General features: G+C 39.6%; 1 long non-coding RNA gene across 1 annotated transcript; it reads left to right on the top strand.

The window, feature by feature from the left end:
- The first annotated feature begins 17,151 nt into the window (after positions 1-17,151).
- On the top strand, positions 17,152-60,824 carry LOC110207251 (uncharacterized). Its single transcript, XR_002324103.2, has 3 exons — positions 17,152-17,222; positions 48,771-48,854; positions 60,708-60,824. It is a non-coding gene; the product is annotated as an uncharacterized LOC110207251 (long non-coding RNA).
- The last annotated feature ends 11,265 nt before the right edge of the window (positions 60,825-72,089 follow it).

Raw genomic sequence — 72,089 nt, 5'->3', positions numbered from 1 at the left:
CTACAGTAATAGAGTTATCAACATGTTTGAAATACAAATTTATGGACTCCAGGGCTAAGCATTCCTGCTCTGGTAGTTGGCATAATCAGACTTTATCAGGCCTGCTTTGGGTAGATAGTCTTGGGTAGGAAAAGCATCCCTTCTCCTCTGTGTAGGGAAGCTTTGTTGTAGGTAGGTGTCGTGCTTGATAGGGAACCCTGGATTTTATAAAGTCCTTTCAGCTCCCTCCAGATCCTCACCTTTCAGCCAGTGGTTAGGTTTTCGTGGTTTTCAAACATAGCAGATGACTCATGGTATCTGCTTGGCTATCTGAGAAGGTTGGTGATTTGACTGTGTCCCCAACTCTCTGCTGTCCAAGTAACCATCACAGCCCAGCCAAAGGATAGGGTAAGGCTGGTTATGTTTGCGATAACAGGTCGTAGGGAGGGTTTGCCATCTCTTAACTATTCTTGCCTGGGATGGCTTCTTTAAGAGTCATATTTTGTTCATTAAAATGTCTCAAGTGGCATGGTGGGTGATGCAACACTGGCCACTTCCGGTTCCTTCAGTGAGGTTGAAAGTAAATGGGGTATACACAGACACGTTCATAGTTGTCACCACCTTCCCCTGTGGGCTTCATGCTGGTGATCCACCCTTATTCCAAATTTACACAAATCTGCCCTTTGGCCAGTGGCTGAAGCATTTCCCAATTTGTTTGTCCCTCCTCTACCTCTTTCCCTGGACCCCCCCCCCCCGGACCCAAAAGCTACTGAATTGAAATTCCTGGAAAATTCCAATTTTAAACCACAGGCCAACTACTTAACCACTTACCTGTCCCTAACAGGATCACAGGACATAAGTCAGAAGGGACCTTCGAGATGATTGATTTCAATCCTCTCATTTTGCAGATGAGTATGCCAAAGCGCAGAGAATGACTTCTGTACAAGGGAGATATTAGCACTTACCTCAGAAGGGTGGTGTGAGACTCAAGAAAGATATTGTTCTTTGCAAGCCTTAACAATGCTATGAAAATGTAAAGTTTTGTTATTATTTTTGTTGTTCAGGATTACACAGCTAGTGACAAGACACAGGGGGAAGAGCAAGGGCTCTGGGGGTAGGAAGACTTGGTTTCAAGTCTCATTTCTGATCCTTATGACCTTTATAACCCTGGCAAGCCCCTTCACCTTGGTTTTCTCATCTGTGAAATGGAAAGGTTGGACTAGGCCTCTGAAATCCTGTATGCGTCTAGATTTATGAGTCAGTGTGTCAGAGCTGAGATTCACACCTAAATCCTGTGATGCCAGATCCAGGTGCCAGATACCTGTCACTGAGGCAGAGAGCTAGTGTGGTGGGTAGTTTACTGGCCTTGGAGTCTATCAAATCCGAGTTCAAATGTGGCCTCTGTCACTTACTGGCTATGTGACCCTGGGCAAGTCACTTAACTTCTGTCTGAGTTTTCTCAACTGTAAAATGGGAGAACAACAGTATGTTGTGAAGATCAAATGAGATAATGTTTGTAAAGGGCTTAGCATGGTGCCTGGCTTGTAGTTGGCACTTCATAAAGGCTTATTCCCTTCCTTTCCTCTCTCCACCATGCTAAACCACCTTGTGTCTTGGACATATATCCTGTATAAATGATAGAGGCAGTTTCTTTATGTACATCAATGGTTCATATTCCCATGGTCCCTTAACTCTTCTATGTAACTTTCATATATATATGCCTAAATGTCTCTCTGATTGAAGTTTCAGTTCAACACAATACGTAACTAGATGGATGGATGGAAAGATCATTTATTAAGCATGTATTATATACCAGAAGCAGCTAGGTGATTTAGTGGATAGAGCACCGGCCTGGAGTCAGGAAGTCCTGAATTCAAATCTGGCCTCAGACACTTACTGGCTGTGTGACCCTGGATGAGTCACTTCACCCTGTTTACCTCAGTTTCCTCAATTGTAAAAAGAGCTGGAGAAGGAAATGACAAACCACTCCAGTATCTTTGCCAAGAAAATGCGAAATGGGGTCATGAAGAGTCAGATGTGACTGAAAAACGACTGAACAAACCACATGTGCCAGGCACTGTGCTAAGCAGTGGGAATACAGATAAAAGCAAAAAAGCAAAATAATCCCTGTCCTCAAGGAGCTTACATTCTGAAGGAGAAAGACAACACATAAAAGGAAGCTGAAAAATGAGACAGAGGTAGAAGGAGGTTCAGAAAGAGTTAATTTAGAATTAATTGAATGGGGAGAAAGAGGCCTCTGTGTTAGTATTTCAGCTCTTTTGGATAACTATCCAGAAGTGACCACCAAATATAATTCATGTGGTTAAAAAAAATCACAGATCAATTTCTATTCTGTTCCTTGTAATGAACATCAATATCTTGTGTCTACTCTTAGATAGGCTGTCAGCAACTTACATATTTAAAATGAGTTTTTAAAAAATACATTTACAAAGTCATTTATTTTAAATCTCATCTGAAGCAATTAAAAACATCCTGACATTTAAGGTGATATTTTTTCCTAAGTAAAATAATTATAAATAATACTAATTATGAACAAATCATTCAGTTATTCCTAGTCTGGTTCAACCTTTAGGTTAATAAACCAACCCATTAAAATTCATCTTGCTCAAAGGACCAATTTGTTAAAAAAAAAATGTGGCGACCTTTTACCACAAGTATGATTGATCTATTCGCCAACAATAATCAGAGACATCTTTTCTCAGAAGAGAGTATGGTCAAGTGGTTAGTGTAGGAACAGGAGACACTGGGGTCTCTTTGCCCCTCCTTGCCAGCAATTCTTGCTTTGATTGGTTGGTAAACCAAAAACCAAGCCCTCCTCCCCCCATACGTATACAACTTTTACGCTGTAATTTGAAAAATACTCTGGGCTTCTCCAAATGCCTTCAAAATGTCATGAATTCAATGCCCATTTTAAGCTTTCAGGACCTGTGTTTCATAATGGGTCTTTGGCAGTCACCCAGTCTGGTGGAGATTTCTGGTGATCCTTACCGTTCCCCCTGCCTGCCTCTATTATTTCTCTCTATCAGTGAAGGGAAGACGAGAAACAGAGAAGAAAATGATGCAGAAAGGAGAATATTTTGACGACTAATAATGCAACACATGTTTTGGGTGGGTGGGAATTCCGTCCACTGAAACAAGTCCCAAACCAGCTGTAATTTAGCAGATGTTGTCGGAGGCTCAGAGAGGTTAAGCAGCTTGCCTATAATCACACAGCAAATAAATGTCAGAAGGGGACTTTAAACCCAGGTCTTTCTAATTCTAAGGCTAGCACTCTAACCACTGTACCACACTAACTCCATATTAGAATTTCACCATGAAAATGAGGTAGGCTGGACTACCCGATCAAAATACACCTGTAGCTCTCTGACCCTTAAATCTGGAAGTGGCTTTTGGCAGATTCTCCAGAGAGAAGTCATATAGTGGAGAGACTTCAATATCAGGACACAGAAGGCCTGTATTTTGTTTTCTGTTTTGCTACTGACTTGTTATTTGACTTTGACCTGGGTGATTATATTGTCTCCATTTTTATGACAAGGTAGTACTAATGCTAGGAAAGTAAACCAGGGAGGTCCAGCCTTTTCATTGCCCAGAAAATACTCCCTTTTCCCTCTGTTTCATAGAGCTCAAGAAGCCCCTGTGCTTGAAAGGATGCCCTTTCCGATGCCTCCCAAACTCCCCAGCCCCTCTTTTAATTGTCTCTTCTGTATTTAACCACCTTATATTTATTTTTGCATTTATTTCATATATTCCTATATATGCACATCATTTCTGCCCTAATAGAGTGTAAGCTCCCTGACTACAGAGATTTTCTTATCCTTTATCTAGGCACTAACAAAGTAATGATGATCGCAAACATTTATATAGCAAGTTAAGGTTTGCAAAGCACCTTCACAAATATTACTTCATTTGCTCCTCACAACAAACTTGGGAGGCAGGATCTATTATTATCCCCATTTTAGAGATGAGAAAACTGAGACAAGGAGTGATTGGTCACACAGCTGATGTGGTTGTGATTTGCCACCAGGCCTTCCTAACTCTATCCCCCTGCCCCACCAAGCTGTTGCAGATCCTGACATACGATAGATTCTTTGTGGTTGTTGTTGTCGATGTGGTGGTTGTTGTTGTTTTTGAACACAATGGATTCTTGACGTGTGCTTATTGAACGCTAGACAGTTTTTGACTTTCAATACAAAAGTGATAATGTACAAATAAATGTATACTGGTCTTTGGAATACCTTAACTCTTTTCTTTTTTAGAAGCAAGAGATTTACCTTCACTAATTATGTGTGGCTCAGGTTAATGTTAAAATGAGTTTGTGCTCCCAGAGCACATGCCAAGTGAGCCAGAGTTTGGCAACAAAGGTGCTGGGTGGCATTTGGAATGAAATATATCAGGGGAGGGAGACATCATGATGGATTAAAGTGAAATAATCCACCTATGGATAATAGAGAGTCATTTGCCAAAAAAAACAGAAGATACTCGTAATCTTATACTCCTTTGGAAAGAAAGGAAGGCCAAAGGGATATTCAAACGAAGGGCATTAATTGTCTCATTGCTCTCATGTCAGAACCAAGGTGGAGATTTGAGAGACTTCACATCCCTGGTCTGGTGCTCAGACCACAAGATCTCACCTCACTTGTGACCCCAGATGTCAAGGAGCACCATATAGGCGGCTGGTTCTCAGTAGGGTGTAATGGCATGCCTGTGACATTTACTCACGAAACCAGAAAGGCCAGTGGTGCCAGAAATAGGGGCTTTGGTTGCTTCCACAGACAGGATACAATTTAGTGATTATCCTTGTGATTCATCAAGGAGGGGAAATAAGCCATCCACTAAAAACACCCTTCTCCTCTGGCCCCATGACTCATGAGTTTTTTAGTATGACCCGTGGAAAGCCCCAGGGTCCAGGCAAACTTTGGGGGTTCAATATCAGGTTACCTCTCTTCACCATTCATGGATCACAGAGCATCTTTTGTCAATCTTGCCCATAGGGACAGCACAGAAGAGGGCATTTTGGACTAGGTGGGGCACCCTCTTGTATAGGGGTGCTTCTTAGTTTTACAGTCGGGGAGTAGGGTGGGCAAATTGCTCTTACTCTCATTGGCTGGAGTTGACAGCTGGTAGATGGATATCATTCTTGCATGGAGACTCACAGCATTGGGTCACCAGATGTTCCTATTTTACACACGCTGCCAGGCAAAGGAAGGCATCCTGCTAATTCAGAAACTTGAGTACTTTGTGGTTTTGACAGGCAACTAATCTTTCTACACCTACTGATCCATAACCTTTGCACTCACTGCTCCGCTTTCCTTTTGCATTGTCCCAACCCCCTAATGATGAATTCTAGACAGCAGCTGCCTCTGTACTTAAAGACCATACAGACATTAATGCCTATTACAACAAAGTGCAAGGCGGGAGTGGCCATATTACTTTGTTGTCGTGGAATGTCAGGGTATCAGATCTTGTTTAAAATAAATAGGCCACCACCTGGAGCAGGGGAATTCAACAAGGCAGTGAAGCATAATGGTTAAACAGCTGGACTTGTAGTCAGGAAGACCTGGGTTTGAATCCTGCCTTAAATACTTAGTAGGTGTGTGCTTCTGGGCAAATCGCTTGGATGATGCAGTGACTTAAGGAGAAAGGGGAAAGATGAATAGTTTGGGGGATCTGGCTATAGTAGTTTGTAGCATAAAGTGACTTGGAGTGAGTTGGGGTGGGGATGGGAGGGGGAGATGAAGGCAGGAAATTTCTTCTGCCCTTGGGATCCTACAAAGTGAAAATCTCAGTGCTTCTGTTTCCTCACCTGCAAATTGAGGCGGTATTGCTAAAGTATTGTATTGTGAAGAAATTGGTCACTAAAAGAGATTATTAATAGGAAAGAGGGATTCTTTCTCAACTGAGAGGTTCTGTAGATTTATTCCTTAATGAGAATCATGGTCCTGCTAAAGAAAATGGTCTAGCCATTCTTACAGGAAAAAAAAAGTGGATTTAGAATTTATTTAGCCCAGATTATGACAAACAGTTGGACGGGCAAGCGACTGGATTAATTCATCAGTATACAGAGGCAGCTAAGTGGTACAGAGTATAGAGTACTGGGCCTGGAGTCAAGAAGATCTGAGTTTAAAACTAGTCGCAGACACTTATTAGCTGTGTGACCCTGGGTAAGGCACTTAGCCTTTGTCTGCCTCCATTCTTTCAACTGTAAAACGGGGATAATTAGAGCCCCTACCTCCTTGTTATGAGGATCAAATAAGATGTTATTTGTAAAGTGATTAACACAGTGCTTGGAATGTAGTAAGTGCTTAATTAATGCTTGTTTCTTTTCTTCCTGGGAGAATATTGATGTTAAAGAAAAGATTGGGCTGCTCCTGAAATTTTAACAGTTTAGCAGTTTAACATCCCTGGATTTGCTGTAGGGTGGCAGGTCTAGAGCTGGACAGGACCTCAGAGGTCATATACTTTACATTACATTACATTTACACGCGAGGAAACGGAGGTCCTGCAAGGGTAAGTGATTTGTCCAGTAGAACCAGTATTCTTCCCACTGTACCACTAGGCTGTTCCCCAGGTATAATTCAGTATGACCTTTGTGTCCTGTTTCAATTCTGGGGAGAATCCATTGGGAGGTGCTTCATGAGGCAATGAAAAAATGCATGGTAGACATAGCCAGGCTATAGAATATTATTTTTATGACAGATATTACTAACAGACATTAAAAGACATGTACAACTAGAAAAGGACATGGGCCAGATACATAGTAAAAGGGCAAGATTATAGGTGGACCACATGAGTGCCATACTAGTATTCCCGAAGTCTTAGAAGAATTAGGACAAACCTCAATGAAAGAATTACAGAAAGACACAGGCAAGAATCACTTAGGATGAAAAAAGTGCACATGGGATGTGATTTGCATCCGTGGAAGGGACCCCCATAGTAATGAGATCGTGTCTCTAACATAATATGAAGGAAAATGCAGTGTACCATATTTGTATTAAAAATGGGCTAAGAATTTGCTCAGAGGGTTATTGTACAAACATCTATCAAGCAATATTATACGATTTTAACATCTGTGTGGAGATACCTTGTTGGAGGAGAGAGCCTTAAAAGTAGAGTTTTATTCTCCTTATTCAAGTGGTTTTTATAGTTATCAAATGATAAACATGATAGAGTTTTGTATTCTTTATACCTTTCAGATAGCTGTATGACTGCAAAGGTGAGGTCTGCTGTCAAATATCACTTATAAAATCCTGCCCATCCCTTTTTCATACCTTCATCAAGCATGTAAGGATGCTCTGGATATGTGTAGAATATTATTTTAAATATTTTTTTTGTACAGAAAGGAAAGTATCATATATTATGTTGATAATGATAAGGTGTGTGATTTCTCCCCCCAATTGTTTGTTGACCTCCTCACTTTCTTATGTCTTGAGAACTGAATCCTTAAGCCCTAAGAAATGTATTGATTTGAATGGTGACGTCCTTTTTTGTGTGCTTGGTCTCACGCACTTCCTCTTCCAATCTATGTTTTCTTTATATAACGTATCAGGGACTGTGATGTTACACCATGGATGTTGCGGTTCCATTTTGATTGAGAAAAGAGTTTGTTGTGGGAATTTTGATGGTGCTTTACTCACCTGAACATCTCCCTATTAAAAAGCTTAGATGAGTCTAGCAAGACAGACATCTTTATTCCAAAGCCCTTTGACTAAGGATTCTCTTGATGGTCATGTGCTAGTCTGAGAGAAGGTCAAATACATTTTAGGATACAACCTTTTAAGTAAATGCTGCATATTTACCATCCCATGGGATGTCTTAAATAGTCCACTCTCTCATAGCCTGGAAATACATTGGGAGTAAAATGAAGGAAATCAGCAATCAGTGTTCTGTTCTATTCATCTCGCAAAGGGCTATTTCTAAGACTGATTTAGGGATAATATTCCTTTTTTTATAGGACAAAATGGAACTGAAATGTGGAAATTGATGCTTCTTCTCTCCACTCCCTACCCTGCCTCTCTTATTTAAAAGTGCCCTCTCGTTTCGCTTACAAGGATTATAGTTCATGTTGGATGGGACCCTATGGTAATTGACAGGAAGAAGTAATAGTAGATAGAGCTGTAGTCACGGGAAAAAAATCACTTTTCTCTTCCAACTCTTCCTTTGTTCAGTGAGCTCTGGCCATTTCTTCAATATAGTTGTACAAATGAATGCAGAAAAAAATATGTCTTTCCTCTATAAGCCTAAATCCTAGTTCCTGTCGCTACCCTTTTCCCTTGCACTATGTGTGCAGGAAGGAAAGGAATAAAATGAAAATATTTATTACTGTGTCCCTGGTAAGCCATTCATACTACCTCCTTCCAGAATTTTTCTTGAATGGACGTTACCTTATTCTGATTATTCTTTCCCCCCCATATCCCTTCTTCACGGTGGCATTTAATTTATAGTGTTTCACACTTGTTGATGCACAGCTTGATAATCATGCTGAAATCATTTCATCACTGCATATTTTACCTACATGAATAGATCGGGAATTTGCTGAAGACAGGGACTGTGTTGTGTAGTTTTTAATTGAACTGAGTGATTTTTTTGTCTCCTGAATAATGTCTTTTATAGTACTCAATACCCCACAGATAGTTAATGGCATTTGCTCACTGCTTAACTAATTATTCATCTTCATTGGATAAGTAAACCCCTGCTTCTAAGGCTAGCTTAATTTTTTTTATTCTGTCCTTCCTCATATTAAAAATGGCTTCAGTGATACCTGCATTTTGTTGTTTAGTCATTTCAGTTGTGTCTGATTCTTTGTGACCCCATTTGGGGTTTTCTTGGTAAAGGTACTTTACCTTGTCCTTCTCCAGCTCATTTTACAGATGAGGAAACTGAGGCAAACAGGATTAAGTGACTTGCCCCAGGGTCACACAGCTAGTAAATATCTGAGGCAGATTTGAACTTGCAAAGATGAGTCCTCTTGACTCTGGACCTGGTGCTCTATCCACTGTGCCACCAGCTGCCTCCGCAGTAATACCTGTATATAAAGTAGCATTTCAGGAATAACATTCATCCTGTTTCATCTATATCACATCGTATTACACATACTCTTTTGGGAAGAGGGGTCTCTCGAAGAAATAATGAACTTCTGGGGTGAAAGGAGATAGATTCTTGAAGTGTGGGTCAGAGACATTTTTTATTGAACACTCAGCTATTCTGTGTCATGTTGATTTCCTCAGGATATGAATCAGAGAAGAACTGGAGCCTTATCCCAGAGAGAGTAGAGAAGAAAGGGAAAGGATTCTTCACTGGTAAGGAAGTCAGTTTACACACTTGTCCTTTTCATAGTGAGTCATTGACTCTGATACATTTCACAGCAATGCCTATGTGTTTCCCAGTCTGACATTTGAAGTGTCAGCCAAATAAGGGAGAGGAAAGAAGGGGACAACTCTGATTCCACCTAGTTACCATTCATAGAAAGGAGCTTGAGAAAATCACTCCATTCACTCTCCTGCCTTTAGGCAGGACCCTATCTAAAATCATCCAAGATGGAGAGTTATCTGCCCGCCTTACTCTTCACCAGTGGACCTTCTGCATTCTCCCCCAGCAGTCTAATCACCTTGACTGTGAAGTTTCTTCCTCATTTCTTACTTCTTTTTTTTTCTTTGTTGAGGCAGTTGGAGTTAAGTGACTTGCCCAGGGTCACACAGCTAGTGAGTGTTATGTGTCTGAGAACAGATTTGAACTCAGGTCTTCCTGACTCCAGAGCTGGTGCTCTCTCCACTGCGGCATCTAGTGGCCCCCTACTTATTCTTTCTTAATGCATTTGGAGTCTGTTCCTCTCCCCTTTCTCCTCTTTGGATTATAGTTGCAGATCAGGAAGTGACTTCAAAGATCATCTAATAAAACCTCCTAATTTTATAGATAAGATTACTGAGGCCCAAAGAGGTGGCCTGTCCAAGGTCACAGGTAGTTTAGTAGCAGAACCAGATTTGAACTTAGGTCTCGTGACTACGATTTTAGCATTTCGTGCTGTTCCCACTGTACCATACTGCCTCTTGGCAGCTGGCCTGAGTCTTTCTTAAAACCATATTTTAAATATTTGACAAGTGTTATTAAGTTCCTCTCTTTAAATAGTCCTAATTTCTTTAAAATGACATCCTTTTGGTCATTTTCATTAATATCCTGAGTCTTCTCCAACTGCGTTGCCTCTGTCTTATAAAATGTGGAACCTCAAATATAAAGCCGTAGTCTAATAATATATGGTATAAAATATCCCTCAATTAGATGAGGATACATTTTTGCCTCTTGGATGTCATGCTTCTAGAAACTTTTGTATATCAGTTTGGGTTTTTAAAACATTATGAAGCATGATACTTTCATCGGGTCAGGGGTCATTGGTGCAGCCCCTTTACTTTAGTGCTGTTTTTTCCACATGACTTTTATCTGCCACTGCCACCTTTTTATTCCCTTTGTGTTCTAATTTATGTACCTAGTTTGTTTTTGAGGGCCTTTAGGTGTTAATGGGGCACTATGAATTACTTATTAGCTATCCCTTACTAAGAAAAGCTCACATGGCACCATGGTGCCTTGGTTACATGGTACGTGGTCAGTATAAGAATCTCATTCTACCTGGTACTTGAAAGCATTGCTACTCCAACGTAAGAGTACCACAGTAACAGGACCCAAATATTACACGTATTCTGTGTTCCACTTTAGGTTGTGGACTTCTTTTTCCTATCAACTTGGCTAAGGTAGGGCCCTAAATAAATGGAGAACCATGAACTCCTGCTTTGACCCCTTCTTCCCCCCCACCTCCCTACATTCCCCTTGAGGTCCAGGAAAACAGAGATCCATTCTTGACCCTGCCAGCTTTCTTTGTGGCCTGTGGCAAGCCCCTTAAGCTCTCCAAGCTTGTTTTATCATCTCTAAAATGGGTTAAAATAATATTCATTTCCTGCCTATCTAAAATGAATTAGATAAAATAGCAGGATGAGAGGTCCAGAATATCAGAGCTATTAGGTGGTATTTGTATCTAGTCTTTAGAAGCAAAATAAGGTTGGATTCTATAAATGCAACAACTTTAGATGCATAATTTTTGCATGAACAATCTAAGAGGGGGACACTCTGGGTGATCCCATTTTGTGGCTTAATACTTTATACTAGCAAAAAAGAAGTCTTTTTTTTTTCCGAAAAATTCCAGCAACTCTTAAATTCTATTTTCCCTATGCCCTAAATGAACTTTCCATTGTGGTCACTTTTAGTACCTAAATGGAACTGTCAGTTTGAAGATGTTCTAATGGACAATGGTTTGTTTAAAGCTGGGCCCATAAATCTAGCAGGAAGAATCTAAAACTAAATGTCTCTGAGAGTTATGAAATCGGCTAAACTGGGCTACTGGAATATGTGAGCAATCTGTTACTTGCTCTTTAATCTGAGGCAGAAGGCCCAGGAAGAATATTTCCAAAGAGTCAGAGCAGGAGAGGAAGCAGTAGGAGACTGCTGAGTCACTGCTGGATGCTAGAAAGAAAGAGAAATTGCTCTGCTCATCTGTGAAATGGGATGAGTGATAATCTAGGTTTCAGTGCTGCCTGGTTAAGAGTCCCTGACACACCAGGTTCAAATTATTATTTTAATTGCATGAGGATGATTATAAGATCATTGATTAAGAGTTAACTTGAGGGGACTAAGCAGGTCATCTAGCTCGGTGTTCCCCTTTCAAAGATGGGGAGACTTATAAAGGTTAAATGATTTGTCAAAGGTCTCATACAAGTAACAAGTGGATGATTATGATAATATTGTTATTATTAACAACAACTCACATTCATATAGTGCTTTCCTTACCACAATGAGGGGCAATAACATTAATTTCGGTTCACTTCACTAACTTGTATCTTCTTGGGATTGCATAAGCTGGGTAAAAAAAAAATCATGAATTGGTGGTCATTTATAAGACTACCTTAACGAAAAATCAGTTCACGTACATTTAGATATGAAAACCCCATATTCTACCCATTTGTGGGTCAAGGATTCTCTTCCTGGAGCACTAGAAGCTCAGTTCTATGGGAAAATTTGAACGCTGCATAAAGGAGAAAAAACTTTTTTTTCCTCACTGGCTGTGTGGGCCACATTTTTAGGCTTTATGGGGCTAGACGGTGAGAAATAGATACTTTTTCATGAAAAAATACTTGAAATTCCTCCTCTGTAAGCTTTTTGATAATGAATTTCCCCAATAATAAGTAGGCATTAGAAAGGATTAGTGTTCTTCCTCTTTCTTCATGACAACTTTGGCATCCTTATTCCTTTCCCTCTTTCCCAATTAATACCATGTATATACATGAATATACATGTATATATATATATTTACATGTATAAATACACGTATATACATATACATACACACATACATGTATGTATGTATGTGTATGTGTATAAAGTTCCTCATAAAAGTTAGCTAGTATGTAATAAAAGAAAAACTGGGTTCCAAGAATCACTTAAAAAACTATCTGTAAATATTAATCTAATTACTGGAGTTCTAAATGTGAGGTCTTTGTACAATGACCAGTAAGTTGATTTGCTACCAGAAGACCTGAACCACCTTAAAATGGGATTTTTAAAATAGAAATCAAATCAGAAAGTATAATGAAGTTGCAGGTAAATGGAAGGATGACTCACAGGATCTCCCCAAGAAAAAAAATAAGGAAGTTGGCACAGGAGGCTTTGTTGTGTGCCCAGTGGCAATAGGAAACAATATTTCCTGAGAGATTTGTTAATCATGTACATTTTAGTATTCATGATAAGCTTAAGTCAGGGGTGCATAACCTTTTTGGTCATAGACTCCTTTGGAAGTCTGGTGGAGCTTATGGCTCCGTCTCAGAATAATGATTTTAAATGCATAAAAATATAAAAAACTAATTATATTGAAAACCAGTTATCAAGCAAATTTTAAGAATGAGTTTATGGACATCAGGTTAAGAACCCCTGGATGAGAGAAAAAAAAGACTACCAGGGAGATAATTGCAGTTTACATGTCATTATGTTCCAGAAAATGTTGAGAAATTTTATGAAGAGCTTGATATAATCCTTTATCCCTAATCAGCATATCCCTTGATATTGATTACTTCAATGAGAATGGAGAAAGGTGGAAGATATGATTCAAGATTAAGAAAAGAGGCCAAAGGTGTGTAAAAACCTTTGAAAGCCTCACACCTGTATATAAAGAATACTTCCTTATTTCACTAAGTGAAATTGCCTACAGTAAATAAATTTTTTGCCAATGTGGGCAGCAGCTTTTATATACAATCAAATCATCAAATAGCTGGATCAGAGGCAAAAAATGAGACCAAATTTGAAGAATGGTTGAAGATGAGAACAAAAACTTCTATGTTCTTTTACAACAGTTCCAGTTTGTCCTATTCAAGCAAGTTGTTGACTGTGAAGAATGGGAAATGGATAAAGGTAAAGACATTGACTCTGATTATCCCTATTTCATAGAGAAGTTTAACATATAAAATAGTTCCCACCATGGCAATGCCAGAAGAACCTAGAAAATACCCCAGCAATACTTAATCTCCTTTCTAATCAAAGAAACACAATAGCCAAAGGCAGCATTGCTTTAGAGTATAAGTTCATTTGCAAAACATCTTAGGAGACTATGTTGGAAGATAAGTGGTATTGTCTCACAAAACAACAGAAGCCCATGGAGGGGAAAACATGAGCTAACAGAAACCCTGGCTAAAACAGAGTATTCCAAAAAAGCACACGTGGATAAAAACATGAGGTGAACAATGGAGGGATCTTGTGTTCTACAGGCCAAATGGAACAGTTTTGCCAACATTTCCACTCTATGGTTGTTGAGTCAACCTCAGCGACAGCTTACACCCAAATACCTCAGTATGGGCCAAAGGAAAAAGTGGAAATGTCACTGGAGAAGAGAAGTGAAGCATGGCTGAGGCCAAACCAGGCACATAGAGAAGAAATCCTTGCTAGAGGTAGCATAATTTTGAAAGCCTTGAGGGATCAGAGTCAAGGATGCTAAAAGAATGGGGGAAAATAATGCAATTATCATTAACAAAAAAAGCAACTGAGAATACATCAGAAACTGCTGAGCCATATGTCATTTTTCTTATGTCTATGAAAATCTTTGTGACTGTGGTTGCTACATGCATTAAGGTTATCTTGAACTCCCGCTAGATTGTAAACTTCTTGAGGGTAGGCATTGTTTTCTTTTTGTCTTTATGTCTTCAGTACCTGAAAGGCAGTAGAGTTTAGTGGATAGTGATATGGCCTTGGAGTCAAGAAGACCGGAGTTCATGTTCTGCTTCTCACACATCCTGGCTATATGACCCTTAGTAAAGTAATCAACCTCTCAAAATCTCTAAGAATAGAAGTTATAGTTGACAGTATGTATCAGTGGGAAGAGTTTCCATATCAAAGAGTCCTTCACACTGATGAAACCATAGACCTATAGAGAACAAAAAAATCCTCAGTACCTGACACATAGTAGGATCTAAATAAATTGATTGTGGAATTGAATTGATGAAATAGGGCTTTCCTATAGAAAATGAGGTCTTCCAAATATTTCTTTTTGTGGATGACATTGTGCTGATTTGCATTAAGACAAAGAATACTACAGAGCAGGGGTTCTTAAACCTTTCTTTGTCATGGATACCTTTAGCAGTCTGGTGAAGGCTATGGAACCCCTTCTCATGAGTAATACATATTTGATATTTAAATATTAAATTAAGTATATTAATATTTAATATAAAATAAAATTAATGTATTAAATGTGCAAATAAAACATTTCACAGAATTACAAAGGAAATCAATTACTCTAAATACACTTATCAAAATATTTTTTAAAAAATAAACGAGTTCATGGACCCAGGGTTAAGAAGCCTTACCATAAAGTCTCCTGTAGAATAAGGAAAGCTACTTAACAATTCACATAGAAAAACCCAAGTGGATGAAGAATGCCTGTTGCCCGGATTATGAGATACAACGGAATGGGCAGCCTAAGAAATTAATCTATCAGTATATAGATCTTGACCTGGAACTGCAGGTCAACAATGATCTGGGTCTAGAACTGAAAAGGAGGAAAAGAATGGGCTGGATGATATATAGGGAATTTTATGATACTTTTGAAATTTCAGACTATACCCTGTCATACAAAGCAATAACAAAAGCCTCTATTTTTAATAAGTATATTCTATTGGTAATGCTATATAGTGTTGGCTACGTCTGTTCTATCCATTCTCAACTCCCTCCCCAGCCAAGGTCAAGTTTCCATCCTAGCCCCAAAGAATCTGTTTCAGTTGCTTTGAAGTTTGGTTTTGTGTTTCACTTTTAGAATCTTTGCATTTGTTTGAGAAGCTAAATTATTATCCTTTTCACTCTCCTTATAAGGAAGGGGAGAAATCTCAGCAAACTCATTGTTAAGTACACACATACACTAACAGGCACACATATAGTGCACCAGCACACATATACATACACACACACACACACACACACACACACATATACACATGCACACAACAAAACAAAACAGAACAAAAAACCTGCTTAAGAACAAAGGAAAAACAATTAGAAATGTCTCAGCTTCTAGGGGAACACCAAACTGTAGTAGGTCTGCTTTGACAGCTTTTTGGAGAATTCTAAGGAAGTTACACCCACTTCATTCATGATAATCGGCTGTTTAACACAGAGGAACTCCATGTTATGAATGAAAGGGAGCATGTTTTGGCTCGTAGAGAAACTTATAAATAAAATGCTGTAAACCTGGATTAATTCTAGAATGGGAAATCCATCAGGATAAGTGTCTTTTTTAAACTGCATGAAGGAATATTACATTCAAATATCCAGGTCCCAGCCGTCTTCTTAGTTCTTCTCCAAAAACAGAAAAACAAATTTTCCATTTCTCTCTGTGGATACCTGATTCATCATGGCTGTCAGAGTGGGGAAAAAAAAAATCTGAGGCACAAATAAAGACCTTGCCCCATCTTTGGATCACGTGGCTTAGAGAAAAATCCCCTTCCTGGTGGGAGGCCTGCCAGTTATAGCTTTGCTCAGTTGCTCTGCGATGAGAATAAGCATGTTTATTAAGAGGAGCGGGGCACCCCTTGTTCTCCGTCTCTGAGAAAGACCAGTTGTAACAAGAGGAATTCATGTCAGATGTAGCGTAGAACTTCCTGGCCCAAAGGATAATTAGGAAGGATTGTTGTATGGTGAAGAGAGCATTGACTCTGATGTTATGAGTTCAGAACCTACTTCTAATGCTTACTACCTCTGTGACCCTGGGCAAATCACTTCTACCCTCCAGGCCTGAGTTTCTTCATTTGAAAAATAAAGGGGTTACAGACTATGTGGCCTCTGAGGTCCCTTCCCACTCTAAATCTGTGATCTTAATACTAGAGACAGAAATTTCTTCCTGAGAGCAACTGTGCATTCTCTTCCCCTGGAGATTTTTTAAAAATGGATTTAAGAAATGGATGGATACCTTTTCTTAGAGCTGGCCCTTTATAGCTTAAATCTATAATCCTATGACCTCCCTGGAATGTGGCTCTGCCTTGAGACAAGGGACTGGTCTAAGTGACTTCATAAGACCCTCTAAAACTTAGTGGGTCACCTCCTTTCCTAACTTTATGCTGAAGAGTTGAACTGCACAGAGCTTTGAGAAAGTTCATTCAGTTCACTTGTTTCCTAATTTCTCCCTGCCCTGGTGGCAGGCTCACTTGCTGCTCTTGGCTAAGGTTGGAAAGGCTGAAATCCCATGAGAAAGAGAAAGAAAGGGGATTGGAGGAGGGAGTAGGGCAGAGGCCCAAGGCCAGCATTCCCTAGGCTCACTCCACACCATCCAAGTGGGCTGTGACTCATCTGTGATTTTTAGCCCCAAATGCAATCTTTTGCAAACCACAACCCCAAATACATTGCCTCACTTTTTTTTTCCCTAGTGGTGCAATCTTCTGAGATTTGGGGGAGTACAGAGTTTTATTAGTGTTCTTTCAACAACCTAATTTAATGGTAGCCACTCCTAGGATAGCTCTGAGTCATTCTTAAAGCTTCATACAACTCAGCTAACACCTCGTCTTTCTCTCTTCTTTCTTTTCCTCTCTCTCTTTTTTGTTTTTCCTTTTTTTTTTTTGTCCTGTGTGATTCTTTTTCCCTACAGATCTATCTTTGGAATTGATTGAGAAGAACTGATGAATTGGGCTTCTTGGCTTCTCTGCTCTTCACGTGTGAGTACAATCCTGATTTCTACTATGCTGTCTGTACTCAAGGGTCCCTCCCCCAGGTTTCAAGGAGAAAACTGCTTAGTTTGACCTTTACAGTATAACCTCTTAACTCTCTAAGAGTCTGCCAGACTAGAGATACTCCTAATACTTGTGAAATTCATCTTTGGGGTTATGTTAGGATATTTTCCCTCTTCCTTCCCCCTCAACCCCAAGGTTTCGAAGTAGACAAATTTCCCTCTGCGCTGAGGATTCTAGCAGCTGTGTGGTATTTGCTGTTCTTGGGCATTTGAATAAGTTGATATTTTGGTGTCTGCTTAGCATATGGAGTTATTGTTTTGTAGTACTTTACAGATAGCAGAGCGCCCTGCTAACTTGTCATCCCCGTTTTCCATGAGGGGAAATAGGGGCATAAGAAGAGACAAGAGACTTTGTGGATTCATAAATTGTTAAAGCTGGAATGGTCTTTGAGGTCATCTTGTCCAGCCCCTTCATTTTATGGCTGAGGACAATGAAGCTTAGAAAGGAGAAGTGGTTTCACCAGAGTACCAGAGGTAATGACAGGCAGAGCCATAGCTATGGATTCCTATTCCAGGGTTCTTGCCATCACGCCATTTTGTAACTTAAGTGGGATATATCTAGAACAAGGGCTCTCTCCTAAGGATTTTCCTTTATATCCCTTCATCTACTACAATCTGACACAGAAATTTACCATTCCCTCTGCCAATCCCTGGAAAAATAGTGTAATCCTTTGTTAAACTCTTTCCTCTGTACCCTCCTCCCTTCCTATACCTCACAGTGATTAGATTCTGGGTACTCTGGCTATTTTAGTGTGTTTCAATGTGAGTTCTTCAAAAACAGGCCTCTGGGTCATTTTCCTGACTTTTTTTTTTTAATCAAATGGAACCATGATATTGTTTGTGTCCATATAACTCAGACATGACTTACACATTGCTCAGCAAATCACCCTTGCATGCAAGAGGTCCAGTGGGTAGTCATTCAGAGCTGTTCACTCCCCCCATCACTCCACCGCATTGAAACTGAAATGTAGACATGTAGTTTTCCCAGATAAACTAGCGTGTGTGTGTGATGTAGGTAAACAGTGTCAGAACTAGTAACTGCTCTGGATTTTGCAAGAGTAATAGCTCTTTGAGGTCACATACAGCAAAGGCAAATGGTTCAAAAGGTTTTTCTAAAGAATAAAATGAGGGTGGAGAAGAAGGGACATGGGGAGTGCTTGGTCAAAAGGGAAAGTGCTGTGGAGGAAACCACATGGCCTAACTGGAAAGAGCATGTGGTGGAGAATCTAGAGTTTTAAATTGTATTTTTGTAACAATAACAACAGCAACTAATATGTATATAGTGTTTTAGGTTTACAAAATACTTTCTTCCTTGCAAGGACCCAACTGGGAGGGGGTAGTGCAATTATTATTCCCCCCATCTTACAGACAATGAAATAGAGGCCCAATGAGGTTGTTAAAGGTTAAATACATGTTGATTACCTACTTCTTGTTAAATATGTCTTCATTTTCCCATGGTAAGGGCAGAGTTATTTCTTTACAAAACATGACTTTTTATGAGTCCTTGTAGATTATTTTGAATCTCCTTTGCTTAGGTACCAGAGACTCAATACATATTTGATGAACTTGACACCAAATAGTGGGCCCCTAAAGTAAAGGTCATGAGTGATGCCCTACCTCTCCTTGCTTACCAGAGTCATTTACCCATAGCTAACTAGTAAGTATTGAGAACCAGGTTTGAACCCAGGGTTCATGATTTGCAGTTCATCCCTCTTTCTGTCATACCATGGTGTGTGCTAATGCTTCAAAGAGCGAGTCACAATAATTGCATTGGGACTCAGTCTTCCCATCAACAGTATGAGAATAATAACTCCTACTTCTATCTTCGTAGAGATATATGAGGATAATGAGATAGATAATAGATATAAAAGCATTTTGAGCCAATGGAAAACATGAAGGACTATTTTATAGGGAAGAAATACTGTGCCTTCATTGTTGTGTGTCATTTCTTTATGGATTGTTGAAATCTCTGTTGTAATTTGAAGAGTAATATATTCAATATTATGCCTGTGCATCTATATGGCTGTGTTTGGATGCATGTGTGAATTCAATTCAGCAAAACACTGTGCTAGGTGCTGGCATATAAAGACGTGCAAATCAAATCAAGAAGCATTTATTGAGTGCCTACTATGTACCAGGCACTGTGCTAAAACAAACAAACAAAACAAAACAAAACATAAAAATGGAAATGGCCCCTGCCCTCATGGAGCCTACATCCTACTGAAAGTGGAATGAGGAAATGCTTATAAGTGACTCTATTCCTATTTTCACTATCTCCTCTATGCGATTCTTGTATGGACCCCATATATGTCTGTATTGACATAGAAGAGTCACTTTCTCAGGTTCAAAGATAATGTATAAAGGTCCTATTTCCCTGTAACAAAAAGTCTACTTTTACTCAAAGCCTTCACTTTAAGAGACATTCAGATATAATAAATGGATGAGTGGTATGGTCTGAGGGGAATTAAAAAAGAAAAAAAAGTTGAGGCTGGGGGAGTTGAAAAAGCTGGGAAAAAATAGAACTCAGAAATACAGTATGAAAGCTGTGAACTGCATTGAATATGGCACCTTACGTCACTGGGTGTTGTGGCTTCTATCAGTAATTGTACAATAATTAAAAATGATGTTACAAACTTAGTCCTGCTTGCTAAAAATACATTTTTCTAGTTTTGGGGTTTTTTTTTCCATCTTGTAGACTATGTCTGGGAGTGGGAACTTTCCAGAAAATACATATGCATCATAAACTTAAAGAACTGTATTGTAATGCATTGTAAACTTGGATTTGTTTGGCCATATACAAAAATAAACTGACCTTGGAGATACAGTAAGCACATTGAAAAGCACAGAGATATTTGGCAAAATTTAAAACTCATTGGTAGTAAATGCCTAAGTTAAGCTTTAGTGGGGACTTTCCCCTATTAGAATGGAAGTTTCTGGAGGGCAGGGGCTATCCCCTTTTTGTCTTTGTTTTCTAAGAAGTGCAGCCACTGAGTGGTTAGTATACTGCTCTTGAAACCAAGAAAACCTTAGCTCAACAGCCACCTCTGACATATACAGTCTTTGGGACCCTGGGTAAGTCACCTTGTGCTGAGCGCCCTCTGTGATATAGACTAGAAGGTGCTGACCTGAATTGATAAAGGGAATTTCCCCACCCAGGAATTCTCTGTACCAGGGAAATTATACATCTAATTTCTATTCCCTGTATTTAGCACTAGAGAGGCAGTGTGGCCTCCAGTGTAGAAGGCCAGCCTTAGAGTCTGGACTATCTGGGTTCGAGTTCTCCTCTGATATGTAATAAACTATGTGATGCTGGGCAAGTTACTTAACTTCTGGGTGCTATAGAGTTACTGACCTATTGCTGATCTTCATTGGTAGAGATTTTCCACACTGGGAGATCCCCCAAATGACGCAATCATAGATCCAAACCAAATATAAAAATAAAAGTCCCCAGTACCTAGCATGATGCCTGACAAGAATAAGTGTTTAATAAATGTCTATTGAGTTGAAGATGGCTTACCCTCCCAATAAATAGCTCTGTGGCCTGGGATATATGGACATAGAAGAATCATAAGAAGAAGCAAGCTCAGCCAACTTAGAAATTTTTTTTTCTTTTTATGAAAGGAAGTAGTATGAGGACAGATAATTCGAGAGTTGGTAATTAAAACAATTTAATTTGCACTTGGCTTTGGAAACATCTGCCTTTTATATTTTGATTGGATTTTTGTTAAATATGTCTTTGTTTTCCTCATAATGAGGAAGGAGTCATTTCTTTACAAAATGACTTTTATAAGTCCCTGTAGATTGTTTTGAATTCCCCCATGCTTAGGCACATACCAGAAACTCAGTAAATATTTGTTGAACTTGAATTTCCTTGGAATTAATATTAAAAAAAAAACCCAAATAGTGGGCCCAAATGGTAAAGCTCTAGCTTCATAAGTGATCCCCCAGCTCTCCTCGTTTACCACATCCCTCACCCCCCAATATTTGCTGACTAAGCGATTACTTTAAATAATTGAAGCCTGTAATTGCTTGTACATTCAGCACCTCTCAGACAAACGTCACAACTAAAGAAGGCCTTTCCTGATTCCTTCAGTTGCTAGTGCTCCCAATGATGCCCTCCCCACATTGCTTTGTATTTAATTTGCATTTACTTATTTTTGTACATATTGTTTCCAGTAGGATGCAAGCTCCTTGAGGGCAAGGGTAGTTTCATTTTTGTCTTCGTATCAGTAGCACCTGGCACTACATCTGGCACAGATGCTTGTAGAATGAATAAATAAAATGAACAGAGACCTGAAACACAGACTGAACCAGCTTGGGGGGGCCAAGCTAGATGGATGACAGAGCATTATTGTTGTTCATACCTTTTTTAAGACAAGGAACTTGAAGTTTGGGGAGGTGAGGGTGGTAGTGTCTTCTGGTTCCAATGTGCATAAACTATACACTTAATTAAGTAGAATAAATGGGAATACCAATAAGAATTTAAGAGTTAGATAATAACCCAGAGTTGTAGAAAGAAGAAATCTGATGACTCTGCTCAACCATAAACATTTTTGTATACATGCAACTATAGAGATAACTCAAAGTTATGGTCCTTGAAGCAGTTTAATTTAGTTATAGTTCACCAAATTTTAAGTGTTGGGGTAAATATTGCTCTTGCAGTACAGGAGGCCAAAGGACTCTGGGAAATCTGCATGTTTAACTGTATTCCTGGCTATACCCCGCCCCCCTTCCCTAATGCTGCCTTTTGTACATCTCCCTGCCTGGAGCTAATAAGCTTGGCCTTCTATCCTAGACAATATTAGGCAAACTTTTCCCACAAAATAAAATGCTTTGAAAACTAAAAGTGCTAAACAAAATTTAAGGTATTTTCTACATATGCCCCTTCCTTACTATGGGGGAGATTGCCCGTCTACTGGTGAATGTATCATATGTTTCAGATCTGTGAGAGGATTTCAGATGAGAGGCAGCGTAGTGTCATGGAAAGAAGGTTGGATTAGAATAGACTTACATATGGACCTTGCTGTTGGCACTTACTTTGTGATCATAGTTAACTCTGTCGTGTAGCAGCAAAGTCCCTAGATTTGGAATCGGATGCCTTGGGTTTGAATGCCAGCTTTGCCCATTCCTTCTTGTCTCACCTGTGACACATGATTTCCTTCATTTGGGTTCAGTTTCTCCACTTGTAAAATGAGAAGTTTTGACTCAGTAACCTCTGATGTCTCCTTTACCTCTAAATCTGTGACTTCAGGTCCTAAGCTACTCATATTCTCTGAGCTCAAGTTTTGTCTTCTGTCAAATGGGTTAATAATCCTCATGGCAAATGTCTCAAAGGATCATAGTGAGGAGAGAATGAAATTTCTGCCATGTATTTTGGAAATTGTTAACGTTTGGGTCAGTTATTAATATTAAGTAAATGTTTCCCTGGTGTGTGCAGAGAATAGCAACTTATATCTCTGCGATGTTTTATAGTTTACAAAGCTCTCTTCTCACAACTAAGCATTTATTTAATCTGGTTTTTTTTGAAGAATGTTTTTTTTTGAGGCCATGGGGTTTAAGTGACTTGCCCAGCGTCACACAGCATTTGAACCCAGGTCCTCCTGACTCCAGGGCCAGTGCTCTAACCACTGTAACACCTAGCTGCCCTAAGCGTTTATTTAATAGCTAGCATTTATATAGTACTTTAAGGTTTGTGAAGTACTTTACATGTTACCACATTTGAGCCTCCCCCAAAACAGACTCTGTGAGGTGGGTGATATTATTATCCACATTTTACAAATGAGGAAACTGAGGCTGAGAGAGGGTGAATGATTTGCCTAAGTCACAACCTGAATCAGGATTTGAACTCAGGTCTTCCTGACTGCAAGTCCAGCATTCTATGCACTGGACCATATATAAGAAAACTGATTTGTTGGAAAAGTATAGTGACTTACTCAGAGTAACATAGCTCATGAGTGTCAGAGAAAGGTTCTCCTGACCCTATTCCTGTCCCTACTCTACCTCCCCACTTACTTCTATTCATTTCTGTGATTCTTTAAGGTTTACAATTTACTTTCCTCACAACAGCTTCATGAAACAGGCAGAGCAGGATTTTTTATACCCATTTTATTGATGAAGACACTGTGTCTCAGAGATAAAGTACCTTATCCAGGGTCATGCATCTAGTAAGTGCTGAGATTCAAACCCAGACCTCCTGACCTGGCCCCGCATGCTCTCCACAAATCACTCTGCTTTTCTATAGGAAATAGTCAATGGGACACACCTTCAGTACGAGGCTGAAAGACTGGACCAATCTATGCTAATATATAAGGCTCTAGGGGGCCCTTAAAGTTAGTGGGAGGGAATGGAAGAGATCTCAGTTTCAAAAGGGGAAAGAAAAGTTGAATTTAGGGTCTACTCAGAGAGAGAAAAAGCTGCTGGGGTTTCTCTAATGTCAAGATGTCAAGGTCATAGCTTGAACTCTAGATACTAGTTCAATAGAAGAGGGGACTATTTAGTTGGACAATAATATGGGCCTCCATGATCAGTTTAAGAGTATTCTAAGATGAGATCTCCATGCCAGGAAAAGTGTTCAGTGATGCTACCTTTTCTGTAGATTTGTCCTATTTTTAGCCCTCTTTTCCTTAAGTGTCAATAAAGTCCTTTTCAGAAACACAGCCTTCATAGAGGCTAGGCAGCATCTATGCTAAGGGTAGAAGAATCCAGGGAAGTTGGACTATTGTAGATGCTAGATGGTAAATCCTTGTAGAGGAGGGATCTTCCATAGCACCTCGTTTAGTCAGCAAGCATTTGATTGAACACTTTTCCTGTGCCAGGAACTATGCAAAATGTAGTGGATACAATGAAAGGTAAAAACATTATCCTTCCCGCAGGAAGCTCACATTCTAATGGTGAAGACCACATGCATATAACAGGGTACTTACCAGATATATACAGTGTAAATGGAAAAGTAATCTTAGAGAGAAGGTAGGGGGAGTAAGGCAGTGGTCTCTTGCAGAAAGTGGTATGGGAGCTGAGTTTTGAAGGAAGGCTGGGAAACTAAGAAATGAAGGTGAGGAGGCAGAGCATTCCAGGCTTGGGGATTAGCCAGTGTTGAGAGTGTCCCAAGCAAGAGACAATGAGAGCTGGATTTTGGAGTACAGGGATGGGAATAAGGTATAAGAATCCTGGAAAGGCAGGAAAATTCCAGGTTGTGAAAGATCTTAAATGCTAAAGGGTATTTTATATTTGATTTTGGGAGTAATAGGGAGTCACTAGGATTTATTGAATGGGGGGGATCAGATTTGCACTTTAGGAAAATCACTTTAGTGGCTGAATGAAGGATAGATTGAAGTGGGGAGAGACTTGAGGCAGGCAGACCCACCAGCAGGCTACTGCAATAATCCAAGTGTGAGGTGAGGAGGGTTTATGGCAGGGTGGTGGCTGTGTGAGCAGAGAGGTGCCATACACTAGAAATCTGAAGGTAGAAACCGACATGACGGTAGATTAGACATGTAGGGTAAGTGCCAAGTAAGGAGGTGAAGAAGACACTGAGGTGGTGAACCTGGATGATTGGGAGTATGGTAGCACTCCATAGAGTATTAAGGAAGTTGGTAGAAGGGAAAGCTTTTGGGGAAAGGCAATGAATTCTGTTTCAGACAACTTGAGTTTAAGATGCTTACAGGATATCTAGTTTGAGATGTCTAAGAAATGGTTGGTGATAAGAGATTGGAGCTCAGGAGAGAGGTTAGGGCTTAATGTGTAAATACAGAATCATTTGCTTAGAGATGATCATTAAACTTATGGGAACTGATGAGATCATCAAGCAAGATGGTATAGAGGAGAAGAAGGTCCAGAACAGACAAGTTGGGGACATCTTTAGTTAGTGGATCAGGGTGAAGAACCAGTGAAAGAGACTGAGAAGAAACAGTCAGACAGGTAAGAGGAGAACCAGGAAAGAACAGTGCCCTAAAGACTATTGAGGGGAGTTTATGTAGGAGGAGAGAGTGATCAACAATGTTAAAAGCGGAGAGGTTAAGAAGGATGAGGATTGAGGAAAGGACATTAGAGTTGGCAGTTAAGAGATTATTGATAACTTTGGAGAGAGAAGTTTCATTAGGTCAGCATTCATGGGTCAGTAACACTAGCGGGGTATGGAGTAGGCACTGTGTAGTGGGAAAGGCACTGGATTTGGGGTCAGAAATGATAGATTATAGGATCAGAGGTCAAGAAATAAAAGGGGCCTCAGATATCAGTAGTCCAAGTGCCTGTAATTTTGCATATGTGGAGAAATGAGGACTAGCTATGTGATTTGCTCAATGTCATACAGATAATTAACAGCAGAGGTGGGATTTGAACTCAGTTCCTCTGATTTTAAAGCCTACACTCTAAGTTTTAATCCAGCTCTGCTATTTACTACCTGTATAACCTTGGGCAGGTCACTTAAACTCTTTGGACCTCAGTTTCCCCATTTATGAAAGAAGATTAGGTTGGATGATCCCATGTGTTTAGTTCTAAATTTCGTGATCCTAATTCAGTTCAAATTACCAAGCATTTTATTTATCCTCATGCTACACTGGTATAATTGTAGGTTATATCACTAAACTGAGATCTCTTTAAAAGTATATGCTATAAATATTTGTTGTTCGGTCATTTAGTCACGTCCGGCTCTTCATGATCCCATATGGAGTGATTTGCCATTTCCTTCTCCAATGGATTAAGGCAAACAAGGGTTAAAAGATGTGCCCAGGGTCACAACAGCTAATGTCTGAGGCCCTAAATATGCATAAGTATATAATGTTTCTGTAAGTATAAATATACATATATATGTTATAAAAAGTAAAATATAGGCTACTAAGATTTTATGTAAACCAGATTTGAGACAACAGTATAGCTTATTTTTGGATTAATGGGGTAAATGTTTGCTAATATGAATGAAGAATGGGTAGATAGGCAAACAAGTAGACAAATATGGAGCAGAATAAAAAGAAGGAAGCAGGCCAACCGCTTCTGGTTTCTTTTTCTGTTCACTCCAATTTCCATTTGACCTTTCATAATTTCTTTTAGGCCATGGATCTATGGGCCAGTGCTTATCTTTATGGCTTATTCAGCTGATGATGCTAAATCACACAAGGAAGGGAGGGAACCAGAGCAAACTTAGGTCAGTTAAGAGTGCCACCCAGGTGCAATGGAGAGGGGCTGCTCACAATTATGGAACTTACCGCATCATCTTTTCCAGGGAAGAGTGATATGGCCAGGTAGTAGACTAAAGACAAACCTTCCTTTCAGGTGCAGGTGGGCACATGGAAGGAAGGCTTTCAAACACAGTCCCACCAAGTTGTTTGACTTTTAGGCTGTCTCCTTTATTTGGAATTCTCAATTGCCTACCTCTCTTTATTGGTGCTTATATACCAGCAACAGATGGTTCTTGTGTAAGAACATTGTCTAGGGTGTGATAAATTTGGGCTCAAGAAATCTCCACTCTGTTGCTGCAGATGGCAATGTCAGGATTGAGAAGAAAGGGTGAGGGGTCCTGCAGGGTTGTAGGCTGTCTTCGATGTGCCAGATCAGCTCAGAGCTGCCAAGTTCATGGGTGTTGGCATCAAGGTCAAATATAAAGGGCAGTGTCAGCCCACAGGGTTGACATTCGTTTCAGAATTATCCTTTTCTCCTCTTTGGGAAGCTGGCTAACTCAATCCCACTAAAGTATTCAATAAGAATTTAGTCTCAACCTATCTTTTCTGTGACTGCTCACATTTTGGGTTCTCTGAACAATTTTCACTGACCTCTGATAGGGTGAATTCTTGGATGCAGTGCATATGTGTTAGACCAGGGGTGGGGAACCTGTAGCCTTGAGGCAACATGTGGCCCTCTAGGTCCTCAAGTGTGGCCCCTTTGACTGAATCCAAACTTCACAGAAAAACATCCCCTTAATAAAAGGATTTGATCTGTAAAGCTTGGACTTGGTCGAAAGGCTGTACCTGAGGACCTAGAAGGCCACATGTGGCCTAGGGACTGTAGGTCCCTTCCCCAAACCCCATTAGACATTTGGGCCCATGAAGTGTGGGTTTAGCCAAGGAGGTATTTCCACCTTCTTCACCCAGGGTAAGATCTTGTCTATCATGTTACATCCCCTTCTGTAGATGTCTTTTTAAGGAAGAAGAAAAAAATCAACCAGTCAAGCAGTCAATCAACTAGCCTTTATTAATTGCCTACTGTGTGCCAGGTGGCATGGTAGGTGTTGAGGATACAAATGCACATGTATGGAAATAGTGCTTGCTCTCTTTATAGACTGTGTTCCACCTTGAGTTTCAGATGGAGTTTAGAATAGGAAAGTTTGAAAGCCATGCCGTGTCTTCCCAAGATCATGGGATTTAGAGGTGGGAAGCTACTTTACCACTTATCTAGGCCAGTGTCATGAAGGCTGACTTTCATAGGCCTAAGGACGGGTTGCCAATTCTACACTGCTCTCTCTCCTGATTTTTGGACTTGTTGCTCACTGCTGCCATTTTTTTACGCACACATTCCTCCCCATTGTGAGTCAGCACATTCATGAGCCATAGGCCCACCCTCTTACCCATTACTCAGCACATTTGTCCTTTATAGCCCACTTTACCTTCAAAAGAACAGAGCTTGAAACCTAAACACTTCCCTTTAGACGAGCTTCTGACCGCTCAGTTAGAAAGTAAAATGAACATCATCTCCTTGGAGCCTTCTAATTTGTTTTTATAGGTGAAAGTTTGGACAGGAGACATTATATTTCACTCAGGGCCTATTTCTTCCTCTGTCTTAACCTACTTAGAGCAAGAATGATATCCCAACCTAAACCAGCAGTTGGAAAGTGGTACACACTAGAGGTATTTATTGTTTTTGTAGCAATGTCCCTTGACCTCCTTCCTGCCTCGAATCACCACTGCTAAAAATTATTTCCTTTGGAAGGTAAGACTCAGAGAGATCAGGCTTGTGAATACTGTCTTCTTATATTTTTATATGATTCTTTGGGCTTTTTTAACTCCAGTGTGATAGAGGCTAGCAGTACATGTCCTGTACCTCCAGTTTTAGAGCCACTATTTCCTTAGCATGAATAGAATTACCCTTCAAGGCAGAGGGGTAGGATGATGAATGGCAGATATTTACATGTACATATACATGTGTGTGTGTATACACATATACACATATATACTCATATATACATGTATTTTTTATATTCATACAGTGACAGTTTTGTAAGGATTGCAGAAAATATTCAGGGAAGGAATGTGCTAGAAGTAGGAAATGTCACATTCATTAAGGTCTTTATAAAAGATGAATGCGATACACTGGAAAATGGTGTAAGCAGATTTTCCTGTGATCTGTGTACTCATCCTCTGCATCTCTTTGCTCTATATTGATGTACATCATTTGAGCCTGTGTAAAAAACTGTCTCTTTGTGTACATTTCTATGTATATGTTTATGTTATTGGATACGGAAAATGGGAAGAGATTCCATTTTGTCTTTCTGAACCTAATTCTTGAGGTAATTAGAAGTTGTTATATAGAAAGTTCCTTTGGAATCTGTTTGAAAAAAAAATTTTAGAAAATGTAGGTCAATTTTAAGAAATATATGTATGTGTGTATACATATATGTACACATTGCCTTTTCCCAAAATGTCACTTGGGTTTTGCCTTCAGAGCAATTGGGGAAGACCCTGGGAAATAAAGTTGTTGGCATTATTTTGGAGTCCTCAGTGTTCTTTCTTAGTGTTTCAGCTCCTCTCCTGTGCCCATCCCAACTCCCAACTCTGCCTTTTTCCAGAGGAAGTCCCAGCTAAGTCAGTGATATGTGTCATAGGGGCTGAAACAAAATAAGGATCAATAGCTGGAAGTATCAGGAAACCTCACAGGTCTCTATTCCCAGGGGGAGGGGCTGACATAGCAGGTGGGAAGGAAAAGTGGTCACTTTTCAGGACACCAGATGCCAGGTCCCAACCGGGACATCTTTGAAATGTAAGCAGTTGGCAGAGTCTTATCTCACAGCCCCCAGGCCATTGTCTGCATTGTCCCCTTCCCCTGAGATTTGGCATTAGCCTTTACTGGAGGGATGCAGGAGAAGGGAACTCACTTGTGGAGAAGACACAGTTCATATGAACATAGGATAAACTGGAGGCTTATACACAAAAGGAAATGTAAACTGAGGAACAGAAATTGTTCTTCCAATCCAACCATGCCAGTCTTTAACCTCTCTCTGATGCCTTCTGCCCCCCACATCTACAGAATGCCTTTATCCTTACCTTTTAGCTCTGTGACATTGTAAGTTTGTAGTTTTTTGACACAGAGGGGCATAAATTTCAGTAGAAAGATGCTCTATAAACCTACTTTGGATTTAAAATTTTTTTTGGTCCTTGTCTAATGCTTCCTTTGGAGCAATTAAAAAATTTCTAACCAACTCACATGGATTCCCTTCTTCTCCCCTCTCTCAAACATGAACACCTGGACGCACACACATACCTTTTCAGGTACATGTTGAAGAGGAGAAAATCTTACATTTTGAAACTCCCGTGCCACCCTACCAGTAGTTGCCTATTTCAGGTCAAGCCCTAGTGAGACTTTATAGGACCCTTCAATAAAGAAAAGGAATAAGGGGGCAGCTAGGTGGTGCAGTGGATAGAGCACCGGCCCTGAAGTCAGGAGGACCTGAGTTCAAACTCTGGCCTCAGACCAAACATTTGACACTTTACTAGCTGTGTGACCCTAGGCAAGTCACTTAACCCCAATTGCCTAAAAAAAAAAAAGGAGTAAACAATTTCTGTTCTCTTTTACGGATAACATAAGAAGCAAGGTATTGAGGTTAAACCAGGTTTTTCCCCAAAGGACAAAAGACTAAATCAAGATGATGACAATGATGGTGATGGTGATGGCAACTATATTATCATAATCAATACTGCTACATCTTTAATATTCACTGCTATCATAAGGTCATAGAAGTCACCTGGTCTTCTACTCACAAAAAGCACCATTGGAACCCTGGCTCACCTGAATTAATTCGGTGTAGGGGAAATCACAAAAAAGTTTTATGCTTTTCTTGGTCTCTACTTTTGCACCTAACCTTCACAAACTCCTTGACGTGTGATCATGTAGCCTCAGCTGAGAACACTCAGAGGACACTAAACTTGGTATCTCATGGGGCAGCACATTCCACTTTCAGATTGCAAAAATTAGGGAGAAGTCCTTCCTTACATTGAGCAGAAGATTTTCTAAACCATCTAACTTCTACCCATTGATTTGAGTCTCTCCCCAGGCCCAGCAAAATATACTTGGTCCCTTTTCCATATAATGGCCCTTAAAATATTTGAGGACACTGTTCTTATCCCTCCAAATCTTCTCTTCTCCGGGCTAAACTCCAGAGTTCTTTCAACTATTCTTCATGTGACATGGTTGTCTTCTTCTAAACCCTCTGTGGCTCTTCAACATCCTTCTTTAAAACATGTTGTTGCTTGGTTATTTCTTACTCTTCATGACCCAATGTAGGGTTTTCTTGGCAAGGATACTGGAGTAGTTTACCATATTCTTCTCCAGCTCATTTTATAGATGAGGAAACTGAGGCACACAGGGTTAAGTGAGTTGCCCAGAGTCACAAAGCTAGTGAATATATGAGGCTGGATTTGAATTCAGATCTTCCTGACTCCAGGCCTGGCATTCTATCCACTGTGCCATGAAGCTGCCCTAAAACATGGCACCTATTTTAAAAGCCTCAAGTAGTCCCAAACTAGTTGCTGTGCCCAATGATAATTCATGTTTATGCAGCATGTACAGTATTCGAAAGAGGCTTTCCTCACAATCAGCCAGTGTAGTGGATATTGCCTATCAAACGTTACACCTTTTTATATATGCCTTTCTTATACCTTGCACATTTCCCCCCCAACAGTGGGGGAGATTTCCCTAGTCTTCCCTCTGTGCCCTGGGAGAAAACTTCAAGGTTTAGGAAGTTCTCTATCCATTCCCATGAACAGAGCGGAGCTGCTGCTGAAGCTTTAGCCAGCAAGAGTCTATCCCACATGGCAAAGATGCACAACTGTTGCTTGGCAGATTTCTGCTTTATGCAGTCTGAACAACTGATGGCCTGATTACATATTCCATAGATCCCTTAGAAAATAGCCATTGCCCGGATCCACATTGGAATGTATTTCCTGCGTCCCTCTTGAGAAAAGAGGTGAGTGGGTAATCGCTATCATTCTGGTGTCCTGGTCAGTTTGATTTTCCTTCCCTTATTCTAACCATTCTGTTCCTTTCCTTTTGATATGGGAGGGTTTTGTTTATTCCTAAAACCTACTCTTTTCCTCATTTGATGTCTTGACCTCCGGTGGAAGACTATGCTTTATGTTCCTTTCAGCTGAGGGCTGAATAAAAGCTCTTGATAGTCATATCTGGGATAAAGAGTGACCACCAGCTCCATACTTACTAGAGACCTTTTGCTGGTTATGATATTCTAAGGGCCCTCCCTCTGAACCACTCTAAATTGAGGCTTTGCTTTGGTTAGTTCTTGGGGGAGAGGTTTATCCAGAGTCCATTTATATGTACCTTCAATAGTGAAAGTTTTGACTTGAGATCTTTTCAAGATGAGTGTTGTTCTGCCTCAGTCATGGAAGCCAAGTGACCATCTCTGCTATACACAGCCATATTAACCATCCCTGGAACTATCTGCCATAGTATTTCTATTTCATAAATAAAGGGATTTACTCACATATCTCTAGCATCCTAAGACTTGCAAAGTACTTTCCTCACAATCATCTGGTAAAGTAGGTAAGGCAAGTATAATTATCCTAATTTTATAGATGTTAAAATGGAATTACAAATGGGTTATTTGTCTGAGGTCTTACAGCTAATAGGCAGCAGAGTTGGGTTTCAATAGGCCTTCAAGACCAATGGTCTTTCCATCACACAACCACCATTCTATTACCAACTTGCATCACCTTCCTCCTCATTTCCTGGATTCTGTCCCCTCTTGTCATAGATTTGTTGATTCTTTTCTCACCACTTAGTTCCAGACAATATGATGCTTTCTGAGGATAGCAAATTATTGGGCCCTGAACTCACCCTATCTACCCTTCACCTCAACTTCAGGTAAATACTGCCTTGAGCAAAGGCATGTGGAATCTCTTATCTTCTACCTTAGAGGTGTCAAGCACAAGGTCCAGGGCCATGCATAACACTGCCAAGTGAGGGCTGAACTAGATTAAGATGTAATTGGGAAATATTTAACAAAATAAATAAAAGCATAGGTAACATTACATTTTTAAATTATGTCAATATGCAGCCCTTTGGGATCATTATATAGTATTTAATGGACCTTGTTTTTATTTGAGTTTTAAACTACTGCTCTACCTATCAGAGTTCCAGCCCTCCTGTGGTCTTGTAGAGTCAAAGTATAGGACTGGAATAGGAAATTATATCAAAAAGTATGAATCAGAGACGAAGACTTTGCCAACTCTATAGGATGAACTCATCACTGGTCGCTTCCTAGTGGTGCAAGGCATAGGGAGATGTAAGGCTACTTTTCAGCAACACATCCAGTCACATGATCTCCTCTCTCCCATGATCTCCACTCTCATCCACCAGAGTGGGAAGATAGTAGAAACTCAGTAGAAACAGACTAGGTAGTAGTAGAAACATTCATAGAAAAAGACAAACATTCTAACAGACCCAATGAGGAAGAATCTAGGCATTCCTAACCCCTACAACTATGATGCTTCAATCTGATGTGGTCTAACTGTCCACCTTGCTCTGCTAGTTCTGGGAGTGCTGTGAGGACGAGTTCCTGAATATTGACAATGAAAGACCTACCTCTCCTGATTTCGATGTCTTAGCGGATGATGGGGTCAGTATGGGCAGGAAACTTCAGGATTTCCCAGGGCTATTGTTCCCTTACTTGTCCCGTAACCCAGTTGTTGCCCATTCCTTGCTGTACTAGGAATGCAGGGTAGATTTGATGGGCAAGAAGCTGCCAGTTAAGGATGCCAGTGAGAAAAGTATTCAGTAGTCCAGTTGAGTAATCACAAGGACGCCATTAAAATGGTGGCTCTGGTGGAATTGAGATAAAGGAAGGGAGGCTTTTGGGAGGGCGTAATAAATATTAAACATGCAAAATTCAGTAAAATGTGGGCTAAATGAACTGATGATGCCACCCAATGATAGTAGTCAAAGAGACTATACAGAAGTCAATAATAGAGTGGCTTCTGAGTTGATATCATGAAGACTTGCCAAGGAGAGAGTGCAGAGTGTGAAAAAAGACCTCAACTTTACCTGAGTCCCACGTATTCTCAGACAAGAGGATCTAATCACTGAGCTGTCTCAGAGGGTATTTAGAAATGGCATTTAGAGCTGGAAAAAACCATAGAAATGATCTATCAAATCCTTTTGACAAGAAACTGAGGCCCCAAATAATTGAACTGACTTGTTCTAAGTCCTATAGCTGGTTGATAGCAGAGTGAAGACTTGTTGTTTGTTGCTGGAGAGTTAGGTAATGCAGTGAATGGAGTGCTAGGCCTGGAGTCAGAAAGATCTGAGTTCAAATTTGTCCTCAGACGCTAGCTACATCATCCTGGGCAAGTCCCTTAACCCAGTTTGCCTCAGTTTCCTCATCTGTAAAATGAGCCAGAGAAGGAAATGGCAAACTGCTCCAGTTTCTTTGCCAAGAAAACCCCAAATAGGGTCACAAAGAGTCAGATATGACTGAACAACATAACAACAAAGCAGAGTGAAGATTAAAACTCACATTTCCTTATTCCCATTTCAGTGTTCTTTCTACAACACTGTGCTACCTCTCTTTAGGTTTGACTAGAGAAAGAATTTCCTCTCCTGAGGTTCATTAAGACAGTGGGAGTATTTTGGATCTCTTCTCTGGATAATTTTAAGAACCGGGTCCATCTGAATGATCAAGGTGTGATTTTTTTTCAGAAAGTAGGAAGAAGGACAGGGTGGGCTTTGTTGATTCTAGCCCCATAATGACCACCTCTGTTATTAATTCACTGGAATAATTTTTTTTCATGACATTTGCTCTCTTAATGACTCAGTTTCTTTCTCTGATGAGTGAAGGGATAAATTCCCGACTTCTGCCCACTTGACAGGGATGTTGCAAGCCTTGGTTAATGTCTGTAAATGTTTTTAGCTCCTCTGAGGTGTGTGTTCTGTAAATATGAGGTATTAATAGCCACAGTCAGCAATGAAACAAAACTGAATTGAACTGCAGCCATGTTCCGGGAAAGAAACACAAACAACCATATAACACGAAGCTCATATGTGATCCATCTTATTGACCCTTCTTTAAAAAAAGTCAACCTTCGTTTCTGACAGTACAAACCTGCTGCTCAGCTTCAGGAGGCAAGTGAAAAAAGACCCAGATGACGACTTGATTTGTTTTGAACTTTTAATTTCCCATCTAATTGGTAGGATTAAAAGCACATCTGGCAAAGGCCATGCCAGAATGTTTTGTTTGCAGGGGAGTGGAAATCCAGGAAAGAAAATACTTTAAGAAGGAAGGCTTCAGAGAGAGGGTGATGCCATCTTGGGGCCCTCATCTAGGGGGTCTAAATCAGGATGTTGTTGCAATATTATTGAACTCACTGTGCCAAATGTCTTACAGACCTGTGGTTAGAGATAGGGCTTTTTCTGTTTTATGTCTCTTCTTGGTCTTTGCTGGGGATCAGTGGAAGCTTTTGCTACTACGGGCCTAGAGAGAAGCAGCTGAGCATGCTAAGAAGGAAAGTCAGTTGTATGCTTCTAGAGGGTACCCATTGTCTCCCTACCTAGGCCTTTGCTATACAAAAGAAACAGCTTTGAGGAATGTTCACAGTCGCACCCCTGTGCTGCTGTAGCATTAGCAATTTTGAGTATGGGACTATCCCTGTACGCTTTCTCCACTGGCTCCTGTTACCCCCAGGGCATGTTCTAGGTAGGAGGTGGAGGCGACCAGATGTTTAACTCTTATATCCTCATGAATGCTTCGATATAAATGCAGTTTCCACTCAATCCACAGGCAAGGCATTCTCATAAGCACTAATAGGACTTACAGATGTGCTGCAAGCTGAGAATATGATGCTGAACTCCCTAATGGAATTTTTTGTAATTATCTGTTGCACAAGGGATCCTATATAAACCTACTCTGGACAGAATTTTTATTTTATTTTATTTTATTTGTAAGCCTCAAGTAGGCTTGCTTTTTAAAATACTAAGCCCCTGAGTCTCCTGGAAAATTGTTGCCACTAAGATACCCTATTGTCCTTCACTTCTGCTAGTGGTCATGGTCCCACATGGAAAACTCATCATGGAGCTGAGGCTGTTTCTCACTATGTGCATACAGGTAACTTGAAAAACATCTGGCAGCTCTGCAGCTTCAGGTTCATTTACAAAATATATTGAAAATAGTTTTGGGAGTTGGAGGTTTGAAATATAGCCCTCCTCGGTTACAAGGGACAGACTTGGTGAACTCCAGGGGTCCCTGCCAGCCTTACAGTTCTAGCATTCTATTAACAAAGGCAGAATTGATGACCTCAACTAAACAAGCTGAGAAAATCCCCATGATGCCAGGACATTACGCAGAGTTTCCAAGTGCTCAAGCCATTGCTGTTCCCACCACCTCATCCTTGGAAAGAACAAAAAGTGCAGGTTACCCTGAAGATCGCAGAACAAAAGGCTCTGTTGCCTTGGGTGGTGGTGGGGCAGCCCACCCTATGTCTCGGGAGAGCATGAAGCATGGATATCAACAGAAAAATTCAGGTCAATAGAAATGAGTTAGACTTTGACGTACTTCCCTCAGGCTTCTGTTTCTGGAAGGAGAGAGTGATGGGGCTTTTACTTTAATTACTTGGACCCACAGAGTGAACCCGTTACCTTCTTGCAGGGGCAGCAATCCATTAGTGAGCCACTGAATTTACAATGAGACAGTGAGACATCATTTACAGTGACGAAGCTTCCTCTTAGCTTGGACCATGGGGCTTTGGGTGCCTCTGTCTGTGGTCTGATTTCCTGGGTGAAGGGCAAGTTTCTTGATTTTATGTCCTATCTAACCTTCAAACAGGAGGTGAACTGGTAAAGTAAGAGATCTAAAAGTGAAATAATCCATATCTTGTTACATTGCTCTCTCTATGGCCCCTAACCCCTCCTCTTGCCCTTCACCCTTCACCAGAAATCATCTATTCTTTTACCAGGGGAATCTCCCTGAGAGGGACCACAGTATCAAGATGGGCTAGTAGCTTTTCCCAAGGAAAGACCTCTGTAATAAAACATACATAATATAAGGAAACTAGACTCAAGACTATTCGATTGGAAGGATCAGGATTTATAGAGTCTCCCCCTCCATTCTTCATCCCCTTCTTGAACCTGCTGCTTTAATAATGGACTAAGGTATTAGAGGATTGCTTTTTCTACTGATTAGGGACTGGGAAAGTATGGACTAGGAATGGTATTGTGGTTTTTTGAACTGGTATTAGTAATGTTGGTGCTCTGAGTTCAGTTCCCTTCATCAGTGTCTGCGATGATCAGAGAGATGACTTAATAATGCTACTTTATTGTGGAAGATTTTCTCATAAAGGATATTATTGACCAGCTGCTTTTCATTTATATGAAGGCCAAAATAAGAAAGGAAAAAGGGGATCTTTTGCATGAACAAAATTAGGATAAAGGAAGGAAGTGGTCAGCTGGGAAAAAATATTGCCTTTGTATCAAATATTTCTGACAAGAGTATGAAAGCTAAGATATGTAGGCAGCTAACAGAAATAAAAATATATGGGAATAAAAGCCATACCCCGATAGATAAGTAATCAAAGGATACAAACAAATGTTTCTCAAAAGAGTTTTAGACTATCAACAACCATATAAAAGAATGTATCCAAATTACTTATAATTAGAAAAATTCAAATCAAAACTCTGAGGTTTCAACTTACCCCTAGCAAACCGATGATGACCAAAAAGGGAAATAGTCAATGTTGAACTGGTTGTTGAAACAAATGCACACTAATTTTTTGTTATGAGTTGTGGATTTGTCCAGTGCTTCTAGAAAGCAATGTGAAATTATGCAAAGGGAGTGACCAAAATGTTCATAGTCTTTGACCCAGAGACTCCACTGCTAGCCATATGCCTTAAGGAGGTCAGTGATTAAAAAGAAAAGCAATGTACTCTATACCCCCAAATATTGATTGCTGCACTTTTTGTAGTAGCTAAGAACAGGAAACAAAATAGATGTTCATTGATTGGGGAATGTCTAAACAAGTTGTGGTCTACGAATGTAATGGAATATTACTGTGTTATAAGAAATGGAGAATTCAATGAACACAGAGAAGCATGGGAAGACTTAATGTGAATAATGAAAAATAAAGTAAGCAGAACCAGGACAACAATATTCATAATAACTACAACGTAAATGACAATATAACAATCAAAACCAAATGCTACAATGATTCAGCGTGGCCCCCAAGAAGAGACATGAAAAGAAACCTAGTTTCCCTTCTTTGCAGAGGATGAGCACTATGGGTGTGAAACATTATTACTAATGTATGACTTTTCAGATGTGTTGATTAGTTTTGCTAAACTCTTCCCCCAACTCCTTTTTTATTCTTTTTCTCCAAGAAGGGTAAACGTACACACTGGCCTTATAAAGATCATATTAAAAAAAACTACCAATACAATTTATTTTTTTGAAAGAGGAAATGGGCTTATAATTCAACAAAAGAAATTTTAAAAAGGGACAAAGAACTCAATAATGGAATGATTTAATCACATGCATTAGATAAACCCATGTAAGAGAGTTATTCTTTCACAAACCTAATCACAGAAAAGGGGCTAGATAATTGAATGAGGTGTTAAATCCATCTCCTATTATCACAATTTTAAAAGAGGAAGGATTCTTCTGTCCTTGAGATAAGTTAAGTGTGGTCCTACTTGAAGGCAGGAAGATGGATTAGAGGAGTAGTTTTCAAAACTTTTTGATTTACAGGCCATTTTAGTGGAAAGCTGTCCTTTCCACCCACCTTTGGCCTTTAGCACATGTCTGCTATTACCAAAGGTACTGTCCAAAAGAAATGGAAGAATATTGTTCCTTTTGTGAGTAGATACCTTGTTTTTAGTAAATAAACTGGATGTATGATTTCACTAGCATAGGCAAATCCCAGGGAGGTAATTTCTTCTGCCAATACATGTTGTCACCTGCTTTGTAGCACTTCGAGTGACTTGCCCATGGTCACACAGCCAGTGTATGTCAGAGGCTGGGCTTAAAGGCAGGTTGTGACTCTGAAACCAGTTCTTCTCCCACTTTACCATGCTACTTATTATTTTTGCTAAATGTTAGAAGTAAATTGTGAATTTAGAAACAAAAGTAAAGCTTATCATTAATAATTTAATTAATTAATAATATTTATAATTTTACCAAAGCACAAAGATAGTCCTTATACTATCTCAGTGGAACATTTATAGTCTACAAGACTATTCTTTAAGAATCTCTGGAGTAGATAATACCAAAATTATAGGAGATGGTATTTCAAAAACACTGACAGGACTCCCTTTTTATCACAAATTCCATCTAGGGGAAGGTTAGATGTGGACCTTAGTCAGGGTATAGGGGATAGGCCAACAAATAAGGAGCCTATGAATTCTGACTGTGGATAATGCACATGTCAGGTTATAACCCTCTCCTGGACTTGAGGGGGCTGATCATGGTACACTGAGTCAGTATGTTCCTCTCATCCCTGTTCCACAGGCAAAGGAGAGAGGTTCAATGCCTTTTTACCAAGACTGAAGCAAATCTGTTCAAGCAACTCTGGGAGTTGCTTCTTCCATGAGGGAGACCAAGATAAAAGCATATATGGCTTGTGTCAGCAATGGGAGAGACATTGCCAGGAAAGTCCTTCTGGGGATCAGCTTAAACCTGCCTGTTTTCCCGCCGAGTCAGAACAAGTTCAGCACCAGTAGCCATGGGCAGTTGCCACAGAAGGAGGTGAAACACTGAGATGGAGCTGGATGGAGTGAGGGCAGGCAGGCTCACTAGCGTGTCTTTCTTTAGGTCTGTCTAGTCTTTCCTGGTGTTTTGAATGTTTTGTTAGATAAAAAGGAAGTGGCATTCATGAAGGAAGAGGAATCATCCCCCTCCCTCCTTCCGAGTGAGTTTTTGATGAGAGTGATATACCTAAGCTGTTTTAAAGTTCAAAACCTAAAAGTTTTAAAGTTTAAAACCTAGCCGTTTTAAAGAATTTCATTTTCTAGTTTAGATTCCTTTATCTTCTTGTTACTAAAACTGATTGTGTTCTGCCAAGGGGTATCCACAAACTCTCTCAGAACAGTACTCCCTCGTACTCTTCAGTAGAATTAGTCTGGTAAACTCAGGGCTCTCTTGACTATTTGAAAGAGAGCATCTTGGCAGGTTGTACCCAATAAATCACAGAAACAGAGATTTCTCTTTGAAAAACAGGGGTGCATGTTTATTTAGCATGTATGATTTTAAAATGTAGCTCCTAGGGTACCCAACAAACAAATATACTCATGCTGAAAAAGGTACCCTAGGTTCAAGGTATTCTTTGAATCCATCAGTCAAAATCATAGCTCAGTCACTCCCCACTGATGTGTTTATTTTTAATATTCAGCCAAAGTATATAATTTTGTGTTGTTTTCTTGGCAAAGATACTAGAGTGGTTTACCATTTCCTTCTCTAGCTCATTGCATGGATGAAGAAACTGAGGCAAACAGATTTAAGTGACTTGCCCAGGGTCACACAACTAGTAAGTGTCTAAGGCTGAATTTGAAGTCAGGTCTTCCTGACTCCAGGCCTGGCACTCTATCCACTATGCCACCTAGTTGCCCAAAGTATATAATTAGCTCAAAGTAAAAACCCATGATGAAATGACAAAGAAAAAGAAGTACCAAAAGAGCATTCCTTCCATAAACTTGGGACATACTCTCCTATAAATACACCTATCATCACCAGGAAGAGTGAACACACATGAGAAAGTACAAGAAGGAGTCTTAACTTCCTGGGTTCAAGTTCTTTTGGAAAACAGTTCTGAAGCCTGCAAACATTTAGTCTGTCTTTAACTAACTTCCATCTCACCAGAAGAAAAGTCTCTCTCCAAAGCCTCTAGTCAATCTCACATGGTGTTAGAACTAAGTCCCGTTATACCTACCAATTCCTATTTGCCAACCTGCACCCCTTCAAAATCATTTTAAGGGCTGCCTTTCACCATACTATCAAGAGCTCTTTGGAACTGAGGTCCCACAGTTTTCCTCACCCAAGATCCTTCATAGCTCCCATGCAACTACGAAGTTGAAATGAAGGGAAAACATTATGGCCCAGTAGATTCTGGAACAGACCAGAAAAGCAGGGCCTAAGGAGTCAATTTCCATCTTATAGTCCTAAGTAGGTACCTTGAATTTCTTTCTCAGGCACAGGGTAATAACTAAGGAAGGTGGGTTGAATGTTTTTTGCTTTGTTTTGCGGCCTTGTAGAAAGATGAATGACTAACTTCACTATCTTTGCTGAACCACCTACTGATAGCTTCCTAGTTTGATCCAATTCAACAAATATTTATTGATTACTATTACCCACAGCAGTAGCAACAGCATAGTTCATACTTATATAGTGTTAAGGCTTGTAAAGTACTGATAAATCTTATTGAATCTTCACAAAAGTTCCGTGAGGTAGGTGCTATTATATCCATTTTGTAGATGACAAAAGTGAATATTTTATATCACAGATATTAAATGACTTTCCCAGAGTCACATAGCTGCTAAGTACCTGAGGCAGTATTTGAACCCTTAGCTTGGGAGAATGATATCAGCTGGTCTCAGTGTTATATCTAGAAGGAAGAATTGTAGAACTGATGATAAAGCATTCTATAATCTGAAGTCCTAACTAAAAATGTGAAGTGATCTGTAGTTATCCCTTTCATATTGCACCTTTCTCTGTTGTAGTTTTGATATATCACAGGTCAGCATAAGAAATTAAATGGGAACTTTTGGGGAGTTTTGCAGAAGCCACAGAGGACAAAAAAAAAGCAGACAACACAGTAAAAGCTTAGAAACTCAGAAATGCATAAAATATGTGTATAGTATTTTATAATGTCAACATGTTTATTTTTCAATACCACAATAATTCAGACTTCCTCTCTGGTATGAAGAGAGGGCCAAGAAATTTTGTGTGGATTTTCCAGATTGCAGGGTGCCACACCCTTAACCCCCACGACGTGGAAAGGATAACTGTATTTGGTCTCTCAGTGGCAGCATCAAACGAAATTGAGTAAGGCTTCTTTCTCCATTCAGAAATCAGGACTTGATACTGGGTTTGGGGAGATAGAAATGGTCCTTGACATTAAGAGAAATTTGATTTGAAGGGAGAGAGATCAAATGGCTCTATCTGTCAGCGTATTTAGAATGATCAAATGTGAGAGATAGCAATCATTTACAGAGGAAGAATGAAGGCCCAGAAAAGGTAAGTCACTCGTTCAAAGTTGTCTGATGAATTAATGGCAGTTAGGGCTAGAATTCAGGTTCTCTGATTCAACTAAGTATTGTTTTCATTTATTCCATGAGTCAATTAAATATATGTACAACAGCATATACATGCCCAAATACCCAATTCAATTTAGCAAACATCTTTTATTAAGTAATTACTCTACACTTCAGAAACATGGCAAGGAATCCACATGTGATTTCTGGCCGCATGTATTGAGCTGTAGTATCCGGAGCAAAAGAAGTGAACATTCCACTGTCTTCTGCCCTTATCAAACCACATCTGCAGTATCGTGCACAGTTTGAGGCATAGTATTTTAGGAAAGACATTAACAAACCAGAATAGGACAACCAGGATGGCAAGGGGAACTCAGAACCATTGTCTATGGGGATCCATTGAAAGAACCAGAAATGTTTAGCCTCAAGAAAAGAAGAGGATGAGTAGCAGGGGTATTATTGTTACTGTCAGATTTCTGAAGGAGTGTCATGGGAAGAGTATTCTACCTACTTTACTTGACCCTAGAATGTAGAACTAGGAATGGTAGATGGAAGTTACTCAATTTTAAGCTCTTTGAGAGCCAACAGAACCTGTGTTGTTTTTCATCTTTTGTCCTTGTTGTGATGGGGAAGTGTGTTGGTTTGAGGCTATGATTTGTGATCTAGACTATGCATACACACACACACACACATACACACACACACACATATATGTATGTATATGTATATACATATATATGTGTGTGTGTGTGTGTGTATATATGTATGTGTGTGTGTGTATATATATATATATATATATATATCCTAGGAAATACTTCACATGGCTATTTTATCTTCTGTCTCATAAAGGATGTGATAATTGCCAATACATAGCCATTCTAGCTCAAAGGAACCTTCAAGTTCATCTAGGCTTACTCTCACATTTTACAGATGAGGCAAGAAAGACCCAAAATGATTAAGTGACTTTCCTAAGGTCACACAGATGATAGCAGAGCAGTGACTAGGAACCCAGCACAGTATGTTTAATATAGTAGGCATTTAATAATTTCTTGCTAATTTGAAATGAATCTGCAGATTCCTAATCTAACACTTTTATCACTACTGCCCAGGCCTATTAACAGCCATGTTTTTTTTTATCCCCAAATCATCTAAATTCAATCTCTACTCATCTGATGTAATCTGACCCCTGGGTCAGCCTGACAATAAGAATTGAGTCTTTGCTTGTTCTGAGATATGTTAAAAGGTCTCCAATTTGCTTTTTGGTCTCCCTCAGTGATGGGAATTCTAAGGAAACAGAAAACCTAGCCTTTGAAAGAAGTCTGTTTGTAGTTTGATTAAAATACTCCCACCATTTCAGGAATGCCATCTAAGTTAATTCAATTATTGCACTTATCCTTGAATGTTTTCCTCTACTATTTCTGGTAGCCTGAGAACCTTCCCCTATGCTAATTCTTCCAGATCTTTAAGAATACCATTAAAAAAAATCCTCTGTAAATATCTTCTTGTCCTAAGACAGGATAGCTTCTCTAAAGCAAGCTGGACAAATGCCCCCAAATACCAAAACTTGAGATAGAGATCCTAGGGTTTCAAACTACTGCTGATCTTGGGAAATATGCAAAAAGCGTAGGTACTCCCATTCTCAAGAGGATAGTTTCTTGCCTGCCTACTTGGAAGGATCTCATCTTGCATTTTCCCCTTGCTGGGGTACCTACATTTCTCTGTTGCTGGAATAGTGACAGCTCAGTTTTGTGAAACATTCACAGTGTCTATTTTGTTAGAAAAAAGGTCTTTATATATGTAAGTGTGTTTATATACACACACTGTATACATATACATGTGTATATATACACATATAGGTATGTGTTATATATATGTGTGTGTATATACATATATCTATACACACACACACACACACACACACACACACACACATATAGTTTCCTCCATTGCAGCTGAAGACTCAGGCACATAGAGTCTTTCTGAAAGGTGATCAGGCAGAGTTAATTTCTACAGAACAGTCCTTCCTCTGTGAACAGGACCAATGTATCCTCCATCTTTCTAACCAGAGGATTTTCCACTATCTGAGTAGGATTCTGGCCATTAATTTGATATTTCACTGCTTGCTTCAACCTCATTGTATGCAAATCACAGGACAAATGTTAATAAAAGAAAGAAATGTAAGGGGGAAGGGGTATCAGCTCACCTGACCCACCATACCTTAGGTCTTCAGTGGAAAAATCCCCTTCCTTTCCTATTGGGTTTTCCCTCCATGTCCACTACCTAGTGTGAACTGAAACTCTAGAATAACCAAGCTATGCAGACCCTTTGTGGAGGTTTTCTTGTGGCTGCAGGGTAACTGCAGCAGACTCTCCTAGCATCCACCCCTTCCATTTAGCGACTAGTGAAGCAAAGGTATCCCAGTTAGTCTAGGAGACCCCACTTCTAGGATATACGGGTTTCCCAGCTCCCGGAGAAAGAAGCAAAGCTGTTTTCTATTTTACCATACTACTACTATGGAGGATTTTAGAAATTCTGATACAGGAGACCTAGAAAGGAAAATGTTGGCTATTACAGTGCAAACATCTCTGTCCTGAAAGAAAATGTTAATTTCACCTCAAATCTAATGTTGACACACAGCTGCTAAGGAAGGTGTGTCATATGGAAAAGCAGAGATCTCAAGCTCAAAAGAAGGGACGTTGGACTGTGTCCTCTCAGTTCGAATGCTGGCTAGTTCAGAAACTGAACTGCTCTCACTTGAGTTTTTTTTTTCTTCTAAATTTACAGTTTATGAATTGGCATATTATTCTTTTTAAAGGCAAACCTAGCAGTTTTAATCTCTCTGTGTCACCTTGCCCGGCAGGGGAACAAGTTACTTTGTGGTACATGGTGTCTGCTGGCAGCAGCAGGGTCCCCACATTGTCCAAGTTGGCAGGAATTCAGATGCCTCCAACATCTGCCAGGGGATGTGGGATTCGGTTTGGAGAAGTAGGAGAGGGGAACCAGTCCAGGATATGGACTGGGAGAAGGTGAGGTACCCAAATGGAAGGAGATTTGCAGCTGTAACTATTTCCCTCCCTTCCCTACCCCCACCTCCCACAAACACTCAGTCTGTAAATTCTCCTTAATGTGCTCAGCACCCACATTTTAAAATTTGGAATTAAGGTCCCCACCTTCCCCCACCTACGTACATACACACACTTTAACTTGTTAAGTTTGAAAGATGATATATACACACAGTTTGCCTTGCCAGTCAGCACGGTTAAGGCCAAGATTAATGTGGAAGGTTGGTGCAAGGATGCCGCAGAGAAGCGTGATCAGAATACGAGATGGAATGTAGGGGGAAAAGGCCAAGAAATATGTCTGTGCTTGGAGTTTACACAAGTCTCCTTAGCAACTTGTCTCTTTTTTCTTTTAACATTGTGTGTATATATGTATGTATGTGTGTATGTATGTATGTATGTATGTATGTGTGCCTGTGTGTATTCCAAACCCTGAATGAGTAAAATAGGATTTGAGTTTATAAGAGCCTCTTCTTTCTCCTTTGCTTGGGAGAAATTTGTAGTTTCAATTAGTTAACTCGATTTTCTACACTCCCCCCTCACCCTTTTCACCAACACAGCCTCCTGCAAACACCCCCGCCCCCTTTTAGGACTCCATCGTTTGCATTGTGACTATGGACAGTTAGTAGCTTTCCAGAAACTCACATCTCACCATGGGGAATGATAGTGCCTGCTTCTGACGGCCACAGCTGTGCAGTTCTTTGGCACTGCCTAACTCCTTGTAGCACATGTGTGTGTGTGTGTGTGTGTGTGTGTGTGTGTGTGTGTGTGTGCACATACATACACGTGCATGCTTGTGCATTATAAAATGAGGCTGGGGAGTTGCAAAGCCCCCTTTTCCTCCTCTTTCTCCTCCCCCCCCTCAAAAAAATACACATGCTCTGTAATTGTGATTGGAATATGATTCTAAAACCCTTAGGAGAAACTGGCTTTTAGTGATCAGGTATGTTGGATTTTGTGTGTTACTGGGTTGGCTCCATAGGAGCAAGGAATAGACACTCCAGTGGGTTTACCTCCAAATGCTATACCTTGAAATAACTCCAGGGAACATAGTTGCTGCCTCGCTTAAGCTCTTTTGAAATCTTGCTCTGCATGCTCAGTCTCCTCTCTCTCTCTCTCTCTCTCTCTCTCTCTCTCTCTCTCTCTCTCTCTCTCTCTCTCTCTCTCTCTCTCTCTCTCTCTCTCGTTCTCTCTCAGCTTTCCATAGAGAAAAAAAGAAACCAAGCCAAAAAAAAAAAGTGAAGGCTTGATCTTGGCTTTTTTACAAACAGATGTTGCTTGTCATTCTGTTGTTAAGCAGGCATCAGATTGGAGCAAGCAGAAGCTTAGGGGGAACAACAGTAGAGTTTGAAAAAAGTGTTGGGGAGGGTCAAAAAATGGGGGTTACTGAATAGGATGGTTGTTTTTTTCTTTCTTGCTGGAATTCAGTTTAATGGTGACAGTCATTTTCTTTTTTCTTTTCTTTAAATGTTTTTTTTTTTAAAGAGGGGATAGAAACTGGAAGTTACTAGCTACTGAGGGCCCCAGCTTAGAAAAGCTGATTCTCATATGGGTGAAATGCAGATAGAGAGTTCTGTTGGAAATTTTAAGGCATTTTCGGTAAGTGAATGTTTTCCCTGGAATAAGGCAGGGATCCTTCTGCTCTGCTGTAACCTAGTTCTGGTGGTGGATTTGTCAGTAGATTCTCTCTGTAAGTATCATTGTGGAGGTTACAGGCCCTTTGTTGTCTCTCCAAGAACAAGAATCACATTGTTATACAGTAAATCTTTTAATGAAACACTGATTCTTTCCATATTGTTGATCTTTTGTTTTGCTGCATGCAAGCTGATTCAATCCCTGATTTTCCCCCCTTCTTCCCTTGCTTTCTAAATTTAATTGCGGCATGCTCGGGAGCAAACATGACTTTGAACTGAAAGAGTTAAAGTGAGTTGGCAACCAAGCAGCATTTTAGCAGCCTTTCGGTTCATTTAAATGTAAGAAATCACAGCCGTCTGAATTTTGAAATTTTGCATCTCGTGCTTCCATTTTAAGATCAAGAGTTCATTTTTCATTTTTCATTTTTATGTGTATGTTTTAAAAGAAACTCTTCTTTCGTTAACACTGTTATCACTAGAAAGGGTCTCCTGTGAATGGTATCATTATCTATGTTTTAAAAGAGAAGAAAAATGTCCATTTTGTACAAATCTGCTCCTCTTAATACTGAAAGTAGATTCCCTTAACCAGCTACACACAAAACAACTTGTTACTGGCAAAGTCATTTTCTCCTTTGTTTCATCATTGGTGCCTGAAATAAATTTGCCTCTAATTTCTCGCTCTTCAATTGTTGATGTGAGTGCTAGCTTCAGATCTGTGTACATATATGCATAAAGAACCACAGCAATAGCTTTTAAAAAAAAACCAGAGGGGGAAAAAACGCCCAAATAATCTAGGGACATTGCTTTCTGTTTTCTTGTGTTTTATTCTGACCATCCCTTATCCTGTTTTGCTGTTTTTCATGTTATGATTGTCCAAAAGCCCTGCAAACACACATTTTTCATTTCATGTGAAAATATTTGTTTGGAGGGGAGGGAAAGAAAAGGCAGCAGGGAGAGGTCATAAATACCAATTTCTAATTTTCTTCTTGCCTGAAAGGAACATGAATGACATGGTATTGCTTCTCTCCCCACCCCACCCCTCCACTGCCACCCCTTCTCTTTTCTGGTCAGTCTTCTCTTCGTAAAGGAGAATTAATTCCTGATAAGTTAGCTGACTCCAGCGTCTGCAACCCCTGCGTTGCATGTTTGATAGACGCTTCCACACTGTGGTCTGGTCTCCTTGCGGCAATATTGCGTCAAAATAGGCTCGGTGTGATACATGGCACAGACGAATTGCTCTTGGGGAACGGCAATGCTTAGATGTACCTCTTTTGTTTAGGTGACTGGATCTTTCGGCAAAAAATGAGGGTGGTGAAGGCAAGAGAATAGCCATCAGGAAAACTGGAAAGCCATAGAGAGACTATAAACAGTAATAGTTCCCTCTACTTGGTAATGCTAGGGTAGGTGCCAAGTGGAGATTTGAGTTATTCTGTTCCTTTTTCTCAAAAAAAAAAAAGAGTCCAGTTTAATTGTCCCCTTCCCCTTATTATAAAAGAAATATGCCAAGATTCGGCACCTTAAAAAAGGGGAAAATGGAAATCTTTCTGTTGGTATCTCATTCTGCTGACATCACAACGTATTTGGCGTTCAAGTCCACGGCCAGGCAAAACTCAAATAATTTTTTTTTTCCTTGCTAGCAGCTGCACAGTTAGTTTGCCTTTACATTACTAAAGGAACAATAAAGTGAAAGGCAAAACCGGCGTCTAAAACATGGCCAATGAAAGGAAGTTGGAATGGGAGCCAAGAATCCTGCTGTGGTGGAAGGAGGATAGACTCCATGAATCCACCACAATCCGGGATTTCGCTTCTTTTTAACAATCCCATCTGCAGAGAGAAATAATGACTCCTGAATCATTTCAGAGTCAAAAAGTTAAAGCGGGGGCTGGATGGTGCTACGCGGGTCCAGGTAATGACTCCCCGATTTAATTATGCCTTAGCCAATCTTGCTTATGTAACTATCGATATCGTGACTTGGTCCAAAACACTGAGATTTGGGAGTAGTCTAGGGTCTTCACAATTCTTATTTGATCATTTCTTTGGCAAGATGGCTTACAAGGTCCATCGGTAGCCAGAGAAATTCCAGGAAAAAAAAAAGGGAAAGTCGTTTATTTTCAGAGAGTCTATTATTTTTCTGTCATGCGGATAAATATAATGATGTTCCACAATTATTTTTTCTTTTAGTAAATAAAATTCCATTTTCCCTTTGGCATTCTTTCTTCCTCCTTACCACTAAGTTTTGGCTTTGCTTCTATTTGAGTCTTATAAAAATTAAGGTCTCCAAAAGAAATAAAAAGACTCTTGATTCATTTAAAAAGTTTTAAAAAATGTTTTGTCTTCCAGCTATGGGTGATTTTGAAGATCTTGGCCTAGCAAGATGGCAGCGGGTTTTAAAATGGGATTCCCACGAAGTTAACACTTTTTCAGGTAATGGCATTTTCTTGTGATACCCCAGACCTTTCATTTCTGCAGGGATTATAATGTTTTGGGAGGAAGTTTGACTTATTTTTTTTTCTAAATAATGATGGGATTTGAAAATAAAAATATGCGTTTGTAGCAGTGATCGGTTTTAAGAAATTTGGAATCAATGTTAATTTCCCCCCCTGATATATGTGAATAAAATAAAGAGAGATCAGGGGAGTGTGGCCATATTGTTAGGTTCTTAGAGCTTGAATTTCTGTTTCAAAACTTTTATTTTTTCAACGTAATGATGCTCTTGGCCTCTATTCTTCTATATCAGGTGAGCTGAAACAGTAGGTATATGACACACCAAATCTCCACTGTGGGGGTACCTTTGATTATCTATGAAAGTGTCTGATTTCTAAAATATTAGTATCAGAGATTGCTTTTCACCATTACCTTGAATGTTTTCCATGTACTTGGAACTCCTGAGGAATAGGCCTCATGTAAATAACAATAAGATATTATTAGTAAATATTAATTTTTTTTATTTCAGTCCAGATCATTTGTCTAAAAGCATAAATCCCTTTTGCAGAAGCCTTATCCCTCAGCTCTAGTGGTCAGCATTAGAGCTCGGTTCTTATAATGTAGGTACTTTCTTTTTTGGTGATATTAGAAGATTTTGAACCACCTACACATTTTTATGATCTAAAAATATTTGTTTGGTAAATTTTTCTCCATACTTGTCTGCCTTTCTTACCTTTTTTTCCCCCCTACCACTGTTAAGGACCATTGGCTCAAGTTTTTCAAAAGCAATCTGGTATTTCAATCTTAGAGTAAAATCACGGGTGCTTTTAAGAATTGAAGGGGAAAAAAACCTGCTCCTTTGAACAGGACCTTTATTTTCTTGTTAACTTCAAAGAAGGCTCTTGATACAAATATAGAATCAGAATTTTAAAAAAATACCCAACCCCTCATCCCTCTGATTGGTGGTCTGTTTGTATATTTGATTCTTCTTCCTCAGCTATCTGTATTTGTTTTCATGTAACTTTTCTTTTTGGAAATTAAAAATTGTCCGCTTTGGTAATCTAGTGCCGTAAATGTTGGGAATTAGTAGTGTTCTTCAGTCTCAGCCAATTTTCTTAGAAAGGCGGAGAGTTGCCCCCAAATAAAATGTACCCACTGAACTCCTTTTGGTGGCCTCAGAGGAGAACACAGCTGCCTGTGCAGATTTGTGGAGGTGTGCCTGTTGGAATGACTGACTGCTTCTTTGACACATCCCATCTCATCTCCAGGGAGCTCCATTATAACTTTTTAACAAATATAATAATAAAAAGGAGTTCTTACCTTTCTCCCCATGGGAGTATGTGAACATCATGTTAATTTTTCCTAAGAGTTAATATCTTATGGGTCACCTAATTACTCTCTAAGATACCCATGGCTGCATGTTTGAAAATACCTTATTCCCCCTTTCTCTGTTATAAAGATAAGAATAGAGGCTTCTAGTATCAGGGAAAGTGACATGGTAAGGGCTAAAATACTAGTGAGTAAAGGGATTTTTTTTTAAAAGAAAGATTAAGAAAAATTCATCCTGAGAAGAAAAGGATAGGTCCCAAAAGACAGAGTACAATGTTTGATGCTAAAATGCCATACCATTGTTTATTAAGAAATGAAAATCAGGTTAAAAAGCCAAATCCAACTTCTTATTTATGGCTGCATCATCTCTCTTAATAGGCTAGAGGCCTTGATGTTTGCTGCTTTTGGTTGGTGAAACAGGCAGAAAACGTGAAATTTAAGAATGGTAGCACCTGAATTCCCAATCATTCCTGTTTCTGTTCCCTACCTCATTGTTCTCAGCTTTAAGGTTAGTTCTATCATGGCCTGCCCTGTTCTAGGAATGATTCCCTAGGGAGGACATATTCTCTTTTCCCTGGTATCAGTAGGTCTTAATTTTATCTCTCAGATTTTTGGATAAAGATCCCCCTGTTTCTGTCTGGGAAAACAAAACAAAACAAACAAACAAATCCAGATCATCTTCTTGGAGCTAGCGTCCACTGTCCTGGTTAGTACGGAATAGAGGGATATATACTTTTCTATGCTCCTTTGAGAACGGTTACTCTGTTCTCACCCATGTGACACAGAGAAACTATTGACTTCTCTTTGGATGAGTATGAGAGAGGTTACATGGTTATTTATTATTGGCATTAACATTATCTTTTCATCTATTGAATGGAGTTGAGATAGAAATATTATTACTATTATTAGTAACTCATATTTTTAGAGCACTTTATCATTTACATGGCAGTTTGTTATAGATAATCAAATAACTAGCACAGTACAAGTATTTTTGTTCCCATTTCACAAATGGGTACTCTGAGGTTTAGAGAGCTTAAAGGGCTTACCTATGGTCAGATGGCTATGATGTGATGGGTTTAAGCCAAGAAGGAGCTGGATGATCCCAGGCTTTCTTGGCTCTAAATCCTACATTCTGCTGCCCTATGGTGCTCCCTACATAAGAAGTACAAATCACGGTTGCCCTAATAAGAACCTTTTTTTTTTTAACAAGGGCCTTGAGAATCAAACATCTCACTACTTGGAGATTTCTAGAGCAATAATATAGACTTTGTCTTGGATGGAATTATAGAAAACTTGTCCCCTTGCTTCAAATGAGAGCTAATTTTCTGATCTGATTTATAAACATTCCCCTCTAGAATGATGATTTTTTTTCGAAAAAAACACAACCAAACAATTTATCATATTCGTGATGTTTGTATTTTATTCCAGCTCTTTACTGAGCCTATCAGAATGCAAAGAAGAGAGAAAATTCACCATTTTTTTCTTGTAATTAGCTATAACTTTAAAAAAGTGAAAAATCTCTCTCTTCTTCTCTCTCTCCTTCCCTCCCTCCTTCTTTCTCCTCTCTCTCTCTCTCTCTCTCTCTCTCTCTCTCTCTCACACACACACACACACACACACACACACACACACACACACACACACACACACACACCCTCCTCCTACAAGCCAAAGAATTTTCTTGACTCTGCTGATTTGCCCCATTAATATTGCTGTGCGCGCAGTATAGGTTATGGACTGGTCGACTGGTTCTGCCGCTTATATTAACAAGAAAATAATGTGGTTTACACTCAGGACACATTTAGTTTTGTATTTTTTTAGACTTGGGGCTGACTGAAGGAGGGAGAAGCCTTAGGGGGAGGCTGGGGGAACCTAGAGAGAATAAGCTGCTTTATCTCTAGCCCACTCTGAGCAGGGCTGAAGCTGTCCCTTTCTGGCTGGGGATAGAATGGCGAAATCTGCTGCTGGACTAACGGCTTTGATATTTCATTTGCAGACGTGTCAGACCCCCAAACAAGAGAAGATTTTTGGGCCTGTTGCCACAAACCCGTAGATCCGAACTTGTGGTGATATTCCACACAAGCTTGTGTCTATAGGTATGTGTCTGTCAGGCAATCTCACAAACCAGGGGCCTGTTCTATATATGGCGCTTCATCGCCATTGATATGTTTCTGTATATCTCTGCCCACCCACCCCCAAATCTAGACAAAAGGTGGCTATTTTGTTCTGAGATGGTCATTATTCCTTTGTGGTTAATATTGTCATTTTCCTGCTACGCAGGCCTCTGGGGTGAGGCTGTGGGCATTTGAGTTTGCAGGTAACCCCAAATTTGGTGGGGTTTGGACCTGGTTTCGTTTTGCTTTCCTAAAGACTGATTAATTGCCGTGAGCAAAGTTGTGGTTTTCTCTGGAAAGTGACAGAGACTTGTTTATGAGAACAGTATTCTAGTAGTTTTGGCGGCACTGTCTGGCAACTCTTGCTTTGCCCTATTGTTTCCCAAGTGCAGTTGGAGGGCAGCAGGGAAAGGCAAATACGCTGAGCTCTGGGAATATTTAGGAAAATCTTCATAAGTAGAATTATTGGGGGAGAGAGTCTACCTTTTGCTTTCACCACTTTAGCAAATCACTGGTTTATGAGAAAAGAAGTATTTATATAAAAGGAAGAAAAAAAGTAGGGTGGAGGTATGTGTGTGTAGGGGGGGGGGTGGCGGACAGCAAAAACTACCTGCTTAGATCTAATTTTTGTATCTGGCTAGACCAATTTTATTTGTCCTCTTTATGTATTTAAAAAAAAAAAAGAATGAGTGTGATTCTCTCCCACCCCCACCTCCCATCTCCCCATCCCAATCACTGCTCCTTGCCTCTTAAATGTCACCATTGTGCCAGGACTGGAAAGAGCAAATGATTATAGATCAAAGCAAACATGGCTAAACAAGGGTACTTCCAACTTCAAGGGCTGAGCCGTCCGTAAATAGCACCCAGGGTGAAAAGTGGATCAGATTGGGTGTCTTAAACCCTTACCACTCAAGGCTCAGGAATTCCTATAATATTTTCAAAAATCTTACCGCCTCCTCCAACTAAACAATTCCAGATAAAATCAGCTGCTCTGTTGAAAGAAAGAAAGAAAGTTTGAAATTCAGATGGGTGTATTTTCTTTGGTCTTTGTAGCCTCCTCTCAGTCACTGCACAACCCAGGGTTGGCTCTCTCTAAGTGTTGAGGAATATGAAAATGAAACGCCCTGCTTGTTGAGCTAGGGATGGCTCTATCTGAGGTACAGACACTGAATATAAGATGGCAGGTAGGGATCTGCAAAGGGTAGGCCCAGGGGACATTCTTGTTATATATGCATTTCCTTGGAGCTCATTCCACATAGCTTCAAGAAGTCTTGGCTTACATATCTGAAGTATCTCTACGCTTGCCAAGACATTGTTGCTGGATTCAGGATATACGTAACACTACATCTAGGAAAGGAAGATTTCTTTCCTTCGGGTGTGTCAAGAATATTGTTTGGCCTCCGGCGTGCATCTGCCAAGCAAGCAAACAATCTACCAGGTTGATCTCACAAGCAGTTTTGAAGGGGTCGCCTTTGGATAGCTGAACAACCAAGAACTTAAACACCTCCCCTGCCCTGCAAAACACTTAATCTTCATAAGAGATGCTCTGGTCCTCACCTCATAGACTTGTTACTCTACATGCTAAAAACCAAAAACAGCCAACCAACCAACTGCCGACGACAGCAACAATAAAACAGAATAGTAAGAGTGGAATAGCTAAAGAAAAAAAGGCTTTGAAACCACCACAGCCAGGAACTAGGACTTTTCCACGTTTCAGGCACTGCAAGGCCTATTGTGTGGCAGGGAGTGAATCTCATAGAGTCTCTTTCTTTTAAGTGGGGTTAAACCTGCTCATTCAAATAGGATTCTAGAGAGTACGACACCCTTTCAAAGCTGCTAGAAGACTTAAGAAATCTTGTACATATGATTATCTGCTTAATTTTATTTAAAAAAAATCTCGCCCAGCACATATTCTCATGAAAAGTCCAAAATGCCTGGGCATTGGCCAGAAAAAATAGGAAGCTAAATATTGCACATGCTGTGAAATGTTTCCTTCTTCACCCACCTTCCCCATCACTCTTATTTCCATGCTTATGAAGAAAAGGTTTCCTGAGTATTAAATGGATCCTTCCCACAGGAGACAAGATCTCCTATAGGAGACATGGAGACATGGTTTGGGATTCCAAAGAAAGACACAATGGAATCCCTTCTTTTTCCTTTTGTGGAGCAAGTGGAAAAATGAGCATAAAGTACTTTATCAAAATATCTAAATCAGTCCTGTCAAAAACATTTATTAAAGCCCTGTGCAGGGTTCAGGTAAGATTTGGCTTTTAACTCATCCCTCACTCTGCTCTTAATACTCTAATTTCAGAAACCACATTCATAAATGCAACTGGCTTTTGAACCTCAGTTTTGGATAATTTTGCTTTTGTTATGCTGAAGTACTTAAAGGAATTTTGCTAGAATGTAGAAATTAATATATGGACAGTTAGGATCAATATTATTATTTTAAATGTATCCAATACTGCGATGTTATCACTTTATATTTCAAAGTGTTTACCAATCATTTCTTCGACTTGTTGGATTCTGTGAAAATGCCCTTGTCTTCCAGTTAGTTGTTATTTTGTTTTGTTGTTTTTAAAATTTTCACCAGCAACAGTACATCTTAAAACAGAATTTACGCAAATCTTTCATGGGTTCCATATGTGTGGAATTGACAGTGAGATCAATGAAAACTGAGTCTGGTCTATTCAAGGCTTTTCTAATAATGTGGTTAATGGGATGGGATGTGGAATAAAGTGCCCTTTTTTTGTTGCATACCACAAACCTAGAAAGTCCCCAAAATGATCTAATCTAGCTCTAATCATGGACATGAAACTATCCTGACTTTGTAGCCAGTGTTTAACCATGTCCAAGAAAATAATATTCTTTAGCCTTCCTCGAAAGCCTACTGTTCAGATTATATTTGCTATTAGGAAGTTCTTGCTTCTCTCTAACCTAAATCCCTGTTATAACAATTTGATCTGGCTTTCTTCTGATTCAGAGTGGTGGTTGATAGGTAATTTAAAATGCTGCTTTACAACAGACTAATTCAAAATCCATTTCCATGTGTCATAGAACCCCTTTGCAATAGGTGTTAGAAATATACCAACATCTCAATACATTATACGTACACCTCCTTCTTATAAATGCCACTTGCTTTTTTCCTCAATATTTTCAATAAGAATTTTTATGACATCATTCCATATCATAATTGCATGTTGTTGTTGTTACATGACTACAAATATTTACACTAATTACATAATGAGCTGTAATTGCACTAATTGGGTAAATATATGATAATGGGCTAAAATCAGGGTAAATAAACAAGGAAATTCACACAACTGAAAGAGCAGGGCATTAAAAACCATTAGCATTCTAAGATTAAACCCCTTCCCCCCAAACCCTATTACTCCTAAGATAGGAATAGCCACAGAAGAAGATTGATTCATCAGTTTCTAGATATTTCAAAGTCTCTTTGGGGTAAGCTTAGAATAATGTACCACCAGTATGCTAAGGCTATTCTTAAATTAGCTGTTCCCTTCTTTGTTAATTCTCTGTACCCCCCCCCCCAACAATCACCATTACAGGGCTTGGTGGGTGGAGAGGAGAGAATATTCTAACTATGTTTACAAATCCAGACAGAATCCCAATGCAGAGAATATGGAGGGGATTTTTAAAATGCAGGGAAAAAAACCATTTAAAAATTAATCATTTTATCTTCCTTCTTTGCCTTAATACATGCACATGTGTGCACGTGCCACACACACACACACACACACACACACACACACACACACTAATATATCCTAACCACTCATCAATTCCTTTATATTTGGGTTAGATTATTTTATTAGCTAACCCTATCACTGACAACTTGAGACAACTCCAACAGAATGGGAGAGGAGCTTATCGATAATATTCAAAGCTCAAAATCCACTTCCAGATCACTGGATCAAGAACTGGAAGAGACCTTATGGGTAGTCGGGTCCAGCCTTCCTTCCCATTTAAAGCTGAGGATACTGATGCCCAGAAAGGTGAGATGACTTCCCTGAAGTCACACTGAAGCTGAGTCACAAGGAACTCAGGATTTGCCCACGTTTGTGCACCTATACAGCATCATTCCCCGGGCCATGAAGTCTGACTGCTACCTTAACACTGACTGCAGATAGCTGAGAGAATTCATTTGAAAGGGTCCTGCAGTCTCTATATGGGGGGAAATGAGGCTATTTATGAGTTTGCTGAATACTGACCATTACATATCATTGGGAAGTTGGCTAAAAAAGCTCATAGAGACCTTCCCCTGCCCCTGAAAATGGCACGAAACTATCTCATCTAGTGGACTAGAATTTTCTAATAGAGATGATATACCCACACAATACGAAGCATACAGTCTTCACTACCATCATTGCACTATTATATGGAGGTGGCCCTGTGTTCTCCATTGCTAGCTACTTCAGCTGTCTGCAAGTTATGGCAGGTCCTTTCAAGTTTCTGGGATGGGCCTGAAAAAGGGCTACACGTAGCTACTCTGAGCACCATAGATAAGCTTGGAGAGGCTCATCCATCACGAGAAGGTTGGCCGTCAGATGAGAAATTTTTTTCAGTCCTCATGAAAATCATCTACTAAGGTTAAGAGTTGTACCAGGAGACAGATGGTAAGGGGATATACCAGTGAAATACCAGATTCTTGAAGTCTTGAAGTGTAAGTTCAATGGTGCCTGCTTGCCATGATTTGTTGTGTCTTACTTTTAAGTCATTTCTCTTGGAACTCTGTTTACGAGGTATTTATTTTGTATTTGCTCATTGAATTCTAGCTGCCTCAATTTTCCCATATGATTGTCATCTTTTAAAGAGAGAAGCTTTCTGAATAAAACTGGGTTTTTTTCCTAGTCTTTTCTGATGAAATGTCCAGGATTACATTTTGTTAGTTTCCCCTATGTCTTTAATGTGCGTTCCCATACTTTAGAATCATTTGGGCTGCTGTCACAGTCTCATATACCAATAGTTTTCAGTCCTAATTTCGAGGGGACCTAGCCCAAGTATTTTCTCTTTTTCTCTGTGAAGAATAAATGATCAAGGGTCAAGTTTCTTGTTTCGTTTTCTCTGTTGTCAGGCCCTTGGTTTTGGTGTGTTGCTTCTCATAAATGGTCCACTAGGTGACAGCATGAAGAACCCTGGTAGAATGACTTGTATTTTATTGCCTGAGAAATGGCAGCTCTCCAGCCATTATGACTGCACGCACCCAGGTTGAGGTAGTAGGTTGTATAGTTCAGAATTACATCAAGGGAGATAACTGTACAGCCTCCTAGCTTTCCTTGGGTCTTGCACAAAACACCATGGTGAGAATGATCATGATTTTTCCAGGCCTTTCCCCCTAGGAAAGCCCATTCAAGGTAAGATCTGCTATAGTTCTTCTTTTTTTTGCTATGTTAGAATTCAAGTTATTTATTGATTTTTGCCCCCATGCCATATCTTCATGTTATGTGGATTTGTTTTTTTCCTTTTCTTTTGTTTTGCTTTACTTTTTAAGCAAAAGAAGAGTGAGACCGATTCATAATTCTCCAGTATCTAATATCTAGAAGTTTGTAACATGGAAAGCAATTGTTTACTTATGTCCTACGAAGCCCTCCAAATTGTGGGGAGAACAGTGATGTGGAATTGCTGTATGAGAGTTTAGGCTAAATAAGCTGCATGCTGAGTAACCATTTTCCTATGTCTTATAAATTCTTCAACTTAAACATATGTAAAAAAATTTATATATATATATAATATTATATATATATATATGACTGGATTGGTATTGTTGAGGACAATCACTATAATAGAATATAGACAAATGTAAGCTTCTTCAGGGCAGGAATCATTTCATTTTTATCTTGGTATCACCAGCACCTAGCACAGTGCTTTGGTACAAAGTCATCTCTGAAAAAATGTGTTGAATTGAACATAACTGATCAGAGATCTAAATGTAGAATGGCCCTTACAGGCCCTCTAGCTCAGTCCTCTCATTTGACATATAAAAGTTCAACATCCAACTGTAAATGTGTGTTTTGTCTGCCTTAGGACGAACTCATCTATCACATAGACAGTAAGTCAATCCCACTGTATTCAAGTAGCCTTTACAGACATAGTGTTAGAAGAGAACCTGAAGAGGTCATCAAATCCATTCTTCTGCCTCTAGGAAATCCAAGACCCAACCCATAAGAACAAGAATGGTTATCTTTTATCTATGTCTCTTGGTGCTACCTTAAAGGAAATACTAGGTCCCTGTGTCATCATTGTGATTCTGGGCTTAAATATTTTCATAGTGAGTCATAGCAATTGTTACATTCCTAAGCGGTCAGTAATACTAGCTCCAGTTTGAAGATAAGGCACAAAGAGGTTAAGTGACTTGCTCTCAGGCCACATGGCAAATTGACGATGGAGCCAGGAGGAGGACCTGGAGTCCCATCCTTTGTCGTCTTTTCCTGGTCTTTCCACTTCCTTTTAACAACGTAGTGGCTATGTCCTTGCCCTAGCTGAATGCTGTCATTATTCTATCATGCTTTATTTTGAGTTGTGTGGAAAAGGCTTACTACCTGTGTTTGTGCTGCATGAGAGTTTGTATAATAAACATCTGCAGCCACTTGACATCTAAGGACCTACTTAATATTGTTTATGCAACATTTCTGAAGTTAAAAAAAATTTTTTTTATACAAGTTGAGCTTTTATGTGCTACAAGGAAGCCTTCTACATAGTAACCAAGGCTTGGGAGCAGACACACTGATCCAGTATCTTCCTTCATTGATTGCCCTTAGGGCTAGTCTACTCTGAGGGAAAAACATATTCATTATGGCATTTCAACTTCTGTAGCATTAGGTATTTACAGATGTCACAAAGCTGGGAGGGACAGCAAACATTGTAGATGAGTCAGTAATCAAATGGACCTTAGCAGGCTAGAACATTAGGCCAAATCTAATGAGATTTCGTAGGGTTAAATGTAAAGTGTTGTATTTGTCTGCAAAACAATGCAACAAGTATAAGATGGTGGAGGCATGGATAAAAAAGCTGTTTTCTGAGAAAAGATCTAGGGGTCTATAAGTCAGCAGTCTGATATGGCAAGCCAAAAAGTGGTAATGTAATCTCGGGCTGCATTGAAAGTCACAGCTTCCTAAAATAGGAAAGTCCCTTTGTACTCGATCTTCATCAGACTGTATCTGGAGTATGGTATTCAGTCATAGGTGCCGTGGTTTGTTTAGGAAGGACATTGATTTGCTAGAGAGTATCCAGAGAAGGGAAATCAGAATGGTGAAAGACCTTCTGTCCATGGCATATGAGCATCAATTGAATGAACTAGAGACAGCCCAGAGAAGGAAGGGTTCAGGGTAGGTTATGATAGTGGTCTTCAAGTATGTGGTGGAAGGACTAGACTCGTTCCATGTAGACCTAGGGGACCAAACCAGGAACAATGGATGTGGAAGTTACAAAGAGGAAGTTTAGACTTGATGTCAGGAAAAAAGGGTCCTACTAATTAGAGCTTCCTAACAACTAAAGTGAAATGGACCGTTTAGAGAGGTAGTGGATTTCCTTTCCTTGGTGGTCTTTAAGCAGAGGCTGACTGAGTCCTAGTCAGGTATGGTATAGTGGGGAATTATTTTTGTTTGTGGATTGACTAGATGCTTACTAATCCCTTACAGCTCTCCAATTCTGTGATTCTGTATAAGGCTATATCTAAAAGAGCTTAACTAGTGCCAGTTTTTAGGTGCAGAAGGCTTGAGTGTGCCCAGAATCATGGAAGCCAAATACCCCATGGTAGAACAAAAGGTTTTAGGAGCTTCAAGGAAAATGAAAACTATTGGGGGCAAGTTTGGAGACTTAATAAAAATGTAATACTTCTCTCCAAAATTATTGTTTTGCTTGTCTTTGATATATATATATATATATATATATATATATATATATGTTGCCTTACTTCCAAGTAACATTCTACTCTTCATTGAGTTTTATAGAACTGACAGCTATTCTCAGCCCACAAATCCCTAACTTCCCATGGGTATTCCCATTGAGCATAACCAGGGACTTGAAGATTGTTGCTAGAAGTTAAGGACAAAAAGAAAGAATATAACAATTATATGGGAGAATGTTCAGCATTGTAGAGGAAGCTGAGCATTTGAGTTGCTACTCTATGTCAGGGGCGATTCAGGGATACGTTCTATTCAGTGAATGCACTTTTGTCCAGCCTTTCTACTCTGGTCTCAGTGTGTATCTCTCTCTCTCTCTCTCTCTCTCTCTCTCTCTCTCTCTCTCTCTCTCTCCTCCCTCTCTCTCTCTCTCTCTCTCAGCTTATTTTAGGCTACTTGATTTCAGGCCACTGTGATCTTGTTCATTTGGCTTGGTGGCAAAGATCTTTCCGATCAATATCTGGTAACTCTCTGTCCCCCTCCTACAGTGCAGAAGTATGAGCTTCCCAAGAAGAGATTCTTGTGGGTGACTGATAGAATCAGTTCTCTTCTCCTTGCTGACCTGCCACAGTGTCTGCCCTGAGCCTTCTGATGTCTCCATGGAGAAATGGGTGAGCCCAACTTTATGGTAGTTCATCTAAAATATGTGTTTCTAAATATATTTAGTGTGTGGTGAGACTTCCAATACACCATGGCCACCAGCAGCAGCCTTGTGTACCATACTTTCTCAAGCCATGAAAGATGCTTTCTCTTTCTGAGTAGGACCAATACTTTGTAGCATTTAACTGCCTCCTTTTCCAGGGGTTGGTTGGACTTCATGGTGTTATCAAAAGTATCTCGTAATATAAATAGCTGCCTCTGAACTTTAAGATATTTAATAGTTTATGCTTAAGGTGGGAGAGGGTCATAGAGACGTCTTTAATCATAGGGAATTTACATAGTATGCATGTGATGTTCTTTCCAATATCTCAGAGTTCTTTTACTGCCATAAAATACCAAGATGCCATGCTGTGATTGTTGCATTTTAGTACTAGGGGATTGTAAATATTGAACCTTATCCTACAAACTATAGGATTATATTACATTCCTGTAAGTACATTACATTACATTTCAATAAACTTTCATAACCTTTAGGATTATGGAACTCATTTCCCCCTAGACATTTTGTTATACTAGAGGGAACATTGGACTAGATGTCAGGAGGCTTTGGAATCTTCTCCTCACTCATGCATAAGCTACTTGTGTGACCTTGGGAAAGTCATTTAACCTCTTTATTTTTTTCATCTGTAACCTAAGAGTCAGACTAAATGATATTTAAGGTCCCTTCCAGATCTTGAATTCCATTATTGTAGAATGTTAAATCTTGCTGATATGCACTGCATTCTATCCCTGCCTCAGTTTAACCTGGAAAATGAAAAGGAGAGTCTGCCTGCACATTGGCAATGTGAGTAGATGTCACTTTCATACTGTTCCATTTGGAAAATAAGTGGCAGTGTGCAAAATGGAATCCCCCCAAACATTTCTAGTATTGAAGGATCTATTGGGACAAGGGGAAAAGAAATGATTTATAGTTTTCATGGCTTGCAAAAATCCCAGAAAAATATAGTAGTAAAGAAAAGGCTTAAGGTGTCTGACTTTGAACAGGGCGATGCTAAGGTGCAGTATGTGATTTTCCAGTGTGGAAAGTCTCAGTGTTGAATAGAGTTGTGTCAAATTGCCTACCATCCTCCACCTCTCCTCTGGTTCTTTCCTTCTTGCTCTTCTTGAGTAAAAATCATTCTCTTCATCCTCTACCACCAATTGCAATATGGGACACATGAGAGTTTCAGTGTACCTTCTCAAACCTTTTACATCAGCCACAGAACCCCTGCTGTTCTGTGCTAATGTGAAATGTAGTAACGTTTAGCATCAAGACATCTCCAAGTCAAGAGGTTAACGGAAAACACATCTCCCATTGTGTTTTCACAGCTCTGATACCATTAATGGCGCAAACACCATGGAGACAAATAGATCTCTCTTTATTCAGGAGGCTTTGAATGAAGAAAAAATATATATTACATCTTCACAACACGAGTGCCTTTTCTATATGGCACATTAAGGAAGGATGGAGGGGAGAGGTCACATAACATCGAGTTTGATATGGCCAAAGCCTTGTCTAGAGGTATAATTCTATTTCCCACCATTTTCTTTCTGTTGCTGTAATGATGAAGCACTTTCTTTGGTCTTTTAATGCATGTTTCCAATCCCAGCTAAGAAAATGAGACTTATCCTTTCAAAGTATAAATGCAGGGGAAGAAAATTCTTTTGATACTTTAGTGGAAGACTTAAGGTAGTGTTCCCTACTCTGTGACCCAGAAGAGATTGCTGATGCCCCTTTCTGCCTCCTTTTTCCTCTGCCAGCCTCGCTTTTTTCTGTTGTTAGCTTTAGGTATACGGGATCTAGGTCAATGACCGTGGATTGGTGGAAGGACAGGAAGAAATCAAGAGATGGTAACCTTTTACAGGGACAGCAATGTTTTTTTTTACTTCAGAATAGACCACATGGCCCATGGAACTATATTCACATAATAGTAATAGTAATAATTGCAGACATTTACATAACATGTATTATGTGCCAGGTACCCTGCTAAGTGCTTTACAAATATTATCTCACTTGATCCTCATAACAACCCTGGGAAGCAGGTGCTATTATTATCATTCCCACTTTACAAATGAGGAAACTGAGGCAGACAGAGGTTAAATGACTTGCCTAGGATCAGCTAGTCATTGTCTGAGGCCAAATTTGAATTCAGATCTTCCTGACTCCAGGCCAAGTGCTCTATCCATTGTGCCCCTGAGCTGCCTTGAACATGCCTCTTACATGATGGGTAAATGCACTTGTGGCCCTATTATTTCATACACTTGACTACATCCCTCAGGAAAATGTTAATCAAGACTATTTAAGGTCACTAGCATTACCTATTTGTCTGCTAGGCCATCATGAACAGAGCTAAACTTAGAATACTCACTTTCCTCAGTCACAGATAAGCACATTAGTCACTGGACCTTGTCTCTTTGTGGTGCCAATTCAGGACCAAAAAAAAAAAATCCATTCTTGGAGCCTAAATGGCCTTGCTTGACTGTCTGCACAGCCTGCATCCACTGAGTGATTGCCAATTCTTCTCTATGTAGTATAGACACTGAGGTTTTCTTGGCCTCTCATTGTTAATAAATTCAAAGTCTCAGACAAGCCTGATTATGGGCAGTGATGTGTCCTCCTCCTACAGGCAGGCCACTGAGCTGATGTCTGAGGATGAGAACTTTATCCTCTGGATACATCTCCTTTGTATTTATTCAGACTATCCTGAGGCCCAGAGGCATCTGTCCCCTAGCTATTGATCCCGTGACAACTAATGTAGCCAAATCCACACACCAAAGTTCATCAGGAAGAGGCACAGAAGGGAAAGGAATGCCAGAATGACTCATTGTTGAATGAATAAAGGGCCCAAGTGTTCTGCTATTGTCATTTGTAAATTTGTATAAAATGTATAGAATTCATGTCATAACTGGAATTCTGACCTAGGCTGGTTCATGCCCAGTGGTGAGTGTGCAGCTTTAGAGCAATCCCAAAATACTTGTTCTGTGCTGACGTTAACCATCAACCTCAAAAATAAATAGCATTTTCATGATGTGTTTTGCAGGCCCATGGAGGGTTTTATCATCTTTAAACTATTTGTAGCTTGTAAACTATTGAGGTCTGAAGTGTTGCTGATGTCTGAAACCAGAATTAAAAATAAACGGATGTTAACAAAAACCTTACATGTTCCCTAAAACCAGGCGGATAGGTTTACTTCGCACGTGTAGGCAATGTAAAATAAACTTTTTTACCTTGACATGGGATGAGGGTATCTCGTTAATCCAGTTTTTCAGTCACTGTTACTTTACTGAGAGTCAGCTTGACGCAGTAATTGAAAATCCATTCATGGAATCAGGAATACTTGGGTCCAAGGTTTGCCTCTGACCCATACTTGACTGATGTGCTGGAGCAAATCACTTAATCCTAAAACCACAAGAAACAGACAGGTTGCTCATCTGGGTCAATGGCAGGAGCTCCTGGTACAGGAGTTCTCTATCCTGTGAAAGTATAGGCACAGATAGAAACTCTATTTGCTATGAATGAAATTCCAATTTTCTTTAAAAACAATAAATTTTTGGTAGCTTTTGGTTTTACATCGCCCACATTTCCCAATGCGTCCCTCCCCACTGCCCTTCTGAGAGGAAACAGTTCAGCCAAACTAATTGTCACTTCAAAGAAAAGGCTAACATTATCTTCTAGAGGAGGCAGCCATACTCCATGGCCCATCAGCAACTGGCAGAACCAGATTAAAATATAATTGGGAAATTATTTCACAAGATAAAGAAAAATATAGGAGAACATAGTTTTATTTTTTTATACTTTATTTTACCATTGAGTTTTAAAGTTTTTGAGTTCCAAAATCTCTCCCTCCCTGCGGCCCTTCCCCTACCCATTGAGAAGGCAAGCAATATGATAGCAAATATGTGGAGCATAGATAATGTTAATATGTGGTTTTCTAAGTCAGTATATGGCCTGCAGGAATCCTTATGTACAGTGGCCTCTATCACTGGTCTACAAGACTTCTACACCCATAGAATCCCACCTCTGCAAAGCAGGGTGGAAGGTACCTTTGTACACCTCTTCTTTGAAGCAAAATTTGGTCATGATAATCATTATAATTTCACAAAATTCACTTTTGGTTGATGCATTGTTTTTATTTTCATTTCTATTGTTGTAGTAATAGTGTATTTTGTTTCTTTGGTTCTGTTTACTTCATTTTGCCTCAGTTTATATAAGTCTTCCCACACTTCTCTGTATTCATCATATTTGTTGTTTCTTATAGCATAGGAATATTCCATTAAATTCATGTACCAAAATATTTGGATATATATGGGTCCTTTCTTTTTATCCTTGACCTTTTTTGGAGTATATATGCCTAACAATGGAATCTCTGAGGCATATCCTTTTTCCCCAATTGCATTAATTTTGCTAATGCAAAAGCTTTTCAATTTTACGTAATCAAAGTTCTTTTTACCTTTAATCTCTGTACCTTTTCTGATTGTAAATTCACCATCCCCACCCCCAACCCCAGCTATAACTACAAAAGGTACCTGATCTGGTTCTCTTCTAATTTTTTATGAAGTGATAATATTCACTTCCAATATCCATTTTTAGTCTATTGTGGTATTTGGTATAAGATATTTGTCAAAACCCATTCAAAGAATAATCATAGTATAAAACATACTTAATGCTAAAACTTCACTAAACATAATCTTTCTTAGGGAATCTGGAGACATTTCAGGATTATCATTATGAATATTAATTATTGTTGTATAGTAGGCAAGTAAATATACTAATCAATAGAGCTCTGTTTGGTAGAATTTTGGATTAACCAACTTCCACCATACATATGCTGTATATGTGAAGCTAAAGTTCATATTAGCTTCAGAGTTTAACTATCAGTAAAGGGACAAAATGTTCTGTTCTCAGCAGAATTTTACCATAACCCAAACCCAGAAAAGCTCTCAGTTCATGAAAACATGATAACGAAGGTGGTTGATATCAAGTTCAGACAGCTAATGTTAATCTAGCCACAGGTTAGAAGTTAGCTTTGAAAGTGCTCATAGTGGGTACTTAACATATGTAGGAAACTTAAATGATGTTTTTCCCTGGAATCCTGAATCTTATTGTATCTATATCATTATACAGAAAGTAGTCTCCTGGGGGCAGAGACTACATTGTGTGTCTGTCTAGTAAAATTCCTAGTACAATATAGACCTGCCAATAAATATTAAAAAACAAGTGTAGCTACTGATAAAATCCCATCTCAACAGCAGTGATAAACGTCTCATGTGGCTATGGTTCTCACTAATTGGCAGCCTATGACTGAGTTTTGGCAATTTAGAAAGTGGTTTCTTTATAAAGTTCAGATCCACTCATCTCTCTACTATCGTCTCCATCCCAATTCTAGCCTAATTATAAACCTCTCCTGTCTTGAGCTAACCAAAACAAAGATGTCACTATGGTTTCATCACCTTTTAATTTAAAATCATGCCACGTGCAATTTGGGTAGAGGGGTGATGTTGGGGGACATAAGAGCAATAGAATTAAAGAACTGTTAGAGTTCTTTAACTCTATTGGTCCACTACTGATTTGCTTATGGCAGGTTAGGTGGTGTACTTAAGTCAGGACCTGAGTTTAAATGTGGCCTCAGATACGTACTACTTGTGTGACCCTAAGCAAGTAACTTAACCTTGTTTGCCTCAGTTTCCTCATCTATAAAATGAACCAAAGAAGGAAATGGCAAGCCACTACAGTATCTTTGCCAAGAAAACCCAACTGGGGTCATGAAGAGTTGGACGTGACTGAAATGACTGAAATAACAACAACAATAAAAACTGATTTGCTTTGTGACCTTTAGCAAAACACTAAACCTCTCTGTGCTTCATGTTTAACAGAATCAAGTGGGATGAAGGATTGTGAAGATGAAATGCTTTGATATGCAAAGCAGATATTTAATTCCCTTGCTGAAGCCAGTTAACTTCTAGTCCCATGGTACTTTTATTTTCCTGCATGACTTAGGGTCAGCCCAGATTGTGTTCTGGTTAAGTAACTATTCAGAAACTAGTAGGGGTCACCTAAGAAGGAAGAACTTCATTTCTAGTTTCCTTGACTGGAGAAAACAGCCCTCCTCCTGCCTAGGGCAGATTCTTCACAGTTCATATTTTGCAAACAAGATCATTTTCTGTAACAAATGGAGGTGGGTGGGACAGCGTCAGTACAGATAAGCTAAACTTTCTGTCTCCTTGATAAGTGAGCTTAATTCATGACCAGGTCACTAGTCCACTTGGGAAGTGACCCAAGCAAGCTCTTAGATAAGTAGAAACTAAGAAAGCAGAGGAAAATGTTTTTGCCAACTGTTTCTTCTTGGCCTTTTGGCTAAGATCAACTGTTATGTTCTCTATCTAGGGACTATCTCATGTAGGCCGGACTGGATGATCTAATAGGTCTTTTTAATTTCTAAATACTATGACTTCTATCCCCAAGTGTACGACATAGTTTATTTACACAGAAACACATTCACAGGCTTAAGGAAATGCAGAATGACTAATGCTCACTCATGAAAGTGAGCTAGGATGACTCAAATGGCAATTTTTTTTGGTTCCAAATAGGAGAAGTAAATCAAAGTCACAGACATCTTCTCCAGTCCCCCTGCCTCCTGCCCCTACAACTTTGCTCCCAGCATTTCACTGGGCAGATTTTAGATAGCAGAATCTCTCCACACTACTCTAGTGATATGCCATCAATAAATGGTATTGCTCTGTTAAACCAGGAGTCGTTCTGAGTAGTTAGTAAAGAATTTCTTCAGTGGAGATTTATTGTAATTTCATATGCTGCCCCAGGTTCATGAAAGATAAAGGGGAAAAATAACAACTTCGAAAAGGAAAAAAAGATACACATTTTTAGAAAAATGAAAATACGATAATAAAACATAATTGGTATGCATTTAGACTTTAAAGATCTGTCTTGGTCTCATGGGCCACATCCACACTGGCAAATGAATCATTGTGAGGAGTTTCAAATGGCTTTCAAAATATATTTCTGCAGGATTATCTTGGCAAGGGCAACATCTTGGAGGTGTTTATACTGTCTGAATTGTCTAAACATTTGGGGCAAATACCACCAAGTAGTACATTCAGTGGTCTGGACAATAATGGAAGACAAAAGAGATTATCATCTTGTCATCCCACACTGCTTTGTAGTGTTTGTGCTAAACCGAAATATTCATCCAACTGCCTATTCTGGCTGTAGAAATACACAGGGAAAAAAAGGAGCTACCAGCGTTGCTTGTGCTAAAATCTCTGCTTCTAAAACATCAAGGCTTGGAGTATTTCCAACATAATACTAGGAAACTAACTCTGATGTGGAATGATTGATTGAGGAAGTACCTAGTGAGAAGGCAGATGACACAACACTGGTATTTCCCATTATTTATCCTCCTAAGGCAATTGGATAATCTCCTGGCAGTTTTTCTTTGAGGTGAGGTCTACAGATACTGATCCATTCCATGGAATATAGGAGGGAACTCCTGCCTTTGAACATAGGTCAGTATTCTGTTGTTTCATTTGCTCTGTTTTGTTTTTTAGAAGTTCCCTTTACTGAAGCCCTGAGAATTTATGCCATATGAATGGAGCATTCAGCTTTCTGAAATTTGTTGTTGTTGTTGTTGTTTTTGCACAACTGATAAGCAGCTTACCCCAAAACCAAAACAATTTGGAAAAGATGCTGCAGAATCTGCCTATGATGTGTATAAAAGTTATAATCGCCTAGGGTTACGTATCACTTTATAATCTATAAAGCACTTTCCTTGGAATAATTCTGGAAAGTGGCTAATTTAAGTATTATTGTTCCCCTTTCACCTATAAGTGACTTGATGTAAGCTCTTTGAGGGCAGTGACTGTTCTTTTTGTTTTAGCACAATGCTTGGCATGTATGTAGTTCATAATAAATGCATTTTCATTCATTCATTACTATCCCTAGACCTTAAGACAGAGCTTTATGCACAGTAGGTAATTAATCATTGTTGAATTAAATTGTTGAGTTGACTGTGGTCATACTGATGACAAGTAACGGATCAGGTCTCGAAACCAGTTCTTCCAACACACCGATTTTGGCACTTCTTTTGCTCTGCTATGAAGCCTTTTTGCAGTATTTTTCTGCTCACAGTGATGATCACCTTCCAATTCCCCTTCCAATCAGGGAAAGACACATTTCTCTGAAGCAAAGCTCTGTTTTTGCAAAGTATGGCACACATCATTTTTTCAAAGTTCTGTGGAACCAATCCTTGCTGTAATCTCATGGCTTGGTGAGCGTGTTCTCCAATTCTTCATCAGATTTCACTTGCTAGCTTTCAATTCAATACCACCTACGTCACATTGGTGAGGATTCTAACTTTTTATAACTCACAGTTAGCTAATTCTCTCAATACAGTTTCAGCTTCCCAGGTAGGGGCTGTATGCTTGGCACTGACTACTTCATTTAGGCCATTTTTAGACCAGTGGACTCAGGATTTATTTTTTTCCAGGTAGGATAGATATTCAGTGGAAGCATTTGGGCCTGGTTTGTGAAGCTTGACCAGCATTTTGTCAATGTCTACAGAATTTCTGTCCCAGTCCTGCCTTAGGTAGGATTATTTTATTTTTATTATTTTAACAAGAAGACTGAAGCTATTTTAACAATGTTAAATGAAATCAACAGTTCCTTGGGAAAGGGCTGGTATAGGCTTACTTTGATGATGTAATTCTCAGAAATTATGGGGTTCATGAACAATATGGAAGTGAAGGAAATTGCATCAGAATTTTCTAGAACTATAGCAGCTGAGTTGCAAATCAGCATCAGAGGAGGAGTTTCCATACCAGGAGAGAGAGTCTACATGGAGAGTTTCCCTGCCCTGAAATCATAAGCCAAAAAATTAAAGGGGTAGGGGGGAGCATTTAAAATTTCAGGCTGAGGAATGATGTGATGAAGTCAGTGTTTAAGGAAGATTAATCTGCCAGCAGTATTCGGGTGGACTGGATGAAGGAGAAATTGGAAGCGTGCTGTTGGAGGTCATAGGTATGACATAATAATAGTCTGAACTAGAGTAGGGGTGGTGGAGATGGAGAGGAAGGTTCAGATAAGAGGCATTTGATAGAGAAATGAACTAAGTAGATATGGGGATTAAGGGAGAGGATGATTGTTCCAAAGTTTTGAGCCTAAGAGACTGAGAGAATTAAGTACTGTGGATAGAGATATGAAGATTGAGGAGGCATTTTGGTTGGGAAGACATTTCATTTTGCTTCAGACTTTTGAATTTTGAAGCAATGGTCTAGCAGGCAGTTGGGGATAGGCAATTGGCACTTGAGTGGGAGGACAGTAGTGGAGATACAGCTTTGAGAGCTGCCAACCAAGATGGACGCATTCTTCCTGAGAAGGCATATCCAGCCAGGGAGGCGTCTGTGGGCGCTGCTGCAGGATAGCGGTGTCTCTCTTCACCTCTCAGATTCTCATCACTGAAGCCTGATGATTTTAATATTGTGTGAATATGGTTCCTGATTGAATTGAACTTCTCTCAGCACTTTATATATGTTTATCTCATTTCAGTATTTAAACCACATTAAAAGTGTGGTTATGGTCAATTTGGAAATTGGTAGACTGAGGCTGGCTAAGGTGAAATATATCCAAACCACAAAGTGAGTTAAAGGAATCAAGTCCTGAAACTCTTGTTTCCTAACTGAGCCTTCATTAGCAAGGTTTTTAAATATGCTAGTAATTTTCACTGACTTATAGAAATCTTTCTACTGCTTCATTTCAACAGGCATTTTAAAGCACCTACTATGTGCTAAGACCTGTACATGATGCTAGGGATAAAAAGATTAAAAAAAAAAGCACCAGACTTCAAGGATCTTACATTCTATGGCTAGAGGAGAAGGCAGCTGGAAAACAATCACGAATGGAGATAAGAGGAGAGCACTAGAGGTAAAGAGAGTAGAAGGCAGGAAGGTCCTCATGTGGAAGGATGAGTCAGGCTGATCCTTGAAGGGTGCTAGTGATTCCAAGAGGTAGGAGTATGGAGGGAGAGCATTCCAGGGATGTTAAAAGCCCATGCAAAAGCATGGATAGAGAAGATGGAATGTCATGGGTGAGATTAATGAGTAGTAAAGTGTGTGAAAAGTGGTCATTTTTTTAGGGTGAAAGGTAGTAAGTAAGGTTTTAGATTTGTTGAATTGGGCAACTTCAGGCTAATATCTAACAGGCAGATGATGATGCTGGACTAAAGCTTGACATTCAGTGATCAGTCCATCAATCAGAGCCCCAAATAAAACAAAATAATACAGAGCAGACAGGAGAAGTAGAAATAGTAACTTTGATCTCCCATTATTCAGCCACTGATGTTGACCCATCAGTAAACCTGTCATCAGCTCAAGTAGCAGCACCATCCTGCATATATCAAATACCTTGTCATGCCTAATTAAGCCCGGGGCAGCTATGTGGCATAGTGAGAGCTGGCTTTGGAGTCAGTAAGATCTGGCCTCAGATCTCAACTCTGACCTATATGGGCTATGTGACCCTGTGTAAGTCAGCACAGTCAACAACTCTGCAAGTTGAGAAGTTGTAGAGATTGGAGGGAGTTTCATCACCAGAGAGTTCCCTTTACCAATTAAATTATGGGTCTGGACCAAAAAAATGACAAAAATGTACTTATACCAATTGTATGAATGCTAGGTTCAGTATAGACATGATACCTACTTTCTAAAAGTTTTCTGTCTAAAACAATGTTTATATGAGCCATATAAAATAGGACATTAAACTAATATATCTAGTCCAGGGGTGGGGAACCTATGGCCTTGAAGCCACACGTGAATCCAAACTTCACAGACCAAATCGCCTTAATAAAAGGAGCTAGAAGGCCACATGTGGCCTCCAGGCCTCAGGTTCCCAACCCCTGAATTATTCTAGTCCGTTAAATATAGTAGAAATGGCTCATTGTCCTGCACCATTGAAGAATGAGGTGTTCTACATATGTGAGTTTTCCTAATTGCTGAAGCTATGTCCCTCTAATTGTCTCACTTTATTTTAACATATTTTATTTTATATATCGGGAAGAAATTTTTCCATGTATTTTATTTTAAACCTTAACCATATATTTTAACAATATTGGAAAGAAACCTTTACGAGATCCATTGTACTTCCCCACCTTCTGAAACACAGGTCACTGAATAAAATCTAACCTTTTCTTAAGAACACAGGTTCATCAATTTAGATCCTGAAGGGA

Source organism: Phascolarctos cinereus, unplaced genomic scaffold (assembly GCF_003287225.1).
Source record: "Phascolarctos cinereus isolate Bilbo 61053 unplaced genomic scaffold, phaCin_HiC Scaffold_726;HRSCAF=1367, whole genome shotgun sequence".
In the NCBI taxonomy this organism is placed as follows: Eukaryota; Metazoa; Chordata; class Mammalia; order Diprotodontia; family Phascolarctidae; genus Phascolarctos; species Phascolarctos cinereus.
This window is presented reverse-complemented; position numbering and strand designations above follow the sequence as displayed.